Here is a 72,089-nt window from a genome sequence, read left to right as displayed (position 1 = left end):
GCCAACTCCATGTTTTACTTAGTTTAGGCTCGATGCCTGGTAAGGCGAGCAGCGATTCGGCTATACTTTCTATTCATATATGCCGGGACCCGTTGAAACCAATTAGACGGCAAATGGATATGCCGCAATGGAATATGTCGCTTCTTACCATCATACTTTCTGGTCACGTTTCAGGTTACTGTTCCGTTGTTGCGTGAGCCACTTTCAATGAATACAGTCCAAGTGCGTAGATGTGCATTGAATGTAATTAATACGCAATTAAAACACATTGCGTAGCCTGTAACAGCTAGATTGCAAAATAAAGAATATTCATATCTTTCTAATCTTTCTATAGATATATTAATTTGATTCTTAAGTGATGTTAAAAATCTTAAAGATATTAATTAATTGAGTGTCTTTGTGACTTGATAGGTACTTATAGCGAGTGACTGATTCAAGCGCCATGTTCGCGCATTAATTAAAATTTTCTTGCTATTTAAAATTCCTTATGTACAGTCACCTGCAAAAATATGTTACTCTTCGAAGGCCGCAAAAATATGTGACACGCTCTTATCGCTCTACAAATAAGATCGTGTCAGATATTTTTGCGGCCTTCGAAGAGTAACATATTATTGCAAGTGACTGTACTGCTTCTTTCTCTAAATTAGTAGGTAGGTTTAACATGATTATCATACTACAAAATTATAATTACTGTCTCCTGTACTCCTACCAAGACTTTTGCCATGAAATTTAAACAATTTTTAATTATTTATTTAATATTTCCCTCATTTCGAGGCCTTGCGCAATGATTTTGGCCCAAGTCCAAGATGTCTTGCCAAGGGTCAAAGACTCCGGTACTTTTTGTCTGGCGTATTATGTTATCATTTTCTTGCAAGCGGGCAACAATACGCATAAGAATATAAAGTAAGTAATCACTTGAGCTAAAGAATTACATTACTCACTTCTCGGCAAAAATAACAATTAAGTTTCATTTAGTCTTCTTTTAGAAAAACTTAACGTAGGTACAATAATATAGTATACGGAACCAAAGCTGTTATATATTAATATTCGTTAACCCTCAGCATGTATTAGGTTCCGAATCGTGAGTCAGATCCCTATTACCGATGCTACAAAATTGCTCTTTTTTATACCCTCGGTAATAGAATCTCAATTCGCGGTATTAAAATCACAGCCACCACGTTAACAGAAGACTCGCACATTTTGGTTTCAATTGTAATTTTCTTAAAAATTATTATATTAATTAACTAAAATAAATCTTAAATTTTTAATACATACTCTTCAATCCAAAAAATATACTCGGTCGTTAAGAAGCTTTGATATCCGTAACTCCGAAGCATTCATATTCACATGTAATACAGCATAAATATAATATATTCTGTAAGTAATTTATATTTATATATATTTGCGAACATAACAATTGCGAGCAGTATGATTCAGTGTCATACCTACATGATTTTACTAAATCACAGCTACCAGAAAAGTAGATAAAGTTAGGGTAGGTAAGAACTGTGGCCCACACAAAAAACAAACTGCTACCGGAAAAGGGGGATAGGTGAGAATTGCAACCCTTACAGAAACAAATCGTAACCAGATAAGTGGTTTAGGTAAGGTTAGAACTGCAACCTTTATAGAAACGAATTGTAAACAGAAAAGTGGGTTTGGTTAGAACTGTAACTCTCGCAGAAACAAAGTGCTACAAGAAAACTGGGTTAGGTTAGAGTTGCAACCCACAAAGAAACCAACTGCTACAAGAAAAGTGGGTTAGGTTAGGATAGAACTGAGACTCTTACAGAACCGAACTGTATCCAGAAAAATGGGTTAGGATAGAACTGCAACCCTCGCAGAAACGAACTGGTACTCGTACAAAAAGTGAGTGAGGTTAGGTTAGAACAACGACCCTCACAAAAACGAGCTGCTACCAGAAAACTGCGTTAGGTTAGGTTAGACCTGCATGTTATGCGGCCCTAGCCTTACAGAAAATGTATAAATAAAAACTTTCTTCAAAGCAACATTATGAATACAAATATTAATTCAGTGATGACATTATGGTTTAAAAATTGTCATTATGTACAATGTCAGCGGTTATTGCAAAATAAAAAGAGAAACGGTATTACTAGATACCTATATTCGGACTATAAATTGTATGTGGGTCAGTATGGACCCGTACTAGCCACTTAATTTATTATGTACATAGGATATTCCATAACAACTAACCATTAGTCTTGTTTTTCGTCGAAAATATCTTGCTGTTTTATTCCGCTATTTTTCTGAACATTATAACGTCATTACGAGTCAAGCCGCAAAAAGAAAAGCAGAAAAATCGAAAGCAAAAGCATTTCCCCAGTACACTTCCTTTTTACAAAAGCAGTTGGCACCAAACGCTTAGTTAAAAGATTTTTCTTTTGTTTTAAGTAGTGGCAGCACTCGGAATGCATCCATCAAAATTTGTTATTCTTTTGCAACGTAGTATTTAGGAGCAAATCGTATTTTATTAGTTGATGCTCTAAACAGTCTAAACACATTAAAATAATATTAAAAATTATACATTGAAACTAGTTTTGAGATTAGATTCCTCTTTCAAAAATGTTAAAGGTAGACATCTGAGGTACCTAAGATGTTTGGCAGCAATTCAAAGACTACGCAACGAACAAAGTCGTTTTAATCCCGCTGCAGTGACAAATAAATCATTATGTATAAAAAAGAGACTGAAGTTTGCCAATGTCTAACTGAGAAAAAACTCGGCCAGTGATGAGGGGAATCCAAATGTAAGAAAGTAGCACTATGTTTAACAGTTTTCTAATGCAAATATCAATAGTTAGCGAACAAACACTTTCTAACTTGTGCGTTCACTTTCACTGCTGGGCTCGAAGGCCAAAAATAATTTGCAATCATTTAATAATTATACCTTATTGTGAGCTCCGTATGTTCGTAAGTGTCCCCCTGCACGCCGCGCGCCTAAAGTTGTAGTAACGTAAGAATTGATTTTTGACAGTTATTAATTGACGCTTTTCGTGCGTATGTCGAAACTTTAAAGTGCCATATGTACTGTAAAACGTTGTTCGATACACGTGCGAATAGGTAATTCGCAACTCGTGTCGATTTAAAACACTCCTCTCCTCCATTTCCTCTTTTTCGCACTTGTATCGAAAGTAACTATTACAGTACATATGGTGCTAATTTCCCGCACTAGTGCGGAAATAAGCACTTTCCGTTGCTAAGTAAAATTTTTAAAGAGGCATATGTACCTACTGTAAAACGTACGATACACGTGCGAATAGGTAATTCGCAACTCGTGTGATTTAAAACACTCATTTCGGTCGTGTTTTAATATATCGCCACTCGTTTCGTATTTCCTCTTTTCCGCACTTGTATCGTAAATAACTATAATATACATATATGAAGCTAAGACCTTCAGTCAAACGGTAGGTCTTGGCTTCATATTTATTTGTACGTGTATGACAAACAACGTAGCCTCAAGTGTGAAATATAATACATTTTAAAGTGCTGTCGTTATTGCGGCATGTGTACTTAACTGCTTTTATTTATAATATACTAGACGGGACCGCGGCTCCGCTCGCGTAAATGAAATAAAGAGTTTGTCTTATGTTTAGTTAAATACCCACATTATTATGTATTCAACCCTGCCAGGGTACATGTACATTACAAAACCACATACAAAAATTTTGGTACAGTCGACTACAAAGAGATGTATCCACTTTTTCACCTTACTGCCTTGTAATAAGGTGAAAAAGTGGATACATCTCTTTGTAGTCGACCATGTACATGTCATAGGGGCGTGTAATGTAAATAACTAAATGAAACGAGTGGATAACGAAACATAAACGTATATGTTGCTATTTGTTTCGTTATTCATTCTCTTAGTTTAGTTGTTCCTTTCCTGAATTTGTTAATTTTCGGGCAATCGTTGTCTATTTTCTCAGACGATAGATGCAATTACCGTGCTTATACAGTCGGTACGGCCTGTTGAAGAGAACGGAATGTGACCTATTCGGAATGCCGCGGGAGACCGAGCCATGTCGCGCCGTGGCGCACCAGCCCACCGCCACTCAGGCTCAGGTGGGATCCACGCACACTCGCGTCATCTATATTATAGAGATTTAGGAACGTTCGAACGGAATGAAAATTTGTAGGTATATGTAGCAAATACAATATATTATTACCAGACACTTTAACACCAAGGCCAATTGAATATCATTCCGATGTTACCTATAATATTCATACTAATTAAATCTACAAATATAGGTACGTAGGTACGCGTACATACAATAATAGAACATAGGCACTTAACATTCTAAAAGAAAAATATACAATAAATATAAAACGTAGTTTACTAAAGCTAAATAATTTAAAGAAATCTGTTTACCTACCGTAAAGGGATTATTTAAATTAACTTTACCAAAAAAATTACAGGTAACTTATAAAAATTATTAAAGGTAAAAGGAAGATGGAAGCTTACAAAACAAGGCAGTGTTTCAATATTATTTTGAATATATGAGTAAAATCTGTAAGTCTATTTAGAATCGTAAAATTTAATAGATACCGGACCCTACAAATATTAACTTACGCCCTAGAGACGGAATTACAATGCCGTCATCTAAGCTAAAAATGCACGCCTCTAGTCCACACGCAATGTATATAAAAATGTAAATACATACAATAAACTTCCAAAGACAGTAAGAGATGAAGAAACAAATACTCCATTTAATAGAAAAAATACTAAATATTTATTATATTTACTCATTGCTAGATTCTTAGATAGTTCATTATAGTAATAGTATTTAATAAAGTAGTTTTGATATCGCAACTTAAAAATATTTGTAACTGTTTAAAAGATGTAATGTACCATTTGTACCTATATAATATGATGCATGGTAATAATAAGCAATGTATTAGAGATAGCCATAAGCCGTAGTAATTAAGTTAGTGACCTACAGTGTTTCATAGCTGAACCAATAAAATGTAACAACTTCTATAACCTATGAAAGCAATAAACATACCGATTAAAACTGTTATAGGGACCTAAATAGTTGTGGTTTTAATAGGTATTGTAAATAGTTGTGGTTTTAATATAAAACTAAGCTATAATAAGCAAAAGACGTTTGTGAGTACAAACTTTTGCGAAGTTACGCCGTTCGAGACCAGTATGAGCTATTTCTCGATATATGAGAAATCTTTTTACTCCTTTGCGTTACGTCGGCATAGAAGAACCGAGACGTTATTGAAATTCTTATGCTAATTTCTGGAAACAAGAGTGTATATAGAGTTTTAAATTGAAATACAGGCGCATGCTGAAGGAGGCTCTTAGATAGTTGCATGCTCCGAGAAATGGTGAAAAGAAGGACAAGTTGTGAAATACGTGTTCTATATTTTATAATATTGAATCGCGTGAGTTATACAGTTACATACTTACTTTATTATTATATTTTGTCGTAACTAAGTGGTTGCTCATTTTCAAAGTAAGTAAATATAGGTACGATGTATATATTGTGAAAATAGGATGTACATAGGCCATAGAGTTGATTAAAGAGATGATAATTAAGATTTTCATTTCACTGGCTAAAGAGCCTGAACCATGAATAAAGAAAAGTCTCACAATGGCCGTAAATTAAATAAACCTCCAAGTAAGAGAAAAATATAAAAAGCAAGTGAGGCAAATTTAGCGGCGCGCCCGCCGGCTGTCGTGCTTGAGCTGCAATCACATTTTTAATATTATGGTAAAAGATAATATCTGTAGGGGAAGAAATGAGCCTGAAAACGTCACATTGTTGTTATGAGCTTTCTTAACAATGTGATGTTTTCCACGCATCGCCAAAACACTTTAGACTAGTTATTTACAACGTTTCTATTTAATTAGGTAGATACAGAAATTTTACGGTTGTAGGATCTACTTTAGTATTTAATAAAATACTGAATTAAAAATATTTTCAAAGCGTAAACGTGATGTGATCATTATAGGCTAGGTATTTGAGGCAAGGCAAACTCATAGTTTAATTAGGCTTATTTTAAATAGTTGATGGCCAAGCCATTATATGTATTATAGTATGGCTCTTCTGAGGTGAACTTTTCGCTTCGATCCTTAATCTTTCAAACAAAGGCCATTGTCTCTATTATCGCAAAGCCGCTTGCTCCCGACTTAGCACGTGCCAGTACAACATTCATATTGAAAAACAACCGGTATCGTCATAGTATTAAGGTTCAAATTTAATGTCACTTATATTCTAGATATTACGTTTTGGTAGTGTAGGACGATAGACCGCCCCGAAGCGATACGGCACTCATATTATTTTGATACTTAGTGTGGTGTTAAAAATGAAACCCGGTTATTTATGATAAAGCGTTGTATATTTGTTATATAACAAAATCTAAGGTAACAATGTAAATTTAAGATTAATAAGTTTAACATAGGTATAATCAACATTTTTCCGTGTAGGTATATAAACAGTTATACGTACTACTAGATAAAATCGTGTCATAAAAAATCAGATATAATCAATTTCTTTCTTATATTATAACCGACCTTCCTTCTGACCGTTGACACGTGACGTTTTGTTAGAAAAGCTGTACGCTTCAAAGCTCCACGTTTGCCTTATCAGTGTTTTTATTGTCACTATGCGTCGGCATCACATCAGAGGTGCTAATTTCACAGTATCGTTATTTTAAAAATAAGAAAAAATAACAATGCTTGCAGCTACACCTTTGTAAATTATTACATTTACCACCGCAAGCTAATAATTTAAATAAAACAATATAATAAATAACCACGTTTCATTTTTAACACCACACTAAGTATCAAAATAATATGAGCGCCGTATCGCTTCGGGGCGGTTTATCATCCTACACTACCAAAACGTAATATCTAGAATATCAGTGACATTAAATTTGAACCTTAATACTATGACGATACCGGTTGTTTTTCAATATGAATGTTGTACTGGCAGGTGCTAAGTCGGGAGCAAGCGGTTTTGCGATAATAGAGACAATGGCCTTTGTTCGAAAGATTAAGGTTCGAAGCGAAAAGTTCACCTCAGAAGAGCCGTACTATACAACTGAAGATAATACTTATTGACACGGGTTTAAAATAGGCAAATCGGTAGAAATCGAGTTCTGTGGACACTAAAACAACCGACTTCGTTTAACATTCCCTCTCAAAACTTTTTTTTATAGTATTACTTAGTAGAAGAGCTGCATTGTGAAGCTTGAATCTTCTAAACTAAGTAGCGGCTCACAAAATACACCTACGTTCTAAATTTCATTAAAATAATTATACATAGTTTCCGAGTAGATTCGCTTTGACATATGACACAGGCAGACAGACGGACGGACGGATGAACGGACGGACGGACATGATAAATTAATACATTCATCATTTTTGGGGCCGTATTGCAGTTTTGGCCACGGAACCCTAAAAAGGGAGTGATAGAAGATCTGTGGAAAATAATTAGAAAGAGGTCAGCTGGCTCGGGCCGGAACTTGCTCGTCATTGTCGGCCATTTCCTCTTGAGCGGCGTACAATGTCGCCCATGACGAATCGGGTTACAAAAGGCAAGTCCGCTCATCGAATCGGCTACGTTAACCCCTACTTTAAGGCGTATATAATACGCGGAGCAATTTGCGTAGCGTTGAGTGATATCCAGTCAGTATCCAGTACATACACTGACGGCGCCACATCGAGGGATTACGAACAAAAATCTAATGGACATGACTCAAATGCAGCTAAGCATACACAAACAGATTGGACCCATTTTTGACAAAATCCAGAACAGTCAAACTATGATGATCCATGAGAAATCGGGCGATTTTTTTTATCTAAAAAATAAGCATTTGCATTAAAATTGTGATATTTGGTGAAATAGAATGGCACGACAAGTTTTTTATGACTTGGGGCTAACAGGGCAATTCGAACATACACTGATATCAAACCGATAGTCACACATACACGTATGTCACACATTCGAATTGGCCTGTTCGTTCAAATAGTAATAGTACTTGTTATGAGATTAATGAGATGGACTAAGGGTGTAAATAATTTAAATGGAATTTCAAACTGTTTTGAGAAGTCGATTTTTTTTCTATTAAACATTATGTAGTTAAAAAATATCCGCATTCAAATTGCGTGAGCTTATTATGATTGTAGGTAGCATAAAAAACCAGCGTTCCGCATGCATTCATAGTAGATATTTCAGGGAATCTTTATCTTCAATAAATCCCAGGCTTAACGAATGTGAAATACCCAGTAAATTGTAGCAATGAGTTGCAAACACTTTCGTTTTTTTATTATTTATTAATATTTATCTGTCATAATAGTTTTTACATCATTGTTTAATCATCAAATGAATTGTATCTGTCTTGTCAATGTATCTTCTATGTACCTACATGTACCTAAGTTCAAACTTATGGCAGCTTTCTAAGCTGTATTTCTAATACGTCTTAGATTTCACTCTTATTTTTTAAATTTTAACTTTATTAATATTCTATTGCGCAAAACAACATCTCATTGTATAAAATGGACGCTTAAGGGACATTTTGGAGTAGAAAAACTTCATGCTTTACATTTTTAAGACGCTATATGTGATGCACTCACATGACATATTCTGCTTAGATGAGACTTGTCCAAGTAAATGTCCATTCAATCATTAATCCTAATAATTCCATTTTCATACCGCGCCCGGTGTGATTTTGTGCAACGGCGCGTATTGGTTCGCTTTGCTCTGCCACGCCAATGCCTTCGCAGATTAAAATTCCAATCTATCGCGTTGTTTGGTAGGCAGGCTGAATTTCTGTCTAACGAACATTCGAGAAAACTGTCACGTCAAATCATCATTGGCCTTAGCGTCTAATGCAGACGATTTATGGCGTAAAAACTGAGAAATATCCTATTACACCGCCTGGGACGAAATTAAGGAAACGCAGGGATGCCCAGCACCTGCATTACCCTCTCGGCTTCACTGTCTTATCCCACAGGAAAGGCGAGCCAATACCTGTGGAGACAGGTCAGCTGCAGGAATCTGCCGCTTATTTCAGGTTGGACCCTACTCGCGCCTTACGGAAACTCCATTCCGGGTTTTATTTGGAGTATCCTTCTCCTAGATGGATCGCAAACCAATGTTAAGAGGACGACCATCTCCCCTGTAACGAAATACCTTCTTGCTTCGTTTGTGGACTTAGTCGCCTCGTACGACACCCTTATCCTATGTGAGGGCTGGCGCTATTCTAAAGCCGGCCTCAACACGGCTAAACTGAGAAAACTGTCACGTAAATATGACATTATTGACATTTTACCGCTTTCAGCAGATTTAGAGAACAACTAACTCGTCTCGATCTATTTCGGTCTCAGAGGTTGCATTTAAATAACCCGTGGCTTCATTGATTTCTCTCGTGCTACATGTACTTAAATATTCATAACATTGTCTCCTATGGAGTCGTTTTACTTGTATTTCTTCTTTGCCCTTGATTACAAAGTGTATAAATTAAAGGAGATTGACAATGGGTTGACACCCGATCAATCGTTGGAACCTTCAACCTAATTTAGCTTTCCTACGGTAAAAGGTGTCTATGACTTGTACTTATCAGTGTCAATAATTGCTTACCTATATCACACGTTATTATAGTTAAACGCACGAGTACACAAGTGTAATAGCGAACTAAAAAAACTTTTCACTTGTTCTGTTAAAGCCATGACACATTCTACTACCATTTTAATTCTACTTTTTCACAATCATCTAGGTCTTATGGGTTTAAAAGTATTGTAGTTACTCTACATACCTATACCTTACATACTCTACATAGGCATACGTAGATAATTACATAATAACGTCCATAATTGTGTTGTCCTCAGCAATATATATATATTACGATGGTGTAAGAATAATATGCCCTGATGAGGTATGTAGGTATATTGTACATCCAAGGAATGGGAAACCGGTATTTTTTGTATGGGAACGGAAACGGTATTTTTTCGTTCTTTGCTAATTACTTCATTTCTAATTGGGCAATTTAATAATACGAAGTCGTAACCTAAAAACACAACTGAGTCCTACATTTCGAGTATAAAATAATTCGAAAATTATGGTTATTTCTAAGTTTTTGCAAAAAACCGGTTCCGATCCCTGTGTACATCTAGAACCACCGCCGAATTTACCAATGAGATGATGAAGACAATACAATACCAGCCACGTACGTAAATGAAGGGGTACAAAGAGTATAGGGACGCGTAAAGTTTTCGTCGACCGTCCTCGACCCTCTCTTGGATATGTTTACGGAATGTGTATCCTGCCGAAACATTACACTTTGTTTTGGTCGCCGTTTATTGCGAGAGTTGGCGAAGTACCTACCCCCGCTAGCCGCTTTATGTGAGTGAGCCGCGGTATTTCGATTGACGCGTATGCAAAAGGGTAGGCAGCGTTACTATAGGTACTATTCATCGGTTCAAATTTATTTAGTCTTTTCCTTTACATATCTATATATATTAACGCATATGTCCTGACTGACTGACTCAATAACGCATAGCCAAAACTTTAAAAGCTAGAAATTGGAATTGCACATCAGTTACGTTAATAATGATAGGTAATGAGTACAAGAAAAAAAGCGAATTTGGAAAATTCTAGTTAAGGGATAGGGGTTAAAAAGGGGGTTTAAATTTGTATGTATGTGATACATATACAAGTGTCATTTTAAGTTAGGAATTGACTGAAACCCATCGGCAGTGACTTGAAGGACGTGTTCTATTGATGGAGTCTTTTTATTAAGTTTATTTATAGTTTGTGTTATTATTTTAAAGCTTATTTATAGTTTATTGTTCTATGTTTATTTAATTATGTTTTTTTCCTAGTTATGTATATTAAGTTTGTATGCACTAATAAATTTTATTGTGTATTAAGTAATAATAACATATATGGTAGGAACTGGATATTTCGTAAAAAAACATTTTACTAAAATATATAAAATGTATCCCTATAACAGGTGAAAAAGGAATTGAAAGTATGTGTCGGTACCGAACATTTTTTTTGAGTAGGGGACTTGAAACTTCATAGAAAGACATAATATATATTAAAAGACAAGAAAAGTAGTTTAAGTATTTTTTTCTACTCCAGCACTTAAATGTGTCAATTAAATGACTGACAGTGATATCTAAAGCAATGTCATTTGAATGCTTTGTCTATAGGCTCATAAGATGACTGCTAGCAGTCATCTTATGAGTATAATACAACTGCTTTATTTTTTTTAAAGATACAAGTTCCGATCATCTTGATTGAAAGAGGTATGTTTTCATTTACAATAATAACTTTTTTTTTTTTAATAATAACTCAATTTTTTTTAAATAATAACTCTTTTTTTTAATAATAACTCTTTTTTTTTAATAATAACTCTTTTTTTTTTTTTTGCTGCAGCTGTCATAGAAAAAGTAATGTATGCAACAGCTCATAATTGGTTCTTAAAATTCTCGGGTCTTTTTTTACAAAACTCGACTACGTCTCGTTTTGTAACTTCGACCCTTGAATTTTAAGAACCCTTATTATATCACTGTTGCATAAACTACTATAAAAAGGGGGTAACAGTTTTTAACGGAAACGATTTGAGTTGATTTTGAGCATAACAATAATATCAGGATTTTTCACAGTACAATGGGATACATTGTGTACACTAAGAGGGTTTAAAGGGGGGTAAAAGTTTCTGTCGGGTATAAAATAGTTATTTGTTTTTCAAAGGGGGCAAAGTTGTTGTTTAACCGCTCGTGCTATAGATTCCAAAATGGAACTACGAGCGTAGGGAGTGGTTCGAAAAATGGAACCTTGAGCGCTGCGAGGGTTTCAAAACAAAATTTGCCCCCACAATTTTTACCACACCAACCCGAAGAAAATATTAACTGTAAAATATCAAACAAAATCATATCCAAATGAATTATATTAAATGTTTATCATTCCAAATCACCATTTAAAAGTCAACTAGCAAACATAAGAAAACAACTCAAAATGTTCATTTGGCTCACATGTGAATAAAATCCAACTTTGCTGTCAGTTTTTGAACAATAAAGAGAGCCTTTACCAGTTGTTGTCGTGAAAAGTTTTATGACTGAAGGGCTTAAAACTGTTGAGACAATGAATATACACAATATAATAAAACAACCTACGGATCTGTATGTTTCCTTTATCACTATGATTTTCCCGATTTGATATTATAGTTTCCGAACCACCTATGGAGTGCGTAGTAGGTGTGGTAGTAGGTAACTACGCGTGTTTTTTCATAAACTAAAGCTCCATCAGGTGAACGTGACAAAAGAAATAACATTAGTAATAGGTATTATAAGGTACGCGAGTTATCATTATCAAATTAATAAATGACGACTTCTAAGTTGTTGCACTGCTCAGTGGCACCTAAATTGGGCGAGTAGGTAATTAGACACTAAGTGCTGTCAGGCTTGTGGTTACGAGTATTGATTGCACTGCAATACGTAGCAAGACGCAATTTATAGGTACCTATATAACTAAATATTATATAATCTACAAATTTAACAGGTGCTGTACTTGGTACAGCGAATGAGATTGACATAACTAAAAACTTCTTTGTTTTTCTAAATTAGCTGATTTGCGTGTATGGTTTATTTCAAATTTGAATAGTTTATTCTAGGAAAGAGAAGAGTCGTGGAATCTGGATTCTATTGTTTTATTGATTGTAGAAAATGTAGAATAAAATTATGCTTTTTTCTTTCTTATAGTTGATGTTAAACACACGTCTGTTAGAAATAAATGAGGTAAAAATAAAGCTGTGACATTTATTGGCTTTAACTTTTTTTTCGGGACAAAACATCTTTTTAGATGGACAAAAAAAAATGTTTTACAAGTCCTGTAACTTGCATTAGCATCTTATCAAAAAGTAATGTTTATGACTCATAATCTAAAGTTATTTTATTAATATCCATTGAAACGAGTTTCTGTGTGGCGGTATGCGAACGTGATCTAGGCGTGCCGTGTCGAGGCCACCGGCTAAAACGAAAGTCGCGACGGAGAGGTGAACTAGTTGACGCAGTGGTCAGTTGAAGACTAGTTATACTACATGCACAGTACGATAACTCTTTATTCATCTTAATTTCTAGCCTGTCAAGAGTTTTATTTGCGTACTCAAGCTGTTTTAAAGTAAATTTTCTTCTAAACTCTAAACAAAGACGAAAATTCATCTTTAACTAGGTACCTATCTAGTTTATAGGTGGCTTAATCTGACATCTAAAATCATTATTGGGTTGCAATTCAATATAAATATATTTTTTTGGGCTTTATTGAAAAAAAATAAGCATAATACAACATTAAAAGATTTCCAAGCGAATTTCACTCTTAAAGGGGCCCACTGATTAACAGTCCGCCGGACGGTATCGGCCTGTCAGTTGTTCGGAACTGTCAACTTTTTGTTCTAACCGACAGGCCGATATTGGCCTGTCAGATAAACGCAAAGGGTGACAGCTCCGAACAAATGACAGGCCTATCGTCCGGCAGACTGATCATCAGCCCTTTAGTCACACAGCATATCTATTGGTTTGATAGTTTCGTGTCGCCCTGGGTTTGTATTCACCTTCTTCGCACTCCTGAAGTAGTCATAATACTGATTATAATACTTTAACGATAACTGGACTGTCTTTGTTCGTAAACTGGTGACGTATTCACGGAACCTAAACTAAATGACATCTATCATTAGCTTTGAATTTGGCGATCATATGCCTGACTCTACAAAATAGACAGACTGACTCATTTATCTCAAACTGGCTAAGTATATAGGGGGCCTTATCGCTTGGCTTATCGCTGGTTTTATGCTAAATAAAAAGTGTTTTTTATTTCAACTTTTGAGTTGAAAGAACTGAGTGAGTTCACACTTCATTCTAAGTTTAGAATCTAAACTAAAATACAGCGAAGTGTCATATGAAACCTGCAATGTAGCTATTTATTGTATAAAATAGAGTGAATATTTGTAGTTCTTACATATTTAAACGTCAAAGACTACTAAAGCGTTATTGCATGACTTTATTTAGAGCCAGATTAAATAATAACAGAATCCCAGATTACTCAGATTTATTACATTGACATTACAACGAATCACATATTATCTATTTTTAATTAGGAACCTACCTATTTAAATAATACAGTTTTATTGGTTCGGTACCTATTAGTTTAACTTAGATACTGTTTATAAAATAACCTTTAGACTTGACGTAGAATCCCAGAGCTTACGGGATGTATTTTTAGGTATAGCAAACTCATAAACTGAACTTACTATGGCTAGATTTTTTTAAGTTGTCCGAATTGTAGGAAAACCTAAGAGCTAGAATGCATACACTTTTAAAAATTACACCTAACAGGTTATACAAAATTTATATTTTTTTCAATATTTTGGTGGACTTTATTTATTTCTATTAATCACCAATTATGTACCTAAGCTAGTAATATTACCGTCACCAAGACTCGAACTCTATTCATCAGTTTTATGCAGGTTGAACGATTTAACTGCAATTTAATAGGCAGTTTCACTATTTCCGTTTCAATTTTACTTAGTTATCGATGACGAATTAACGAGTTTTAACAACGTAGTTAGTGGTCGACTAAATTGAAGTACTCACTATTTTGATAACAAAGGTACGAAAGGCAGAACACAGAACTCTGATGAAATTATGGAACTGAATAGCACATTAGCATCTCATAGTAAGTGAAATAAATGATGAACCTATTAGATATATAATATTTTTAATGAATATGTACTAAGGTCACATACGAGCACCTACCTACACGAATCTATCAATTCTATCATACATAATATAAGAACTTAAAGCATTAAAGGGGCCCACTGATTAACAGTCCGCCGGACGGTATCGGCCTGTCACTTGTTCGGAACTGTCAAATTTTTGTTCTAACTGACAGGCCGCGTCCGGCGGACTGTTAATCAGTGGGCCCCTTAAAAGTGAAAATAACCGGATTAAGGCAATGCACTGTCCAGGAAGGTCTTTTTACCTTCCTTATTGCGGCACGTAGGTATCACAAGTAGCTTTTACCGCAAACGGAACCAGCTTCCAAGGGTTAGGCTGCATTTACAATCTAAGTGAAACGCACCGTAAAACCAAAGAATGATTCCCTGCCAAAACAGTTGATCCTTGCCAAACAAATAACAATTGCTATTATTAAGTACCGTGCATAGAGAAATATAGTACGTAAGACAAGAGTGCTCACTCCATGCATCAGTTAGACTATTAATTTCAGTGTCTGCATCTAGCATCGAGTAGCGGAACTATCAGTACTGCTACTTGACAATAGATGTAGCACCGACCGGAAAGTCTTATCTCAACAGCATAAGGCATTCCGGTCGGTGCTATATCCATTGTCAAGTAGCAGTACTGACAGTTCCGCTACTCGATGCTAGATGCTAATAGTCTTTTTGGTACTAAAACTGATGTAAGGAGTGAGCAATCTATGTATTTTTTTCTCTATGGTACCGTGGTATTTTCGACCAAATATCCTAAATTACAATGAAAATATTTGATGCAGAATCGATAAATTTATGTATCCTTAATTAACCATATTAACAGTCCTTTACATGAACTGGATTTGTAAATAAAAGAGACCAATGAATTGAATATTACGTTGGCATTTTTGGGGATATTATTGTAAGTAGGTAACGCTAAGTCCCTTATGTAGTTTAAAAGCAACATTAGTCAAATAAGCTACCGGTGCTTATAAAATACGTAAACATACGCATAGAATTTGTTACCTACCTATACATATTTAGAATTTTAAACAATACCTATAGTACATGTATTTAAGTCCAAATTTATTGAATTAATTGTAAGCTAGTAATAGGTATTTTATATCTTGTACAAGTTGTATACGTGTTGACTACAGAGAAGGTCATCAAGCGACATTTACTCTTCCTATATGTTAACGCGCGCGGGCATTTATTAAATAAACCGGTTGCGATGGTGGCCATTTTGTTTTGGCTAATAAAAGTAACGTGATCTACAGCGCGGTCGCTGCCGGACCCTCGACTGCACTGTTGGCCGGGTATTTACGTCTGCCAAACCCAAAATATAAATGCGATTGTTTCTTTATACATAAAACCTCTTCCATTTTATTAAGTACCTAGTAAATAGTAGTTCGCCCCGAACTGAGAACTTGCGGTTCGACAAAAACTCTAAAGAGTAGATTCATGGATATGAATATACACATTTATATTTAACTTTCGACGTGCTTGAATAAACAATGTGAAAAATCTATTAAGGAGAAAATCTATGTGGGCGGACATTGTCCATTAGGTAATCGTGGAAATCGCTTCTTCTTCTTCTTCTATATATATCTGATATATATATATATATATATCAATTACAGTTCATAAATCAGCTCTACCGGTTGTTGATTACAAATTGAGTAATAAGATATTGTATAATTAATGAAGGTCAATTAGTAAATGAATGTTGGACCTGACTACCTTTCACTTTTATTAAGACGGGAGAAACATATACATTTATCAAAAGGTACTTAAACATGATTTTTGGAATAAAAAGAAAGTGCCAGTACAGGAATGAGCAGTCGATATAATTACACGTCATAAAATAAGTAAATTTGTTCCGTAACTAGAACAAGTTTCGAAAGCAGCTAGTATTTTATAAATGTTTTTATATTGTTCATACTCGAACAATGCGGGAGACAAGGCCGCATCAATTTACGGGAGCCCTCGAGTTCGTAGGATTATTATTTATTTCTTAGCACCGCCCCTGCGCCGTAAACCGTCCCTACTCTACCCACGGCTAATTTCCATAACCGGGATAGGGATAACTTAGCCAAATTTAAATAAGGAATTTTATGTATAAACTCTATAAACTTAGTCCCATACTTATACTCAGGGCAGGGCATTAATGAAAAGGTAAACAAGAATTTATGAGATATGCGTTGCCCAGGCAGCACCCTTAAACCCCTAAACCTGTGTAATGGGAATAATGAAACTCCCGCTTTACTGTATGGGATTCGCTACGAACGCCTGACCAAGGAAGAATTTGCATAAGTTTGGCTATATTCATATTTGTATTTATAGTGTTTGTTTGATATGTAAATATCCTTTACTAACTATAGTTAATAAGATTTTAAATAAATGAAGTTGGTAGCTCCGTTCTCCATACAAACGTAGTTACGCTCCCATTTTAAAACGAGTAGATAGTTTGCTCTGAAACTTTGTACTTACAATAGGATAAGGCATATCTATGTCTATAATTAGTTTAAAACTTGTTTTTGATCTATTTCGTTTGTTTGTTACACTGGAGCTAAATAAACTAATTACAGGCCTAGATATACCTCATGTCATTGTATGTGCAAAGTTTCATTACAATCCAACACGTAGCTTTAAAATGAGAACGAAACTCCGTTTGTATGGGAAGGTGAAATTCGGCCGAGCTTACCGGGACTCTTAACCGTTAAAAATACTTGTCTATCAAAGGTTATCCAAGTTAAGCTATTCCGATTCAGCCTATTCGGAAAAGTTCGATAAATCCCTATTTATATATGTCAAGAAAAACTCAGACCGTTTGGCAGGAATAGCGTCTGCCAGACCCATGTCCTGCAACGCGACAAGGGATATTAAAAAGAATCCCGGAGAGAGTCCACTAACATTTTTGCTTAACTCAAATCCCACAGCTCAAAGCGTCATTTCAAAAAAGTGGAAGAAAAATAAGTTATCTTTGAACTAGATGAAGGCAAAGTGAGCAAGGATGGCCCGCGGCGGCGGCGGGTGGCGCGAGCTCCCCGCTGCAGCGCCAGAAACCAATAAATAAAAGTGAAATAGTGTTTTAATTCTTGACATTTCATTGCTACAGTATTCAATCTTCGCAAAAGATTTTACCCTTGTTACATTTCTTTTTATAATAAAAGTAAGTACTTAACAGTAGGTATTACGTCTATTAATAAATTACAAATTACAAAAAACATCAATTATTTATGTATAAGTATATTTCAGAGAGCTTAATGAATAGAAGCGGGAGAAATAAATAATAACGAATAAATAATCTTATACCTTTAAATGAGCAATTCTTGTATACTTGTACCTACCTATATATATTTCGGGGATCTCGAAAATGATTTCAATGACATATGGGGGTTTTCGGAGACGAAAAATCGATCTAGCTAGGTCTTATCTTTGGTAAAACGCGCATTTTTGAGTTTTTATATGTTTTCCGAACAAAGCTCGGTCTCCCAGGTACTTATAATATGTGAAGTGCGTGGCGGGGGACTACAAACGATGACAATGCACGACGTGGGAAATTTGCGAAATTTCATGGAACAACATCTTCATATTATTTCACATCTGGAACAGTCTTATGAAACACTAGTGTATTCCTTGCCCGCCAGGGAGGCGCCAAAGTCATACACAGAGCTAATACGAGGTTATGTGTTCGTTGATAATGATAAAATAGTGATATAGAGGTTTCCGAAAACACTCGAAGAAGGCCGCGGCGAGTGAAAGTGAATTGAGGAGCCCGGGGGGGGCGACAGGGGGGGGGCGGAGGGGCGGCGCGGGAGGGAGGCAAGGTTGCGAACCGGCTGCACCGGCCTCAGGCGTGCCGAACTGTTGAGTAACAGCATCGAGCAATAAGCATTGCGCTGCCTAGCCTAATAGACAATTTGGTGATGTATGCTAATGTTGAATGTTACCATCCTCTTCAATTCAGGCCGAGTGCCATTTTAAAGGTGAAGGCAATGCCAATTCCGATTAGTGACGTCATAGGCTTGCATCATTTATTATATCCACTCGCACACGTTAGGTAGATAATGTGCATCGCAAGACTCCAGACCAAGGAGGCTTTAGCTCAGTGGTTCCTAACCTGGGGGTAATTACCCCCGTGGGGGTAAAACTGGTATTTTGCGGGGGTAATAAGCTGACCTAATATGACAATACAACAAACGTACACGTTTTATTAGGGTTCCGTACCCAAAGGGTAAAAACGGGACCCTATTACTAAGACTCCGCTGTCCGTCCGTCCGTCCGTCCGTCCGTCTGTCACCAGGCTGTATCTCACGAACCGTGATAGCTAGACAGTTGAAATTTTCACAGATGATGTATTTCTGTTGCCGCTATAACAACAAATACTAAAAACAGAATAAAATAAAGATTTAAGTGGGGCTCCCATACAACAAACGTGATTTTTGACCGAAGTTAAGCAACGTCGGGCGGGGTCAGTACTTGGATGGGTGACCGTTTTTTTGCTTGTTTTGCTCTATTTTTTGTTGATGGTGCGGAACCCTCCGTGCGCGAGTCCGACTCGCACTTGGCCGGGTTTTTTTTATTACCATTGGGAGGAGGGGTAAAATCAGGTTCCCTAGTTAGTCATAGGGGTGACCGGACTGAAAAGGTTAGGAACCACTGCTTTAGCTTGTCGATGCCCTCTTATAGACTGGCCTTGGACGTCATTATATGATTATATGAAAACCATCTGTCTGCACATTTGTCCAGTAATAATTTCTCTCAGATATCTGTGCTAAAAGATTTGATATATTTAATGAAGGAATCCGGATAGTCATTATAAAATTAGCAATTAACAATGGTTTTTCTTTAATATCATTGTGAATTTAACAAAGGCAAAGGTAAAGCTTTGAAAACTTAAAATTATGTCATTCTTGGCATTCTACTCTACATTAAACATATTGTAAAAACGCAAGTTAACGTTAAAAGCCAAAAATATGATATAAACCTCTAAAAAAACAGCAATAACGTAATACGACATATCACATAGATTTTTGTTCTAACACATACTTAGAATATTCATGATAAGTTCGCTGATTTACAGTAAATTTAAAAACACATTTTCAAAGATTTAAGAGGTATCTACTTACTACATGACATATTTATTTAGCGATACATACAATACACATATCAGTGGCAGCGCTTCAAAAGCGTATAACACTAAACTTTTGAAGCTAATTTCAACTCTTTCATAGAGAGACGTCTATTATTGAGCTAAATTATATTAAAATTTGTAAGCCGGTTCATAGAGCTCTTCTCTGAACTACCTCTTATGGCACCAAACCAAGGGCATCACTATTGTTCTTATTGTATTGCATTTTTTCTAAATTCTCCTTGTGATACATCTAAAAGGTACACTACTTAGGTATATGCTTTCTTTTAAGTCATTGCTTTAACTAAGATTATGAGTATTAACTATTGGACGAAATTATGGAACAAAAAGGTGTTCTTAATCCATTTTTAGGGTTCCGTACCCAAAGGGTAAAAAACGGGACCCTATTACTAAGACTTCGCTGTCCGTCCGTCCGTCCGTCCGTCTGTCACCACGCTGTATCTCATGAACCGCGATAGCTAGACAGTTGAAATTTTCACAAATGATGTATCTCTGTTGCTGCTATAACAACAAATACTAAAAATAAAATAAAATAAATATTTAAGGCGGGCTCCCATACAACAAACACGATTTTTTTGCTCTATTTTTTGTTGATAGTACGGAACCCTCCGTGCGCGAATCCCACTCGCACTTGGCCGGTTTTTGATAAAGTTTGACAACGGCCAAATGACACCTGTGGGGTGGTTGCGCTAAGGGCATTTTGCGCAAAATCATGTAGTGTCCGTCAACGTGTCTACTCCTAGCGCTTATACAGAATTACACAGAATTGCTAGTAGGTACAATAGGTACATACTGGTATGTACAAGATTCGATATCTACGTAACAGTCTGTTACCTATCTAAATGCCATTTAGACCCTTGACTCATAGTTTCAACACCACTTGGGTGTAAGTCGAATTCCTGAATGGTAATGACGTGTTACAATAAACCTCACGGTGACGTCATGCTAGTATAGGTCGCTTACAAACACGTTAGCAATAATGCAATAGACACCATGACGTCAGTTGGAATTGCCGAACTAGGAAATTAAATTAATGGATTAAGTAATTTGGTGAAATTGTTTTGTAACAAGTTACCTGGGTGTTCGTCAACGAGTAACTTAGTTAGAACGCAATTTTACAATTGCCTACTCAATTAATGTTTTTTTAAAGTTTACTGGTGTCATTTTTAAACATTTCACAAATCAGAGTTCTCGTAGCAACACTTGCTTGTAAATTTGTTTTTCGCTCACGAAAGCAGGCACTTTACGAGAGATTTTAAGTTAATACATGTATACAGGGTGTTTGGCACATGTACCGACAAAATTTTTTGGGGGGTTTGTGGTGTCATTTCCTTCCCTTTCTTCCTTGGAACCTTGGTCCTAGGAGCCACGGATCTGGAGATACGATTTTTTTATTTTTTTCATAGTACTCTTCGTTAGTGTAGTTAGGCATGACAATAGCAAAGTTAAAACAACGGTAACAAAAGTCAATAATAGCAACGTAGCAAACACAACGTTCGTAGTTAACAATTGACCGACGCAGCACAACCACATGCACTTCCGTGACGCCACTTAAAATTTGACTACCCTCAGATTTCAAACTAAACCTAGACTTTCCATGTGTGCGACTTGGAGCGTTTCCATGTGTGCGTAACTTTTTAGAGCAACTATTAAACGATTACAAAGCGGATAATCGAATTTTTAACGAAACACAATTAGGTACACGACGAAGCTACCAGTATCAGCTAAATTAAAATTAATTTAAATTTAAATTCAGTTTATTTGTAATAAAAAAAGCCCATGGTTCGTTTTATGCCGAAATTTGTAACAAAAAACTAGTATTTGAAAGCAGACAGGCCTAATGTAAGACTAACAAACAAAGTATGCATTTAAGACCATAAAAAAAAGTTATGGGGCTTCGAAAATCAGATTTTGGATGATTTATGAAAAAAAATAAAAAAATCGTATCTCCAGATCCGTGGCTTCTAGGACCAAGGTTCCAAGGAAGAAAGGGAAGGAAATGACACCACAAACCCCCCAAAAAATATTGTCGGTACATGTGCCAAACACTCTGTATAAGTGAATAAATTGCATCGTCACCAGTCACGTAGGCTGCACGTAGGTCTACTAGTATGGTATGGAACTTGGGAAACATTTTTAGATCCTGACGTGTTATGTATTAGGGATAAACTTAAACTAACGTATATCTCGTTCGCACCCTTATAAATGTATTATGCAAGCGCAATGCACTAGTAAAGTAATACTAATACGATATCATATAAATAAATAAATTATACATTATCTGTCCATGATGTTATGGTATGGTAAATAGGTAGGACGACACAGCAGCAGTCTAAATTATAAAATGTTAGCAGCAAAGTATCCAAATCGCTAAGAGTTATATACCTATTTTAAATTTACGACATACGCAATCATACGGCGACTTGTAAACCTAGGTCCTATACGCCTATCACGAGTTTGGCACTAATATGTCAGTACGAGCGAGATGCATAGAAAGTAATATACGCACACTAGCTAGCGAATATGTCAGTTTGAGACTGCTAATGGCAGTCGTGGTAAGTCTACTACTCTAAAAAGCCGACGCCAGTATGTTAATTTATGTTATCTCAAATATGTAAGTAATAAATATCTAAATCTAGGTACAATCAGCAAAACTATTAGCTTAGCACCCCTGTTTACATATTTATATGCAGGGGTGCTAACTACACCTAACACCTACCTACACACCTACTGTACATGTACTTACATGTTACACCTGTATTATTTCCATTGTTTTAATTCCAGATTATAACAAGAATTTATTTACTTATTCAAGATTGTATATGTCTCCGTAAAATTGTAAACACTCGTCATTTTATTATCTCGCTAGTTACATTATAAACTGACGGTAGGGAGATTATAATCTAACCTAACCTAACCTACGTTAGATTAAAAACTAACGGGTTCACAATCTTACGTTGTCATATATAAAGTTTAAGTAGGTGTAAAAACACATTATTGCACAAAATAAATATTTATTGTCAAAAGGGAAACTTAATGGCATTTTCAGTTCAGTTTCAGTTCAGTTTCATTTATTTTGTTAAACATAGGTAACATGAAAGATGGTAGATACATTAATTTATATATTTGATCTCTATGTTTTACCCACTATGCAGGTGTACAAAATTGTCTCGTGCGGTTATCAAATAAACGCATGCTTATGTCTAAAAAAACCTACCTACCTGAAAACATAGTCATACATTAATATTAATACGACTACAATTTTCATTATCTGCTGTTGTTGCATTCTCTGCCAATTCTTTGATAATTTTATAATTCATGTGAACATGTTCAGGGGCTCATTCAGTCGTTTTGACTGTAATATTTTCACGAGGAGCTGTTCCAAATGTATAGCCCCGAGTGTAGTTTTTATTATAACCATACCTAATGTAATGAATTACTCAAACGTTATTGGGTAACATAACGGAATCATTTTCTCTTTGCGCCAACTCGATCAGGCTTACTCGTAATGCTGGGTGGTACTTGGAACGATCAAAGATTTTTACGCTCCACTTGTGTGTGTCCGCCTGTACTCAATCGGAGTTTGCCGATCTGATAAATTTGTTACGTGTATCTGTCGGGGCTCAATGATTTTACCACTTACGTTTACCTATATTTGAGTATTTCATTATCAGTAATAAGTAAGCATGAGATTCGTACCTATATGTACATAATAATAAGTATGTCTTTTCATATTTTAAATTAAAAGGAAATAATTTGAAAGAAAAAGACTTTAACGACGGTGAAATTCTCGCCTATCAAACATGTTCAATGTGGCATTGATCAACTAACAAATTTATCTCGATTTCATATTCGAAACTGACTGCAAAAGGCCTCGCATATTCGTTTTTATGCCCTTGTGTGATTTGATTTGGTTTAATTTGTGTTTATAATTATTTCAATATGAATTATGCTATTTCAATCTGTACGAATTGATATTATGATCATTAATATTTTATACAACGGTTGAGTTAAAAAAGCGACCAGATGAATGACAAGACAGTCCAGACTGACTAAGTAGCCGTCGCAGTACATAGGTCGAGCCAATGACGCAATTCAAACTATTAGGCATTCAAAACCCTTGAAGCCCTTGATTTAGTGTAGTAAAATTGATTCATTATATTACCATTTCAGATGACATAATATTTAAACAAAAATATGTTTATGGTAAGTATTTATTAATCCAAACAGCTTTAACACTGTTAAAAGCCGACCAGATGGCAGCATCTGAGTTAATGATATCATTCACGTATAAATGTTTCGGCTCTGTTAAACTAGTAGGTACCAAGTATTTACCTAAACAATTTTGACAGTAAAAGTCATTGACATGTATATCTCAGGACTGGCCTTACGTGCACTTAAAATGGTACTAGTTCAGCGGTGTCACTCACGAATTCGAGCAAATCGTGTAGTCTAACGCAACTAGATGCGATCTATCGCGCGGCCGCGCGCGCGTGATGGTAATTCATCAACCAATCGCGTTGCAGCGTTTTCACACCGCTGTACTGGCCCCATTCATGCTTCTTATTGCCCATAAGGCTAGTCCAGAGATACATAATACGTATATATGTCAATGGTAAAAGTATATAAACTAATTGATAAAATGGCTGGTAATACTATTTTTAATCATAGTAAACTCGTATTATTTTATGACGTGTAAACACTAAAAAAGGATATGTATACTTACTATTGATTGCACTATTGACAACGACAATCCGACACTCAGGTTAATTTACACCCAAATTGAATTAGCTTTGTACCCATCTGAATGTAAGAATTCGATAAGAATAAAAGATAAAAATATATAGTGGCTTATCCGTCCATCTGTCACAGACGAATTTCACCCAAAGTCTGGCGCGAGTCCAACACTTGGCCGACTTTTTACACCTCATAGAATGAATTAATCTTTGGTCAAGTACACTCAAGACATAGAGAAAAAAATACATAGAGTGCTCACTCCATACATCAGTTCAGACTATTAATTTCAGTGTCTACATCTAGCATCGAGTAGCGGAACTATCAGTACTGCTACTTGACAATAGATGTAGCACCGACCGGAAAGTCTTATCTCAACAGCATAAGACTTTCCGGTCGGTGGCTACATCTATTGTCAAGTAGCAGTACTGATAGTTCCGCTACTCGATGCTAGATGCTAATAGTCTTTTTGGTACTAAAACTGATGTATGGAGTGAGCACTCTATGTATTTTTTTCTCTATGCTCAAGAGTAATGATAACGTGTGAAATTTTCATACAAAGTGATATGATATCAATTTGATTCTTATAGTGCGTCGTCCAAGACCTTACATAAATATACAATTTAATAAATTCTAACCCTTACCTACTGCGAGCGCCCGCCCTAATGAATTTCAAGCCCAAACTTCCAAAGCTCCGTTTAGCTTGCATTCTAGCCACTTAATCCCACGTATAAATTTACTCTTATGCTCTGAACTGTCTAACTTTGGCTTTAAAAGTTTAGTTTTGCCGCAATCAAAGGGTTAATTGCCTAGTGTTAGTTTTGTCTTTAGGACATAGGGAGGGTTTAAGGGTGTGCTAGGGTCTGTAAGGCTGAAATAAGCTAATTTCGGATTAAGGCACTTATTAGGCACAGTCAACAAATAATAGTAGTAATTACCTAGTCATTTGTAGGATGCTATTCCGATTGTTAAGCTTAACACTTTGGGCCCCCAGAACCCGTTATGTCTCTATGTATTTATTACCTAAATACATGATACCTATATGTGAAATATACCAGTTTTGTAACAGTTAAAATCACTAGATTATAAATTCCTACTGACAATTAAGTAATCTTTACAAAAATGCTCAAACACTAAATCAACGAGTTATACTCATATTGCAGATAAAACAGCTTGAAGTAGATAGAGTGAGACCAAGCTAAGTTGGCAGCAATTTTGATAGCCCAGACTGTACAAGTTTTTTATTTTAAACGTCAAACTCCTATGAAATTATGACGATTAAATAACACTTGCACAGTGCGAGCTATCAAAATGGCTGCTTTACTTTGGTCTAAAATGTTTAAATTTATTAACTCTAACACACTGACTTAATCGAACGAGCGAGCGAAGCGAAGCGAAGTTCTTACATTCGACTTTGAACACGCGGCTGGCTAGCGGCACGTCTCGGCATTTCGATGTTTTTAAGCTGAACTGTCAGAAGATAGTTTGATACTCAATAACTTAAGTAAATTTGTTCTAATTTAAATGAAATTGGGTAAACGTGTAGTCGAGGGCATTATATTTTAGTCATTAAATTATGAGCAGGCCCGATCAAGAGGTTATTGAGCTAGAAGAGCTTAGAAGGCCAAAAAGCTGTTTGTGAGAGGTCTTGCTATTCTGGTCATTTTTTTGCAAGAAACATGGTCGAGTTTAGTATCAAATGAAAGTGCTCGACTTACACTTTTATAATATCGTTTTTAAATTTACCATTTTGAAATAATTAGCAACATAAAAATAAAATAGAATAAACATAATATATGTATTTGACATTTGACTGGAAATATTTCGGCTTAGCACAGATACAGTTTATTTTAATCTCTATGGTGGTGACTTAAATCCAGGGGAGGGGCAGCCGTATACGAAGCCCTTTATTCGAAAAAATAGCGCCATCTATATTACTTAACGCTAAACTTGTAAATGGCGCTTCAAAATTGATGCAAAAAAGCAAATCTTGTCAGTAGAAAAAGGCGCGAAACTCAAATTTTCTATGAGAGCATATCCCTTCGCGCCTAAATTTTTTCTACTGACAAGATCTGCTTGGCCAACTATATTATACATACTACTCTTTGCTTAAATCAATCAGTTAAAGGCTCCACAGACCTTGCAATAAATCCATCTTTGATCCATTGCCGCCTATAGAGCGACATAAAACAGTAGAAATTAAATAAAATGGAACTCAAAAATGTCCATACTAAATTGTTGCCATGTGTAATAGGGTGGAGCGTCGTTGTATGGGAAAAAATAAAAATTTGATTATCAATGTGGAACCGGTACAAAAAGTTGCAGTTTGTCATGTAGATTATAGTGATTATATCAAGTTTCAAAATAAACACTACTTTTAGCCCTCTATCCAGCCGCTAAAGAAATTAATAAAGGTAAATTTTCATCAATTTATTTAAATATACTAATTTCACTAATATGTGTACATTTTATTGAAATTATATAATACTTAATAAGCGTATAATAAGTTATTACCAAAATTTTTGTGCCTTTTTCAATATTTATGAAATAATAAAATTTCAAACTTTCATATTAAACAGCAATTTTATGCAAAACAAGGAAAATACTACAGTGTAAAAAAAATATATGAGTTATTTTTTTTAGACGTTCTTGTGGCAAAGTAACGGTGTTATTGATTACGAAAAGTATCATTTTACTGCAAAAATGGGTTATTTATATGTTTAAATGAGCGTTAAATTTTGCCCTTCGGCGTCGCTTACGCCCTTTTTGGGTCATGTTCACATGTATGTTAGGCATATATTTACTTTTACTAGTAGTATTTTTATTATCTTATCACGTTCAAAATAGTTTTCACGGTTCTGTAATTAGTTGTAAATTTTGCACAGTATCCGGGTTAAAGGGCCTTTTCCATAAAACCTCGATTTACATGGTTTTACCGTGTCATAAAAATATACGTTATAAACAAAAATAAGTATAGGAATCGAGTATATCTGTAACAAAAAGATGTTATTTAATGAATGATGTTGTTATAAAAAAAATAAGCATCAATTAAATTAATTAAAAATATGCATATATTGCTATATATAATCGAATAGTAGAGGGTTAAAAGTATATACCAATATTTTTTTTATTTTTTTTCCCTTAAATAATAAAAAATTAGACATCCTTTTAGAGGGGTTCCATTGCTATATTCAAGAATTTTGGATTTCGCTCCACCCTAATGTGTAAGCATTTTACGTCACAAATGTGACAGTTACGTAGAAAGTGGCGCCCTCATTTATTTTCTATTATTTTATGTCGCACTATACGAGTACCTAAGTAGGTTCAACAAAGTCAATAGCTATATAATTTTTGGTTAACCGCGAGTTCTCAGTTCGGGGCGAACTACTAGTATAAAAGAAATAGACACACAAAGCAGAACAAAAACGTCAAGAAATGTGGATCCCAATGACGTTTCGCAGCATTTGCATTGATGATAAAAACGCTTACGTAAATTTTGAGTCAAGATAAATGTTTCGTACAGAAAAGAGCTTAATGTCGTAAGCATTAAGTGTCAAATTTGCATACATAAGTACCAACACTGTTAAAAAATTTAGTCCGATGGCACTAAACGTAACGTATTTACGTCAAGCAACGTCAAACGAGAATAATGAACGAATGGAGTCACTTTGGTACACTTGAATAGGTAGGTATTACTGTACAGAAAAACCAATTGAAGTAATAAATAAAACAAATTTAATTTAATCGGGAGTTTAAATAAAATTAATTCGTGGTTCAAATTCAAACAAATTAAATTTTTAATAAGTAAGTATACGTCTTTAAATACTAATTTCCTTGAAATAAATTCAACCTATTAAATAAAATAACTGTGTATTTTAGATCTACATTTACTCATCGCACGGGTGCACGAGGACATTTAGGTACTGATTGGATTTTTTTATAAAGTCCATACTTTATAAAAAAAATCGGGTTGTTCCCACTAGTTACCACCAAGTTGATATCAGTGGTAACTACTAGGATTTTTTTCCCACCTTTTACCACTGGGAAAAATAATTCCCACTAGTTACTACCAAAGCGAGTTGGTGGAAATAACCCAAAAAAATCCTGTGGTTGTCACTGTGTTCAGACAGGTTTACAAATACAAATACAAATATCTTTATTCAATAATAAAGGACACATAGTTGCTTACATTTATGTTCAGAACTATAATTATAGTTTGGATTAGTAACCTTAGTCACTAAGTACAAGAAATAATGTCATAGTTACCATGTAGGTACGGCACAGTTAAGTGACCAATCCCAGTCCCTAAGTCGTTAGAATAAGGTGTACAATTGGTCGGTTAATTGCACTGTTTAGGTAATATGACTATAAAAATAATATATTTACTTGTAACGTTTTATGAATGAAGTAAGCTACATCTGTTCCCCGTACTAGTATTAAACTGTATCACGGTGGAAACAGGATTCGCCATCCTCTGTTTTCAATATGTAAACAATCATTAAACAACATCATTTATATTTATTAGTTAAGTTAAATGTTACCCGTACACATGGGTCGCTTGACAAAAAACCGCATTCCGATGTTAGTTGCAGTAAGTGTAAACATGTAGTATATGCAAAAGAAACACATTGTTCTTAAATTACTTAAGTATATGTAAGGATTCTTTATAGAATCGTTTTAATTTTTAAAGACATAGTTATTTGTTAGTATTTATTTCAGTTATCTATATCTACAGGTATATATATATATATATATATAGGTTTAGCATTTACAGTTAGTCGATATAAGCCCTTATTGGTTGTCGGAAACAGGGAAATGGGCCGATCACACAAGTGCCGTTTTGCTTCGTTTAAAACTGCATCACCCCTATCTCTTGCTATAATTAAATAGCAGTCCACTTTGCACGTCGCATAGGTTTTCTTGGAAATCTTGAATTTAAACATAATATTATTCCTTACGAATTCCATATAAAAATAAAAATAAATATTGACCTCACATCGACTCATTAGATTTTTGTTCCTTGACATCCCTTCTTTGGTACTAACAAATTAATTTATTCAAAACCATAAAATTACCACCAGATTACATAAATTATGTAATGCTGTCCAAAGAACTAACCGAAAGAAATACATTCCATCCTTTTTCCTTGTTTTGTCATTGTTATTTTTACATATTTTAACGGCACATTTCGTAATTGTTGACAACTTCACATTTGAGCGTTTCAAACAAGACTAAACGAAAAAGTAACGCGTGATCTGTTTCAACGTTACTTTTGTGGGGCCATTTTTTGCGGCTGATTGGGTATCCAGTTCTTTATTCTATATCAATGCTCTAACACGACATAGTTGACAGACCTTCAAACACATACATGTTGCTGGAAAGGGTATATGCCCTTAAAGCTTGTTAGGAACATCGTATTAAATGTGTTATTGTTCAAGTAACTAGCAAGTTTATTTTGATTTCATATCCAAACCGAATTGCAACAGGCCTCGTATATTCATTTAAATATGCCCTTGTCGTTTAAATATGGATTAGTCAGTTTAATTTTTAATTTATTATCGTTAATTAAGTTACGGAGGTAAAAGACGGATAATTTTAATCAATACGTGGCAAGAGAAAAGGCACAATGCGGGAGCTATTATTTTTGGCCAAAATACTTTTTCGCCGAATGTCGCTTTCTTTGACTCTTGGAAAGAGTATGTTATGCCAAATGTAACGTTTTTTTTACTAAATAATACTTGGTAAAATAAAACATGACGAAGTCATTATTTGTGAAACAATAACATGCCAAGAAAGAGATTTGCTAACTAAATATAAAATTGCGGTAAGTTGTTTTGGTAAATACTTTTTTGCCAAATGATAATCGGAGTAAAATAATTTGTGATGTAATGAACTCTGGTAAAATTTTATTGCCTATAAATTAAAAAAAAAACGTAGTTTTCATAAATGTACTAAATTTTTTTTTTAATAAATACCTTTTTGCTGATATACATATTTTCAGGTAATTCTAAGCTACTTTTATACCTTGTACGTACACAATGACATACTGGCAATAAACCTCTTCTTTTGCTATGTAGGATAGGTACTAATTCATAATTATCATAGACAAAAACATAATTGTTTAGTGTTTATGTATATATACTCGTACTTTTCTACACCGTAACGTAGAAGTTTAACCGCCGCTATATTAGATAATTATAACTTGTTAACAACTTGAACCGCTGTGTATAACCATAGAGAAAAAAATACATAGAGTGCTCACTCAATACATCAGTTCAGACTATTAATTTCAGTGTCTACATCTAGCATCGAGTAGCGGAACTATCAGTACTGCTACTTGACAATAGATGTAGCACCGACCGGAAAGTCTTATGCTTTTGAGATAAGACTAGACATCGATGCTAGATGCTAATAGTCTTTTTGGTACTAAAACTGATGTATGGAGTGAGCACTCTATGTATTTTTTTCTCTATGGTATAACTCAATAAAACAAAACTCCGAAATACGCTGAATACACTAATTAACTAGCATAGAAATAAGATTTCCGCCGGATTGCACTCATATTCTCTATCTAAAAGTGACTACAACGTGCCAACTCTTGCATTTATGATCTATTATAATGCAAAAAAAAGCAACAACAGGAAGGAACACACTTCCGGAGATACGAGCGCTAAAATGATTTTTGCCGTGCTTTTATATGAGCTTTAGATACCTTCGCGTCAGCATGCGCCAGTTAATTATTTAACTATTTCACTTATGTTCTTTTACTAGTGACGAAAAATAAAGTCCCACAGTAGAGTTACCGTATAGTAACTATGGTTATTGGGACAAAATAAAGCGTCATGACTTCTGCGATTTTACGTTCTGGTTTTTCCTATGGATAAAACCTTATACTAATAAGTTAAATGTTTTAAAGCCTAATTTCTGAGTTAATCATCATCCGTATAAAGTAGTTATAATTTTCTATTAAGTTGTATGATAAAAGCATTCATTCAAGCACAAAAGCTATGTCCATGTCCAGTCAGCAGCAGAAGTTGCTAAGCGGGCGACGTGTTCAAAACTACCTTGACACGCTCTTATTCTCTTAACAATAAAGTCGCGTCACGATCATTATGAACACCTCGCCTGCTTAGCAACTTCTGCTGCTGACTGTCCAAAGGATTTTTATGTTGATTCTTGTCAGAAAGAGAGCTTTTAAACTAACTAAAACAACTGCAAAAGTAGAATTATGTCTCAGGTAATTTAGTGTTACTCGTTGTTTCTTTAACTCGTTGACGAATTTTTAAGAGTAGAAAATAATCTATTAGCAAGAAGTGACCCAAATAGTGGGCAACACACAGTACAATACATGGACCGTGAGAGCGTTTCGTAAGTCGTAACCGCCACAATGCTGGTAATTTAAATCTGCCTTAGACACGCGTGTACTTACGTAGTTTGCATGTCACGGACTGCTTTTGTTGTATAATGTGTATTTTAACAATTAGCGTCATACTTTTTTTATTCCTTCTAAACGAATCGTAAAATGTACTAATATTGTCAGTGAATGTATACACCGCGGTATTCGGAAAACAAGATCCGTTCTAGAGAAGAGAACGATACGATATGTAGGTACTAGATATCAACTAGTTTCGATTTCAACTAGATATCTTTTGCAGCTGAATTCGGGCAACCAATGTCACTTTTACATTAAAATATCCGGGGAAAACATATAAACACTTGAAAATGCGCGTTTTCCCTGAGATAAGACCTAGCTAGATCGATTTTTCGCCCCCGAAAACCCCCATATAGCAAATTTCTTTGAAATCGTTAGAGCCGTTTCCGAGATCCCCGAAATATATATATAAATAAATAAATAAATAAATAAATAAGAATTGCTCGTTTAAAGGTATTAGATTAGATTATCATTTTAAGATCGGTTCAAAATCGTTTTAAGATCTAAAAATAAATAAGGAGACGTATTAGACATTGTGAAAATCGTTCAAGACTCAAGAGTATCTCCAGAATCGCGGAAATGTCAAATTTGACAGGCTAGATCTTAAAAATCTTGGTGATGATCTAATAGGTATCTAGTTCAAAATCCGAATCGGGCCTACAGTGTGTAGGTACTATTGATACGACCATATATTCGAAGGGTAGTTAGTATAGACCCAAATAAACTTTCATATAACTCATATTACGATCATAATGTAAACCTACGAAAACCATTCGTTAAAATTGGTTGACGGGAAACTTTCGATTTATGATAGTGCATGCGTTCTGTGCAACTGTGGCGCATGATACACTGCACCCGATTTGCACGTCGCTCCGATATTTGACAACGCTATGCGCGTTAAGCTACCTCCCGCTCGCACGTCACCGACGTGCGAATCGGATTCAGTGTGCCATGCGCCTAATGTGTTCTATGGTATAGTATGGCTCTTCTCAGGTGAACTTTTCGCTTCGAACCTTAATCTTTCAAACAAAGGCCATTGTCTCTATTATCGCAAAGCCGCAAGCTCGAGCGTTAGCACGTGCCAGCACAACATTCATATTGAAAAACAACCGGTATCGTCATAGTATTAAGGTTCAAATTTAATGTCACTGATATTCTAGATATTACGTTTTGGTAGTGTAGGATGATAGACCGCCCCGAAGCGATACGGCACTCATATTATTTTGATACTTAGTGTGGTGTTAAAAATGAAACGTGGTTTCATATTTATTATATTGTTTTATTTAAATTATTAGCTTGCGGTGGTAAATGTAATAATTTACAAAGGTGCAGCTGCAAGCATTGTTATTTTTTCTTATCTTTAAAATAACGATAAAATAAATAAAATAAAAATAAAAAAGCCATTTATTCCTTAATATCGTTACATTATAAAAAAAGAATTGACGGATACGAATGCATGCATTATTTACATTTTAATTTTAATTCATGAACAATTTACTTATAAATACATTCTAAATTTTTACATTTATGTCATTTGTTTAATACTTAATTTGATTGAGATATGATTAAATTAACTTAATAAAGTTTTATTGTCAATTTGATGTATTATGTGTAAGATATTAAGGACCTCTCTCGAGTATAGGCCTCCTCCAACTCCTTCCATTTATCTCTTATTTTGCCTTTCTCCATCCATTGTTGTCCTGCTATTTTAATAATTTCATCTGACCACCTTTCTAGTGGTTTTCCTTGCCTTCGTTTTCCCGCTGGACCCGGCCATGTTGTCACTGTCTTTGTCCATTTGTTGTCATTCATTCTTGTTATATGACCGGCCCATCGCCATTTCAATTTTTTGCAGTATGTCAGGGCATCTATTAGTTTTGTTCTTTGTCTTATCTCTATGTTTTTTCTTTTATCGGTACGTTTTATATTTAGAATGCTCCGCTCCATGCTTCTTTGACATGTGTTAATTTTATTTTTTGTGTACGAATTGAAAATCCAGGTTTGACATCCATAAGAAAGGCAGGGTAATATACAGGAATCCAGTATTTTCTTTTTCAGTTTCAGTGGCAGGTTTGATTTTAACGGTTCTTTGTAACTCCAGTACTTGTTCCAGGATATTTTAACACGTCTGTCTACTTCGTCCAGATGTCGGGATTTCTTGAAGGATATTTGTTTTCCCAGGTAGATGTAGTTTTCCACGTAGTCAAGAGTGTTATTATTTACTTTGATAGAGTCCCGATCGTGGTTTGTCATGACTTTTGTTTTAGATATATTCAGTTCTAGACCTATATTTTTACTTACAACGTAGATATCCTCGATCATTGATTGTAGCTGTGCTGCTGAATTCGAGAAAAGTACAATATCGTCTGCGAATCGCAGATTGTTTAAATATTTTCCTTCAATGTTTATGCCTTTGTTAGACCAATTTAAGTTCTTCATTATATTTTGTAAGACAGTTATAAATATTCTCGGCGATAAGGGGTCACCCTGTCTTACCCCTCTGCAGATATTTACTTCCGAGCCCATTTTATCTAACTTAACTCTACTAACGCTTTTAGAGTAAATGTCCTTAATGAGCTCTATCACTTCCAGCGGCACGTTATACTGTTGATATTGAATCAACATTTACGGTGTTACTTGTTATTTGACAACTTTCAAGCGCCTTGCATTGCAAGTGGCATTGTGAGCTCTAGACCTCGCGATAAGGGTTTGTTCCTGGTTCGTCGTATTCCTGTTTCGTCGGATTCCTGATTCGTTGTATTCTTGTTTCGTTAAGTTAATTTGCTGTTAAGTTTTGTTTGAATTTTTCGTTTGTAAATATGTTTTCAATTGATATTAAAAACAAAGGTGAAGTCACGGTAATTGCATAGTTTCATTTCTTATTGACATTTCAAGGAATCAGGAATATTTTCTGTTTTTGGTACGACCATCAATTACTTTTGGAGGCCTTTCTAATGAAAACTAACTCCTTCCTTCGAGGATTTCTCATGGAAACTGACCGGAGCTGATCTATATTATACATAGTAGATAATATAATATATATCATTGAAATTACGGGAGTACACCTTTCAAATCGATGTGATTCTAAAGTTAAAATTTATTCATCAGTCAAAGGTAGGGTGATACTAAATAATAGTATAGGTCATGTTTAGGCTCTTATCCTAAACTACCCTTTGCTCAGGAGTAGGACACTAAAATATTTAATAAAAAAAGCGTTAACATTTATTACAGTTTTGCTTCAAAAAACGCCAAAATTACACTTTAATTCTTGTAAAACGAAAACTGCAATGGTTCCGATTTCCATATTTATTAACAAAAGCAAAAACTTTTTACTTAGCTTTCCAAAAATTCCTTTTCCGTACATGTCAGAATAATAAACGAGGACCGCCCACTAAGAAAGCTTTACGCAGCATAACGCAGTGTTTTGTGTGTCGTGTTTACGACATACATTTTGCTGCGTAACGCCGCGTCAGTGTGATTTAAGCTTATTATGTGATTGGTCCTTAGAACGTAGAGAATCCGCGTTGGTGTCTACTTACTCGAAGCTAACGCCTGAGGTACAACAAATTACTGTTTATTTTTTGACATCTCGTAATGTTGCATGTGTTTTGATGTAGCTGACATGACGTGCTATATTGTAAGTAATATTTCTGTATTACATAATACATAATGTACATGTACATATATCTTATACTGCAGGTATGTTGATTTGTGTAAGATGATTAATATAGAGGATTAAGATGGTTCCTTATTATTATGACAAGGTACAGTTAGCATCAAATACGAGTAGATAGTGACGGCCAAATTGGCCAAATATACCGCAACACACCTTCCTTATCATACTCGTAGAATAAGGATGTGATTACGCCACGTATATTTGGCCACTTTGGCCATCACTGCCTATTTGATGCTGACTGCAGATACTTACTGCGGCCCTCGCAATGATGACTGTTCTCGGAAAAGTAAACTCTGTTACAAATTACAAATCGATTAGCACGTAACGCCCTTAGGAACGCGTATGCATGCCGGTGGCGTAGAAATTGTTCGGCGAGCCGTGTCGCACGGCACGCCGACGCCGCTTTCTCGACGCGAGCGCGCGCAGCATCCCAAAGCGGTGTGACGCAGCCGCACGTCACGACACGTTTCACTAACCAACTAGCAATGTGTAGCGCTCAACGTTGCTTTACCGGTTTCCAATTTAAAAAAAGGCATTTAAAATGTAGGTATTGTTCCTTAATCTAGATTGTTCTTTCTCTTAGCTAGCTCTTAGCTCTTAGCTCCTTAATATATATGTGAAGTTTTAGCTCTAATTTAGCTACCAAAGTGGCTAAATATATCGGAGCACATCCTTGTTTTATATAGTAACGAAGGTATTATAAATATTACAATATATTTGGCCACTTAGGCCGTTTGTACTTCACACGTGCTTGAGTTATAAATTATATGTGTGCCAAAAATGGTATCATAACCTATTCAACCGTTTCTACGTGACGGGTCGACAACATTAATGGTTACATTTGCATGTAATCTTGGCATTTGTAATAACTATTAGTAGTACCTGTATCAATTTAATCTCGAATCTAAGACCCACTTTTCAAGAATAAATTCACCAAGATGAGTAAGTGCAACTGCACCTTATTTATCCTTAGGTTCCATCCAGCAAACAATCTACAAAACGACTTCAGCGCTGAGACGAGACAGACCGCTTTCACAGATTATTTTATGATACAGACGAAGATAGCTGAATATTAATTTATCTTCTCCTAATAATGCTCTAACTTCGCCTACAAAGTGTCAGCTTTGTATACAAATAATTTCCAATTAAATGTACTAAATTTGTTGCTCTTGTTCGTGAAATACAGATTAAATAATATTCTTTATAATAAGTAAGGTTGTCAAGCAGCATTTGCCTCTGAACTAAACTATCAACATCAACAGTGTACTTACTTACCTATCCTTGTACACCTACTTGTACAGGTTCTGGAACGCGCCGATAACTTCGCTGGTGCGGCGCGTCAGCTTACCAGACGGCTCGTTTGTTTGCCACCATCCTGGTTAAAATTAAATAAAACATTTGTCCACGTTTCGTTTTGAGGAATTCAAGATAAGTAATGTTGATAATTTACTGTCAACATAAACTGGTTTTGATCTAAGTCGTCAAACAAGCCTGAATGCATACCTTCACTGTGTTTTTTACGCGATACTAAACTACATAGTCAATAGATATAATGAGCCTGTTTGACTCGACTACGCAATAAAAGAAAACTGGCTACACTTGATTTGAACAAAGCATCGTAACAAAGTTATGAATTGTTTCAAAAAAATACTATGTAATATTGGGTAAGATACACGTTCCGTCATCGTAATCCATTAAAAAAATTACTAAGTTTTATTTTGTTCAGTAAATCCTACTTCAGTAAGTGTTTAGAGTAGTATATATGTTTTGGAAATGCAGTCAGAGTAACAACGAAACACATCTAAATTAGCAGAAAACACTTACAAATGCCAGTTTACATAGTGTAGGTTTTATTTCTTTTCATATTTGTTACGGTATTGTCGTTTTTTCTAGTATCGAAGCCCATTTATTTATTTAGTTTATATACTAGAAACGAAGAATTTATTGTAGGTATAAGAGATGGACTTGATATCATAAGAAAACGTTCACGCAAAGCAGCCTCAAAGCAGCTAATATTGTTGACTATAGAGTATAGACCATACCACAACTAGAATGACCAGGTTGTTTATTTTACAAAGTTTAAATTAAACCTCCGCACTTCTACTGTTTTTTTATCATCGAGAAACTGCCCATCAGCTGCCCATCTTTGTGCACTTTGTGGTTCTCAAAAATACATTTAATAATTAATAATTGTGCAGCATAACAAATTAGGTAGGTACAGTCAACAAGAACAGCAGGTATAAAGAATCGAGGTGATCTAAATTACTTGCGCACATCTTTGTTGGTAAAATAATAAGATCGTGTGCAGTTCATTTGGAACATCTTGCCCTATATAGGTTATAAGACCACTAAAGCGATTAAAATACTTACTTTCCCTTAACTTAATAACAATAAGTAACTCGGGAGTCCATAACCTTGGAGGATACAACTAAACGGAGTAGCCATTAACAGGCTTTCCCCTCTGTCGGAAATAGGCGGCCAACGGTCATACACAATGTATGGACTGACGTTTATCTGACATGGCTATTTTTACGTTGCGCATACATTTGACGTTCCCCTCCCCCGCAAAAATCGGCAGACTGTTTTGTACAGAAAATTACAGACATGGCGTCTCCGTTTGATTATATCCTCCAAGTCCATAACAGTCCACAATCACATAATACACTAAAAATTATCAATAAATTACCTATTACATAACCCATGTCCATTTCAAAGAATCATTTTGACCGTTTTGACCACAATGACACTGACATGACCGTCAACTAAAACGTCTATTAATGGTCCATTAATGGTCCATTATTTTAATTTTTTGTTATTTTTATTTATTAGCCGTCAAAATTACATTACTCTTTAGTTGAAACCTCTCTTTATTATTTTGCATTTCAACTAAATGTTTATAGAGTCTGGCTCATGTATGGCTAGCCAAAAATTGTTGACAGATATTTCGTTGTTATATCAATGTTATATCACCAATTATTGTCCATGATAAAAAAAAAGCTAAAAGTCAGTTGTCAATTTATGTCATTCATTCAAATTGTTTGCAGTTTATGAGGGGTTTATTTTAAATAATATTAATAATGTATAATATATACTGAGTGAGGTCCGAAAACTATTATTTAAGCTTGTAAACAATTACGACAGTGTGCGAAGTCGACGTGTAGCGTTGTATAACAAAAAACTGCAATGTTTACAATTCCAACAAAAATGTAAACAAATTAGGTTGGTGCTCTATAAATATTCTGATACTTACTTAGCATTTAGCATATTTGGCATAGTACTTATGTAGTTTTTTTGGTAATGGATTAATATTACGGTATTATCGAGCTAGGTTTTATTTACACTACATTTAATTTTTTGCCTTGTTGTTGTATATGGTGAGAGAGTGTTAACATATGTATTTATCGTTGACTGTACTTTACATAGTGGTAGAAATTATGTGAGCTGGCTTTTTTTTACTTAACAATAGACAATAGGATTAGCCGTCGGGCTCTATTAGAAAGCTACAAACTACAAACTATACTATAACGAGCTCTTCTTGTTTATATATTCATATATATATATATATTATAAATTGGCTATATGGGGATTTTCAGGGGCGAAAAACGATCAAGCTAGGACTTATCCCTGGGAAAACGCGCATTTTGAGTTTTTATATGTTAGCAAAGCTCGGTATACCAGATATTATATATAGACATATCTCATTTTGTTAAGCTATCACAGAATGGTAAATATAATTTTGACGCTTAGTCTGATACGCTGCTTTTGATGCCTACTTTACCTGTATTACTGGCACTGTGCGGCACAAGCATTTTTGTACTGAATATACTTGTCCTGCACAGTGCCGCACACTGGTCGAATCCTGCCTTTATAAGATATAAGTAAAGTATACGATCCATTAAATCTTTGGGTCCATGTGTTTAAATTAATTAAGCAACTTTCCCTTGTTACAGATGTGACAGCGACGCGATCATGGTGTAAATGAAACCAATGACAGAACCGACTTCGCCGCCGATTATGGCAAAATCTAAAGTTGCCGTTACATATCTCGAACTTTTATAAGTTGCAAGAACTCTGATGCCGTAGAACATTCAATGATACGGTAAAAAAACAAAAAACATGGTGCGACGACGTTGGAGATTTTTTACCATCGCGGCTTTCCTGATTTTTTTAATAAAGGATGGATTATGTCAAGGTATGTATCAATAGTTTACTTAAATATGTAAGTAGACCTAAAAAAAAATCGTAGCAAAAACGAGTGCTTGATCGATAGAGTCCGTATATGAACTAACTTTGCACTGACTTGAATATAACTAAGAATCATTACATATAAACGTCATATTTTCATAGAAATTTGACATTAATGATGACAATACCACACTTTGTCATTACAAATTCCATGCAGAGGTAGCTTGGTCTGACTCTACCTATTGTCGATATGCGTCTTATTACTGTTATAAACAAATAAATAATAGAAAATAAAGTCACTGAGAAGTTACAATAGTACATAACCTGCGGCTTCTCCATTCGGCGCTGATTCCTACAATAAATAAATAAAAATGATTCTTAAGTAAACGCTTCTGCGTGTGTTTTAATATGTATGGAATTCTAGAATACCTACACATTTTTATAGAGTCACTAGCGACCCACCTTTGCACGGATTAACAAATTATACAAACACCTCCCTCTTGAATCACTCTATCTATTTAAAAAAACCGCATGCAAATCCGTTGCGTAGTTTTAAAGATCTAAGCATACATACAGACAGACAGAAAGACAGACAACGGAAAGCGACTTTGTTTTATACTATGTAGTGATAATTTGTATATCAAATTTAACTTAGCTACTCAAACATTCTCCATGTTATACAGTCAGCATCATAAGTAACGGATCAGACTACGCGTCAAAAGTATCTATCATTCACTAATACCTTAACAAAAAGATATAACATGTCTCTTTACTATACACAGTGACACGAACTGTACAGAGATATCTATACTTGGAAAATAATTCCAGGATAGCAAATATTTAGTAGTAAACTCCTATATTTGTAAACAATTTATTGTACAAGAAGACCTATTAAAAATAACAAAAAAATTGTAAGAAGTATAAAGGCATACTTATCTCTTTGAGGGATCTCTTCCAGTTAACCTTATCCTTAGTCTTATATTTATGGAGCGTTGTTTATTTAATAGATGACTTTTGATGCCGACTGCATGTACAAACTAAACCATTTTGCCTTTTTTCCGTATTACAAATATACCTACATAGGTAGGTTACCAAGCTAATTCACCTAAGTGCCTCTGGAAAAGTTACAGAGCGCTTGCGGTTCCGATATGATTGGAAAAGTACACAATATTATGCTGTTATTTGCTTTGCTGCTGCACCGAGCGATCGTTCGTTCTACATTTTCATTATTAATACCTAGAATCTAAAGCGGGAGGCTAATGTTGTTGAGAGGTATAACTATAGTGTAAAGTTGATAAAAAGGTCGAGTTCGTAGGCGGACAACGGAGCGAGGTGGCGACTCGCCCACGACTCACGAGCGCTAGCCGGCTGGCGCTACATATTTTATTCACATGTACTTCGAGTCTGTTCGGACAGCATTTCGCAGTTTCCAAGTGATAATGACTGTACTCAGGACCGCTTTCCAGTGTAATATTAAACTGAATAATACTATTCATCTCGAATACAAGCACTGTAAACGGCAGTTTGTCTAGTTGTTTCGCAGTTGTAAATAGTTAAACTACAGTTGCACATACCTTTAGACTAGAACGAGAACTTATAGTTTGGTAACTGTTATAGTCTAGGTTATTAGTACACCAAGTCTGCATTTTAACCTTTTAAATCACAGTAATACTAGCCCAGATGCATATTTTTGCAGATGTTAATTTTTTTATGGGAATACTCTGTAATAAGTATAATAACAAAATTCAAATACAAGAAATACCGATTATACGAAGCAAAAAAAAAACCGTTTTAATCTTCTATGTTCAGGGTAGGAATATAAAAGATCTAGAAGGGGCTATTACCTACTAGGGAAAGAAACACGGCTCTGCCAATAATGCCAATGTATTATATATGTACTGACAAATTTATTTTCTTTTTACTGACAAATTTCTCTAGCCCATACATGCAGAAGTGCAGTAGGAGAGGAGACTATGATCTGGACAACGTTTTTTAAACATACATACATATAATCACGCCTATTTCCCGGAGGGGTAGGCGGAGAACACGGATTTCCACTTGCTACGATCCTGACATACCTCTTTCGCTTCTGTTACTATATAACATTCCTCATACACGCTCGCCGGTTTAGGGCGCTCTTGACCTGGCCTTTCTTCAGGATTTCCCCGATCTGATCGGAGAAAGTCCGCCTAGGTCTGCCCCTTCCAACTGCCTCTTCTACTTCTCCCTTATACACTCTCTTTGTCAGCCTAAATACTTTCACAAATAAACTAGATTAAACATAACTATTGTGGGTTCCAACACGTACAGGCGCGGTAGGCGTTTGATTTACATTTGTCATTTGTCAAAATTATCAAAATACCTATTTGTTTGTCACTGGACGAACTCCACTGCATCGGGGCTAGTATGATCGTATAACCTAGAACTCATAACGTATCAGTGTATCAGTGGTGATACACATAAATTCTTACCTACGTGATTTCACAATTCGATATAATTTCATTAAATACGTTATTACACCATTGACCTGTAATATAGTATATTTAATGCTAAGATAAGTATATAAGGATTCAAAAGGATTGTTTAGATATATAAAAATCCACATAAACATTTTTGTATATAAGTACACAAAACCTTCGTCACTTTAAGTAAGGATACATATATATTTTTATCTAAGATTCCACTATAGTTTTAACCAAAATAAAGACGAAATGATTTCGGCAAACCCGACATTAAAATCACGTTTGTCGATATGGGTGACAGTTGTAATTAGGTGCCGCAATAGACTCGGGCCGGGATGACTCGGGCGTCTTTGTCTCCAATGTTTGGAGTTCGTACGTGAGGTGCCTCGCTAATTGAAGATCTGGCAGGATCGCAACCTCGCCGTCCTCGCCTGCCACCTCCGCACTTGTGAACCCTTCGGATTTAAAAGGCCAAAATTGCGCTTTTCACAATCGTATTGCTTAATTTAATTGTAACTAAAACATGTAGTGTAGATACCTAAAATAACAATTACCAACAATTACAATTGTTACCGTTCACTGGTTACCAGATGGCATACAGAAATATGAAGATTAAAACTTAAGTATTATTTTCACTTTACTTATAGTGACGCCAAGACATTGCTGAAAAGATTAGTCGTAAAACAATGATATTCGAAAAACTCTATTGTTTTGATAGGGATGCAATATGATGTCGAATAGCAATACAGATCCAACAATGCTAATAACGAAGTATTGTTGCTCCCAGCTCGCTGAGGTGCATGCATCTATTACATATAATAAAGCTGAAGAGGGTCGAAAGTCTGTACATGGAAGATATTCGAAAAAAAGTTGGTTGGGGATACTTAGAATCGATAACAGAACACGTTCCAACAGTTTTTAGAATTTTTGTCTGTTTGTCTGTTTATCTGTTTGTCTGTTTATCTGTTTATTTGACCGCGCATCACGTGAAAACGGCTGAATGGATTTTGATGCAAACTTTACTAATCTGTCAAGAAAATCCCTGGCCCTATTTTAGGCTAGAAAAATTCAACCACCAACAGGGGGGGTGGCCACTACACTCAATTAAGTTATGTTTGCACCTGAATCTTATGGCGCTAACTTAAGAAAGTGGTGCAAACTTTTTTTTTGTGTATGTACTTTGTAAAAAAAAACAAAATTTTTCTTAGTAAATGTCAAACGTCTTTACAAATACATATTAAATCACATTTATAGACGGGTCCAGCGCGGGTCTATTGACAATAATTAACAACAACAATAATTATGCGAAGTGGGTGGTTTGAAAATATGATGTCTACCCCAAACTTTTTCATACACTTTTCGTCGGGTAGTTGCACAAATCTCTGTTTTGACATTTTGTTGGGACATCAGTTAGCCGCGACCACGACCAGTGAAACCTGTGTCGAAGTCGAAACGTCGGTAAATAAAGGTAATAAAATAAATTTCGAGATAGGCCCGTCTATAAATGTGAGTTGATATGTGTTCAAAACGCGAAAGCTTTTAAATATTATATGTCTTTGTAAATGTCAAACAATTTGGGACTTGCAATTTATTCTATTGTCCTGTGTTTAAGCACTGACACTGACAGCCTGGACGCTTCGGGCCTTCGGCCCTACATGGAGCTCGGCCTTCGGCTTTCGCGTTATATATCCGCACCAAAATTTCACGTAAACCATTGCGGCTGTGTCCCTGACATAGCTTCTCTACATTTTTTTTTATCAAAAAAATTTCGCGTTCGCTACGCTCGCGTTTTTAATACGATTTTAATGATTAAGCCTAATTTGATAAAGGTGGCATTCTGGGCATCCTACCGAGCGACTACTACTACGACTTAAGAACTGACAGCCTGGACGCTTCGGGCCTTCGGCCCTACGCGGAGCTCGGCCTTCGGCCTTCGCATTTGGACACTGATACCATTGTTCTGTGATTAAGTACTGACATCCTGGACGCTTCGGCCCTTCGACCCTACGCGAAGCTCGGCTTTCGGCCTTCGCATTTAGACATTTGTTCTGTGTTTAAGCACTGACAGCTTGGACGCTTCGGGCCTTCGGCCCTACATGGAGCTCGGCCTTCGGCTTTCGCATTAGATATCCACGCCAAAATTTCACGTAAACCATTACGGCTGTGTCCCTGACATAGCCTCTCTCAATTTTTTCTATCAAAAAAATTCGCGCTCGCTACGCTCGCGTTTTTAACTTTTAAGGTTAAGCCTACTTTGATAAAGGTGGCATTCTGGGCACCCTACCGAGCGACTACTACTACGACTTAAGCATTGACATCCTGGACGCTTCGGGCCTTCGACCCTACATGAAGCTCGGCCTTCGGCCTTCGAATTTAGACACTTATACCTACTATTGTTCTGTGTTTAAGCACTGACATCCTGGACGCTTCGGGCCTTCGGCCCTAAGCGGAGCTCGGCCTTCGGCTTTTGCATTTAGACACTGATACCATTGTTCTGTGATTAAGCACTGACATCCTGGACGCTTCGGGCCTTCGACCCCACACGAAGCTCGGCCTTCGGGCTTGGTATTTAGACACTTATACTATTGTTCTGTGCTTAAGCACTGACAGCCTGGACGCTTCGGGCCTTCGGCCCTACATGGAGCTCGGCCTTTGGCTTTCGCATTATTTAGATATCCACACCAACGTTTCACGTAAACCATTGCGGCTGTGTCCCTAACATAGCATCTCTCAATTTTTTTTCTATCAAAAAATTTCGCGCTCGCTGCGCTCGCGTTTTTAGTACGCTTTTAAATTCTTAATTTTTCATGCTCTGATATATTTGCCATGGACATGATTTGGATAGGTACAGTCAAGAACGTAAAAATACAAAAGTAGTACTGTATTGTCCCTTATACACCTACTACTTTGTGTCGTTTAAATCACGTCTAATATTGGAATAAGGGCGAAAAAAACTATTGGTTTTGGAGTGTAATTTTGTTTAGTGGTACCTACCTAATTGTAAAATATTTTATCTGGACTTCAGTCCGCTAATCGTATCCATCTGTCAACTTTACTTCCAGTTTCGCCTCCAAGGGAGAGAAAGAGAAATTAGGGATGAATTAGCTTACTGACACAGACCGAATTCCACGCGGGCGGAGCCGCGGGCACAGCTAGTAATCTATAATTTATGCACAAACTTGTCAAGAAGCATCTAGACAGAATGTTTGAATAAACATACTTGTAGCGTTATTTAGTTTATTAACGAAATAAGAGCTTTGAATAAATTCATCTGCATTTTTGTCTAATTCCCATGGAATTTTGAAATAAGTACTGATTTAAAATAATAAAATATACCGTGTTAATTTGTAGAAAAAATAAATACCTAAGTATCTACATATATTCATGAAACTTGGTAAGATACATATTTCAATTTAAAATTCGGTGCAGGCACGGGATTTTTTCTGTCCATGGAACTATCTTTTATTAATAATAAAATTTAAAAATAAACACTTAAAGCATTAATTAATGACCCCGTTCATATTTGAGATATATGTCACTTTTTATAGCATTAAAAAAGACAATAAATTTTTTAATAATGAAGTTAAGTATATTTCTCAATAAATATTGTTTCTGTTTTATAATTATGCTTAGTGATTAAAAACCAGTAAGTATCTTGATTTAAATTTCATACAGTCGAATATCGTATGAACATTTGGGCAGCTTTTATGTACATAGGTTTGTATAAAGTGGTTTTATTACAAGCTAATATTTATGAATGAACATGTATTGTATTGGGTTATTAATGTTTGTGGGTATTAGAATCGTTAAATTTAACGTAAGAATTCATTAGCCATTGTGGATACGCAGCGTACTATGTAAAAGTAATACATATTTTACTATGAAATGATTAAATTTTGTATCATGGGCCAAAGTAATACTCCCTGCGAAATTAGTAACTTTTCGAAACAGTTTAAGATATACCTAAGTTGAATTGTGCTTGATTAATTACAGCCCCAGTTTGATTGACACAATTGCACTGATGATTAATCATCTCAGGCGAAAATCATAAACTTCGTTCAGTTTTCCGTTTCCCTTGGGCGCCATTCGAACTTAGCAAATTGGTCTCAATCAAATCATATTTTGACATCTGGGTCATACACATTTTTTTAGAAAACTCGTTCGCGTCTTTCCTGTAGACATTGCAAATATGTATAAGGGAACCTAAAGCGTACGCGGCACCTTTACAGGCTGAATACATTATTTAATCACCTACTTGAGATTCAAATAAGTAAAACAGTATATCTATGTACCAGATTCGTTAACTTTGATGTATTGTCCACAGGAGTGACCCTTTTCTAAACTGTGTTTGACCCATCTACCCCACCAGACATAACAGTCAAAACAGCTATTGGAAAACTGATTTAATTGTTAATCGTATTTTTGTACAATAAATTCTAATCATATTCGAGATGTACAACTGTCAGATTTTCGCATGTTCATCAACTGCTGTTAATATCATTTGGTACTTACAACCAATAATTCAACAGAAATCAACTTTGTTTTATTACTAGGTACTTTAAGGTTCATACATACCTAATGGTTTGGTTTGGTTGTCACCTAACTGTGGATTGCTAATGACAAATTTTGACACAGGATTGTTCCGATTCAACGGGAGTTCAACACGATACGTCAAACGTCACTTGTCGAATACCCCTCCTGATTTTCCAATAGCTGATACGGCTGATACGTAGCGGGCCAAAAATATCTCGCAGAACAATGGTATAGTCTGTTCGGAAAGAGAAGAGTCGTGTAATGTATTGGGCCCCATACCTTCTACGACTCATCTCTTTCCGCACAGACTCTACGTCTAAACATAAAAGGTTGGTCGGTCGTCAAGTATTCACCAGATTAAGGTTAGATAATTTTTATAGTATTTAATTGACATTAATGTTAGCTTAAAATGTTATTTACCTATTTCCACAACAGCGTGATTATACCTACCTACCTAAAAAGAGCAACATTAAAGTTAGTTTTTGGAAATTCTCCACTTTCAGTGTCGATGTCGGGTTCCTGTTTGACTTATTGCACGAGGTACAGCGTGTTACATGAAGTTGTGTTTAAGTTGGTATAGAAAATATAACTTGCGTGGGATATCGATGAACGATATAACGCAGGTCTTGTACTTTTGTAAGAAATGCCGACACTAAAGCTCACACCATGCTCACACGCGCAAACGCAAGACAAGTGGCCACGCTTAGCATGCAAATGTATTGCCACTCGCCCCAAGTACCGCGCTCGAGCTAAATGTCAGGTCCTTAAAACGACACGTAGGTAGTGGCATTTTTTAAATTTAATGACCGTTGTTTATCGCTAAATGGGGCTCAAAACACGGCCTGGCTCTGAACGTTATAAAGAGCTTTTAAGCCCCTTCCCATGAACATCACGTGCGTGAATGTGCCGTTACACATGTGCCTTCCTAATTACCCGTGATTTAGGTGCATGGTTCCGCTTTTCGAAATCATCACAAAACTCCGGTACCTATACGTTAAAATTTATCGTCCCAAACAGCCACGGTAACTCTCGGTTATCGTCTACTGTGGCATAAGTGCAAGCATGAGAGCAAAGAAATTTTACAAGTTTCAGCGCTCACAAAGAAATCTCTGCATTCCGCAGGTATATTTGGTCCACCAATTTTACACTTTTTTATTATATTATAATAACGTCGCATAAATAGTAGGAAACCAGAAGAAATTATTTGAAAAACTTAAAGAAAAACTTACAAAAAGGTTAATCTGTATGATTTTATCATCATTTTGTTACCTGTATATGCAATAAAAACTATCCAATATAGATATAACGTCACTGTAGTGTGCAAATTATTATACTAGTCCATCTTTGAACTGCTCCTTAAAACTTATTACTTGACGACCTTGCTAAGCCTCGACCGTAGCAGCTTATCAGCTTATTTTAACACGAATATGTTATTAAAAATAAATTAAAATCATTAGAATCTCTAAGACTATGAACATTTTATAGGGGATTTTCAAGGGGGTGGTGGGGTGAACGGCACCACTTTTCAGCCCGGCAACATCAGGTTTCTTGTAGCCCAGGAGCCCTACTACAAGGATCAGAAGTCAAACTGCGGTCTAACAATTATCCATACGACACTATTCTAGAGATCCTCGTCTAAAAGCTCCATTTGCATCAGTTTTGCCGCGAGTGCTCCGATTGCGTACTATCTGTCCAATTGATATTTATCGGTGCCGCTTTAAAAGAAAACAACAAAAATAGTATTGAATTCACGTCGGAGACGATCGCATTTGAAAGACAAAACAATCAATTACTCCTTTTTCTGTTGCCAGTATTCACAATCCAAGATATCTGAGCGCCAAAACTCGACTTTGCACTTAAGGCTTGTTGTTTTTATTGGAGGCGCTCTTGCTCGAATAAATATTCCACTATAAGTAACTAGATTAAACGTTATACTGAATTGTTTATGGTCTAGCCTCTAGTGTATTTTGGAGACAACTTATAAAAATATAAAATTAGATGTATAATGTGCTATTTTTTTTGTATATCAGTATTTTTTATATTTCTCTACTTAGATAAATATTATATTTACCTACTGTATTTTTTAAGAGCTATCTAATCCACCTAGTCTAGTCTTATTGACACAAATTCACATCCCGCAAACGTATCGTGTATCTCATTGCGCTTGCCGAGACGCGTAACGCGTAACACTGGAACATACAGACAGGAGAGTGATAGCTAAAAGGCTTCCGTTTTATCCTTTGTATAGCGAAGTGTATTACATATTTGATGTGCAAACGTAGTTGTTCAGAAATAACCACACGCGCCGCATTATGCATTTAAATTAAACGAACATTTACCTTAGCAAACCTTAGCATTTGGAATGACTCGATTGAGGTAATTTTTTGCGAAAACATGAAAAGTACAAAATTTCTACTAAGTAATACCAAGATTTAGTACATTTTACGAGCGTTATTTGTAATAGCAATGCTTATTTCGTGCATAAGTTCGTACTACAGGTCTATCCACAGATATAATAGCATTCCCAGACAAATTAAATCAGAAGAAAATTATAATACATTTGTTAATAAATTGAAACAACTACTTATAAATAAAGCCTACTATTCAATAGCCGAATTTTTGGTGGAATAACAATCCTATGTCCATACTTTCACAATTTACATGGTCTATTTTTCATAATCTTGCAAATATATCTAAGACCTAATTAGAGTAATTGTTGGTTTATGTAATGTAAATTAAAATTCTATACATTGTTATGTTTTTTGTATAAACTACGAGCATTTATTGTAATAAGACTTTAGTATAAGATTAAAACTAATTGCTATACCCTGTCCGGGTCCATGTTCACATAATGTGTACCTTGTATACTTATAATTTTGTACATGATTGCAATGATTAGATGATTAAATGATATAAGCAATTTAAATCGGTACTGCGAATTGGCTTATTTTGTAAGTTTCCTGGCAACTACCAGGTATTAAACTAAACAAAGTTTACTTATTTTATAATAAAGTTTTGAGTCCTAATTTTTCCAACATCTCGTTTGCTGAAAAAATAAATACCTATGCTGGAAATCGGTACCTCATCATCACAATCATCTCACCACCAACCCCACCTTCATTTGGTTTTTACTCCCAAACGAACGAGGTACATTTTTTTTCAAGTTAGTACGAATTAAGTAGGTACCAATTATGTAATAAAATAAATTATCATACTCGTATATTTAATTTAAAAATCCAATATGCATTGTATATGGGAATTTTACGTCATCGTAAAAAAATACCTATTAATACATATGTAGTACCTACCTGTGAGACAATATTAATATATGAAAAAAAAAACCGGCCAAGTGCGAGTCGGACTCACGCACGGAGGGTTCTGCACCATCAACAAAAAATAGAGCAAAAAAATCGTGTTTGTTGTATGGGAGCCCCCCTTAAATATTTATTTAATTTTATTGTTATAGCGGCAACAGATATACATCATTTGTGAAAATTTCAAATGTCTTAGAGACACATCATTTGTGAAAATTTCAAATGTAGCTATCGCGGTTCATGAGATACAGCCTGGTAACAGACGGCCGGACGGACGGACAGCGAAGTCTTAGTAATAGGGTCCCGTTTTTTACCCTTTGGGTACGGAACCCTAAAAATGTGCTTCCTCTTTATGAAAAATATGTTTGTCTAATTTGAAGCCACTATTAAGAGTATCGATCCCGATGTTCGCACACCAGACGTGATGAGGCTCGCCTTCTAATTAGGTATATGATCCGTGAGCGAGTAATTTCCTCGAGATTATCTTTCTCGAATAATATGACCCGAATCTCAGGGAATATAGTAATATAGTACCTACTTACACGGGGCTCGGGAATAAATGAGCACCTGTCTCGTTATACCATGTACTACGTACCTACTTTCTTTAGATATTTTTTGACGTCAAGGCAAGGAAAAGCCCGATTTCTTAATGCCTACGAGTATATTTAATGGGATTAGTACACAATACTGAAACATAGATGTCATTTTATTATATTTTAGTAGTAGTACTTTACTTAATACATATCGACACTACTTTGAAAAAAACTCGTATCTTATTTTATCAATCTAAAGAAAAATCTGGTAATCTATCAATGGGATGTACCTTGGAGGATACAACTAAACGGAGTAGCCATTACAGGCTTTCCCCTCTGTCGAAAATAGGCGGCCAACGGTCATACACAATGTATGGACTGACGTTTATCTGACATGGCTATTTTTACGTTACGCATACATTTGACGTTCCCCTCCCCCGCAAAAATCGGCAGACTGTTTTGTACAGAAAATTACAGACAAGGCGTCTCCGTTTGATTATATCCTCTAAGGGATGTACCTAACTATACAGAGTGTGACATAAGACATAACTATCGCCAGTTCATTATACATATTTGAGAATGAATAATGTCGTTATAAATGTATAAATTAGAACAGTACTTAACTGTGATTTTTTGTTGTTTCAGACGAAAATGATTTTTATTACTCACCGATAGAAAAGAACTTTGCTCAAGTTCAACCACCTTTGTTCCCGAGTCGACCGCCGACGTTCTACGAACACGGGGACTCTCTTCGAGTACCACAGCCGCAACAACCTCTCTACAATGAGGGCTACGTCAGGTTTCCTAGCCCAAATTATAATCAGAACCCGTCACCTTTCCAATTACCGACGGGTAGGAGTCAATCTGGAGGCCAATATTATGTCAATCAACCCGATTACAATCCTCAGCAACGCCAAAAGTACAGGCCAGCGCTACCTCATAATTACCAAATTGTACACCCAGCTTCAACTAAACGACCTAATGTATCACAGATACATTCCATAGCATATCAAAACGACCCATCAAAACCAGAAACATTTTTAGGTCAAATAACACTAAACAATCCTGACATTGATTATTTACAAAATACGCGCTTTAAAAATATACCTTTCGACGGCAATAGCCTGAAGAGTAATGGTCAGAGTGGACACATCGCTCATGATGAAGATATTGACAATGATAATCAAGATCTATTCGATCTTCATAGGGTTACCACATATAATCCAAACAAGATAATCCCTAAGATAAAACAAAATGTGAAACCGAATGCTGCACGGTTTACTAACTACGAGCATTCAGAATTAGAAGAAGAGAACACTGACTTGGGCAATGTTCCGGGAAAACTATTTTCAAGGAACAACAACCTTAGGCAACCAAATTCGCAATCAAGTCCTTATCATGCATCATCTACAGAATATAAAGGAATTTTAGACTTGGAGCCCTTACTTGAAGAAGATATAAGTGATATCAGTTCGTTTAGAGAACTAATGAAACATACACAAGGTTCGTTTGACGTCCAAGTAATTAAGTCTAACAATAGCAAATATGCAGATGTTTCAGATGATAGCAAGCCAGATGCTTCTTCTATGAATGAAGGTAATGTACCAAAAGATGCTTCAGTCAAATTGTCATCAGAAGTAAGTAACCCACCTACAGCTCCAGCCCCATCAACAACAACAGTTGTTAAAGAAAATTTTAATTCTCACGAAGAGAATAGCAGCGAGGAACTGGCTGATTCAGAATATGAGGATGTTTATTATGATGAACCAGAAAGCACCGAAGTGCAACATACCACTAAACCGCCTCAACATATAAATCAGCATACGGAAACGACGACGTCCAATATTTATGATGAATACGATGCTACCGATGAACCAGAAAATACAACATATGAAGCTAATACAACTGTTACTGAATCATTTGATGTGTTAGTTATGAAATCAGATAACAACACTATGGTGGAAGATGATAATTTTAAGCAATTTATTGATACACCTATTATTGACCAATCTGATGATTTATCAAAGAATGATACCATAGTTAACAACAATATGACGAGCTCTGAGGAAGATCTTACATCGATAGAAACTCCTTCTATTCTTGGTCAAGAAGTAGTATCTGTTGTGACTACGAAAAGTGTAGTAAATGGGACAATATCTATACAAGACGTTACATATGCTCCGAGTACCAAAAAGATAGGCGCAATCACAGAAACCGCATTTATGGCCGACAATAATAACAATAATACATCTTTGCCCATCACAACCGAAAATTGGGTAGTAGTGGCTTCAGTACAGACTAGTCGGAGTGTTTCTGGGGCGCGATTTTTGCCATTCCCAACTGTTGAACAAGAAGAAAAAAAGCAAGTACTCACCGATGAAAAGGATGATAACGATGAAAGCGTAGAAGAAGATGAGGAAAATGTAACACAAGATCCGCGAGAGCAAGTAAGTGGATTAATTACCAGCTCGTCTACTGAAAATATAAATGATAAACTTGACAGTATCCAATCAGAATTATCAAGTGCTGTGCTTTCGGGCTCGTTGGATAAAGCAAACAAGAATATTGAGTTGATAACAGAAGCCACGACAGAACCGACAACCACAACGTCTACAACAACTACAACTACACCATCATCTTTGAATATATTTACTTTAAAGAGTACACAAATTCCAGTAACAACTGAGCGATCGGCGCCGGAACCTTTACCAGTTATGATCAAAAAGTTTACTCCACGTGTTACTACTTCCACCACACCGAAACCTAGAAAAAAACCGTCATTGGTGACTGTGATGGATGATTTGACAGGACTGCTACCTCCCGGCTATAAGCCGAAATTGTCTTATAAAGATAAACGCACTAGCACCACGACTACCACGACATCTGCACCTACTTCTACAACGGAAGAACCAATTGTAAACAATACGCAAGGTCGTTCATCAGGCATAAGTTCTAAGAACAAAGTTATACTTCTAGATATCAAATCTCTTCGACCTAAGGAATATAAACCTAAAGAAAATAAACCTCAAGAAGAAAGTTCAAAACATGTGCCAAACGATGAATTAAGTATGTTATTGCCACCGGGATACAAATTCCCTGCAAGTGATGAAAGCACTAGTAAAGAATCTAGCAAACTAGATATTTTGGACAAAGTGCAAAAGATAGACCTCTCTGCATTATTACCTAAAGATTTTAAATTGAAATTGAATTCATCAACAGGTGCCCCCAAAATAGAATTACCTGTAAAGGCTACGCCTGTGGATATATCGGCGTTCTTACCACCTGGATTTAAGTTAAACAAAACTGATAACGACAAGAGCGGTAATCCGTTGGACAGTATTAAGATTGCAGATGTTTCGAATTTGCTTCCACCTGGCTTCAAATTGAATAATAGTGATGAAACTGCTGCGCCTAGTTCAACTACGAAGGCTCCTGGGGGAATTAAACTAGTGTTCCCATCGAGGCCAGGAACCAAACCCGTAAGAAAAACTACGCCCAGGCCCAGTGGCGAGAGTGGTCCAATTCCAGTTACTCCCAAGATCCAGAAAGGTTGGCCAACTAGGTAATTAACAAACAAAAGGTAATTGTGCAACGAGGGGGATAAGTGAAATTTTGCAAACGTAGTCTTTAGATGCATGACAGCCGCAGGCTGGAGTGCATTATAGACTCGAGTTGCAATATTCTTACCCCCGGAGTTACACACAGTGTTTTTCATCACACTTGCGAAGAAAATACTAAATTTTAAGCGAAATAATTCTTAAACACTGTGACATTACAAACATTCGTCCGCCATATTGTCATTAGTTGAGAGACCTATCCGGCATTCAATCACGATTGAATATTGTGTAAAAATATTTGAAACTGCTATTAAATTAATCAAATTAAATATTTTTTAACATAAACAGTAAAATTTAATTATAAAAGTCAGTATTTTAAAAGTAAAACTTATTTATACCTACTTGATTCGTATCAATTAATGACACAATAAAAAAAATCACGATCCATAACTCCCGCGGGAACTATCAGGCATTTGTCCTTGTACACCCACATGAATGAAATAAGATCCTTTTCGAGCAAGTGTGATGAAAACGTATATTATCTTCTTTCCACTCTCATTAAGGTGCAGAGCGTTCAGCCAGCAGACTTTTTAAAAATCGTAGCGCTTTTTAGGGTTCCGTAGTCAACTAGGAACCCTTATTTAGATTATAATTCGGTACGGTTGCACAAAAAAGACGAGTATGAATAACAATCTTCAGGCCGTTTTCAGTAAGTTCATCAATTCGAAACCAACTTTTGCTTGATAGAAAAAAATCACGAACTTTAAAATGTACCATTATGTAAAAAAAAAATATCTATTTTTCCCCAAAAGCTATTAACGTGAAAATTCCTTCTAAAAATACTTAATTTGATTTTTGATCGAACTCATCGAATGCTTACTTTTTTGGTAGGTACCTAACATCTCAATAAAAATAACATCCGCGATCCCGGAAACGCCTGCACTTTCGCTTAGTGATCAGCGAGCTGCGTTTGGGAAGAACCGGAACTCACTGCACCTTAAAAGCTTTTCATAAGTACGTTCTGTGTGGTACGAGACCAAATTGACTCTTGCCACAGTTATGTAGTCACTACATCGTTTTCTTTTGCTTACTTAAATGCATCAAAAATAAATATTGAAAACCTAATTCCCCGAATGAAGGTTGAGAGAGGCGATGGCTGAGATACGCGTCATACTCGTGAATGGGTGCTGTTTGTGGAGACTGGTCTATTTAAGCTAACACGAGCTATTATATTTAGTAACTTTATTTTTGAGTATAATTACATGGACACACCTCATTCGGTTCTCGTATGCTATTTTATTTTTGCTATCATTTTCTTTAATTTAATGAATGTTTTAATTAGGTATACAGGATTTTGACTCTTGGAGACCCTATACATCTCTAAGGATAATTTGATTAACTACTATATATTGTAATCTTTTAGTTATGATGACATTTAGAGACATTTACATCTCTAAATAATTTTAGATTATAGTTTTTGTATCTTTGTGTTTTTTTTTCAATACTATTGTTATTGCGTTTTTTGTAATTCGACATTTAGAGGCTTTATACATCTCTATGTTAGTTTGATTTGATATTTACGGCTTAGTTGTATTTTATAATTATTGACGTGTTTTTTTTTTGCTGTATGTAAATTCCATATTGACGTGTAAAAGTGCCCTTGTGGCCTATTTGCTGAATAAATGTTGATATTTGATTTGATATACTAATTCTCACAGATCCTGGTGTTTTGGATTCTTTCATCTCAGAATCACTACACATTCAATACTAGTGTTAAAAAAGTCCCAAAAACGTGTACTTTCCACTACGTCACGCACATACAAGTGAATAAAAATTCACACTAAAACGTGACGTAATGGAATGGACATTTTTGGACATATTATTTTAACGGCAGCTTGGTTAATGCTGTCGATTCTGAGAATAAAAGTAGAATGAGCCCAATAATGTCCAGATTTGAAAGAATCAGGCTGTCAATATTTATTTTAGAATAAGCCCAAATATATAAAAAAAATACATGTACGGATATGTCGGATATATATATTAAATATAAGGCTATTCTGTGTACTTGTTCACGGCTCTCCTTCATGTCCTAGAGCATCAACTGAGTTTACCGGCTGGCCCACTCCATCTACGACTCCGTTTTCGATTGAAAAGTTGCTGGAAGCTCAGAGGAACGCGACAGCTACCAGTCCTACTCCCGAGTTGAGCACCGCGCCGACCACCCGCCGCGTCGTCAGCACCACGACGACCACGCCTGCGCCGCCGCCCTCCACCACTCCTGGCGTATGCCGCCATGAATGCGATATTGCTGCTACTATCAAAATTGTTTCCGGTATGTTTATTACATTTACCAGCATTTACTAAGAAATGATTGTCATGGCTGTCTGTCTCTCAATTCCTTATGAGCTAAATTGTTGAACACTAGAACTTAGTGTTTATGATAACTACATTTTTTTTTTTATATATTAGGGGACATCTTACACAGATCAACCTAGCCCCAAACTAAGCAAAGCTTGTACTATGGGTGCTAGGCGACGATATACATACTTATATAGATAAATACATACTTATATACATAGAAAACATCCATGACTCTGGAACAAATATTAGTGTTTATCACACAAATAAATGCCCTTACCGGGATTCGAACCCAGGACCATCGGCTTAGCAGGCAGGGTCACTACCCACTAGGCCAGACCGGTCGTCAAACACAACATTGGCATAGTGCCTTTCTAATTTAGTTTTCATCTATATATTTATCTTTATTTGCGTCATTCCTAACTAAATGAGAGGAATAGCAAATAGCTATGAAATAAATCTAAGTATATGTATAGTACCTAATAAAAGTAGTTTTCCCATTGTAATTTTGACAGAAGTGTTATTATATTTTTCCCCAGTCTTCCAAACGCTGTAAAGGGGTCGAAACATTGGGATGCATTTTAAATTCACCGTACTCTAAGTATATAATCAGAGTTAATAGTTTTATTTTATAAATAACTTTCGCAGTAACCGCAGTAAGTAAAATATAACAATGTTAGGCAAATAGGTAGCTATTATGTACTTACTTGCAATAGTAATACATTAATGTGCGGAAAATTGAGAAAGTTTACAATAAATTGATACGGTAAGAGTAAATTAGACATATTTAGGTAATCATGTAATAAGTTTTGCTATTGTTTAATTTCAGGTGTAACATGGGTACCTGAGTTATTAGACCATCATACCGAAGAATGGCAAAGATTGGCCGAAGAAGTAAAACAAGAGGTAAAAATGATAGCTATAGCTACTCACCTTTTATGCTCCACTTATTTGAAAAGCAAATTACTTAGTAAAACAACCTTGACTGTTTTTATAATTTCAATATTAACTTGTTATGATCCATTATATCATACCACTTACTTTAATAATTATTCACGCTTCGTTGCAATTAGTTACATTTCACCATTGTATGTCTTAACATAATAAAGTTTTGTCTATGAAATTATGCAAGTCCTATATATATTTTATTCCTAATAACCAAGATAATTTTCTTGCAGCTCAATTCTGTCTACTCGAAGTCTAACCTTCTCAGCAAATGGTACAAAGGAATAAGGATTGACGGATTTACTAAAGGTTCCGTGCTGGTGGACTATTTCATCGAGCTGAATGATGTAGAAAAGAGAGTGGACACATTAGAATTAAAGAAACTGTTTCACAAATCTTTACATGAGGCTAAGCCAGGTTCCGTGATGGAGCCCGTCCCTGAGGAACCGCAGGAGCTGGACCCAGACGTGATGCTGGGTGATCAACCTGATGAAGATAGAATGAAGAAAAGCAATGAAAAGATGACTAAAACTATCGACAAATCTGCTGGGAAATTAGAAATTGGTAAATTCGTGATGGACCCTGCGTACACGGAATTCATAGGTTTGATATAACAATCTCATTTTTCATTCCTAATATGTACTTCAGTCATATTGATTATAAACTATTCATTGGCCAACTAATATTCGCCATAAGTAACCACATAGTGATTAAGAAACTTGCTTATTTATTTCAGTACTGCCAAAACGAGAAGAACCGACGCTTGTCATCCCAGAAGAGGAATCCTTTTTGCCGCAGTGGGGAATCGCAGTTATTGTTATAGCGATGGCATCTTTACTGTTTGTCATTATATTTGGCGTCACCGTTGTAAGTTTAATTTTCTTTGGTATCGTGTAAACTTACATTTTGACATCAAAATTATATGTAAATGATGTCATTTTGTTATCATTCGACCATGCGTCCCAATATTTACATGTACGGGCAAGTGGGCGTGCGTGATAACTAAATTACATCATTTAGATAGATATCAATTTGATCTCAAGATGTACGTTTGTATTGGCCTCGTATCTAATATTATTTTATACTAGCAGCGTCATGCAAGTTAGATACTTACTCGAAATTATTAATAGCCCGCTATTGGTTCGCTGGCGGCCCTGCTGCAAAAGGTACGAAAATTCATATTAATTTTTGTGGAACGTCGGCAACCCCCTTGGCCTGTCGCTACACAGTTTCATTTGTTTTATTGGCCCTCGGTGTGAAGCAAGTGAAACTAATAAACGAGTCCTTGTTTGTGTTTTAGTTAGTGAACCGGCAGAAAAGCTCGAAAGCCAAGCAGCCCATACCGCTCAGTGAGGACATGCTTCGCGAGTTGGATAAGAGTCACATGGGAGGCTTCGATGACATGCACCAAATGAAGGAACGTGATCTACCTTATTTGCCTTCAGGAAAGGTTATTGCCAAAAACTAATTTTACTTCAGTATAACTTTTTACATAAGTTATAACTATGATAGGCATCAATGTGTGACTGAATATCTCTTGTTTGTAACCTTTATGATTAATAGTTAATACACTATAAAGTCTACTATATTTATTTTGAAATATGAAGGTAAGATTGATTAATTAGTACAATATGCTCTAACGAATTATTGGCATTCTTGTCGCAATTCCTTGATTATAAAGATCGCCCTTGGTTGTCAGCTGTAACTTATCAAGTACCTATTTAATAACGGTTTACGCTACACATTATGAAGGGAATGATGAATGTGGTGGAAGAAAAAGGGGTTGGACAAGGGTTTGCGAAGTGAGTCAGTAGTCTCAGGCTTTTTCATAACGTAATTACCTACTCGTCACGTTATACAATTCAGGGGATTACGGGGTAAACCATTATTCTCAACATATATCGAATAGGCTGTTTATCAGATAAGCATGGATGGGTAAAGTGATCTAATAAAAAAAGTTATTAATAATATACTTACGATTTCAATCTAACATGTCCATTTACACAATAAATATTGTTGAAAACAGGGTTTATGAATTTTACAGCTAATGTAGTACCTAAAGTGTCATACAATATATAGAACTTGCTAACCTTGGAGGATACAACTAAACGGAGTAGCCATTAACAGGCTTTCCCCTCTGTCGAAAATAGGCGGCCAACGGTCATACACAATGTATGGACTGACGTTTATCTGACATGGCTATTTTTACGTTACGCATACATTTGACGTTCCCCTCCCCCGCAAAAATCGGCAGACTGTTTTGTACAGAAAATTACAGACATGGCGTCTCCGTTTGATTATATCCTCCAAGTTGCTAACTATGTAAACAAAAGTTACTAGTAATTTGACATTCAGTGTCAATTTTAGTATGGCGGTTTGTTTACATAGTTAGCAAGTTCTATTGAATGACACTTTAGAGCACAGACCTGTCAATGTCGCGCTCGCGCTTGACAGACAGCTGAAGTGTGCAAAAGGGAAGCCATCACGTATATGAACATCGCATGAGTGCGAAAGAGTCAGACTACAAATGAGAAAACGTGACCATTTTTGAGTTTGACGACGGCCGCGGACGGCCAAGAGCGTATCACCGTAATTTTCAATTTGAAAAATATACACAAATTCGGAAGAAAACTATTTGATAAACTAATACAATGAAGATAGTGTCTTGTAGTGTACCGGATTTCAGTGTCACGGGGCCAAATAAACCTAGCAAATATTCATTTCAGAGGAATAATGATATTCCGAGCGAAATTTTCTTAACGATATTTTGTCAAATTAACAGCATAAAAAGTGTAAGAAGCCGGTTTATACAGTTGATTATAAGTTTTTCTTCCTTTGTGTGCTAATATTTTATCATATTACTCAATAATTTAAAATATTTTGTGTAAAAACATAAACTGTTACTTTACGCTAGGGCTTGACAAAATGTTCAGATGACAGTATCGATAACTTGTCGGTATATTAATAGCTACCTATCTATGTAATCATTTCTTCACAAGACATAATTGGGTGGATCAACTATTTCTTGTTGTTATTCTGTCCGGTCACCCAAGAGACAATAGTAGCATAGTTTGTTAGAAGACATTGTCCACCACCTTCTGACACGCTTGGTAGACGACCCTCAATGGAAAGGGTTTATAAGTTTCACAATAAAGCGTGTTTGGAGAATTTAAATGCCTAAAAATCAGGTTTTAAAGAGTGACCCAGGGGAACGTAACCATGGCAACGAGTGACAAGAAAAAGTTGATTCTCCCAATTAAGATATTAACCTTTATAACCGACTTCAAATAATGATTGCTATACCTTTTTGAAGGTGCAGATGTTTAGCAGTAAATTTAAACTTCACTTTCCAACACAGTAAGAGTTAGACTAAGATAAGGCTGTAACGATTTTGATAGCACACGCAGTGCAGGTGTTATTTTATACATCATAATGTCGTAGAATTTTAACGTTTAAAATAACACATTTGAAAAAGTAGTCGATAAAGCAATCAAACATCGACAGATTATTAATATGTTATAAAATGACATCACTATTTTTGATCTCACATAGACAATTTACGCACACACTTGCATTTCATTTTTGGTCGCACTTTTGAAGATTGACAGTTGTTCTTGTCTATTCTAATTCTATGCTTTAGAGATAGCGCGTACGTTAGCGTTCATTATACGTCTTGTCAAAAGTTGACGTTTGTGAAATCAGTTATCTCAAAACCTATAGCGCCGTATAGCGCCATCTTCTTTAGCTATCTAATCGGGGTCGCGGTCCATTTTTAAAACTTTAGACATCTTATATAATCAATAGAATATTTAATATTTTACTATGTTAAATTTAAATAGTTTAATATGCATTGTACATTCTAGATTTTTTTTAAGTAGGTACATTTATACATTTACTATGTATTATAAAATAGCTGCATAGTTAACGATAGTGCCAACACGACTGTATCGGTTTTTCATCGGTTCCCAATTAGTAGGTCCGGTTAGAAAAATAATGGTAGGTAGTCCTTGTATAAGAAGTATACCTATATACCTTTTGATACTCACTAACGTATACTATTACATACTCATTATACATTTATTTGAATGACAGCGAATGTCGACGGCGTTCATCGAGCAGTTGGCGTTCCCGACGCCGGGCGACTCGTGGCGCTCCGAGTGGACGCCGCAGCTGCAGAAGTACATGCAGCACTACACGCCGGACTCGGGGCGCGGCTCGCAAATATATGGCGCTGGAGGCGCCGCTTACGGGTAAGCTGCAAACACAACAAAAATAAACGTACAGTCGCCATCAGATATATCGGAGCGGCCAAGGTGTTCACAAAATCTGAGCACGCACTCACCTTACCAATAGGTTTACCTTGACAATAGAGGCATGTTCAGATATTTGTGAGCACCTTGGCCGCTCCGATATATCTGATGGCGACTGTACATCCATTTGTACTTTGTTATTGGTAGGAAGTTTCTTTTTTAGCGTCGTGCTACTCTTGTAGACTCATCATCATCCTCGCGTTGTCCCGGCATTTTGCCACGGCTCATGGGAGCCTGGGGTCCGCTTGGCAACGAATCCCAGTAATTGGCGTGGGCACTAGTTTTTACGAAAGCGACTGTTATCTGACCTTCCAACCCAGAGGGTAAACTAGGCCCGTATTAGGATTAGTCCGGTTTCCTCACGATGTTTTCCTTCACCGAAAAGCGACTGGTAAATATCAAATGATATTTCGTATATAAGTTCCGAAAACCTCATTGGTACGAACCGGGGTTCGAACCCGGCTACTCTTGTAGACTGATTTTCGTAATTTAACTCCATACTAAGTCCATAATAAACTATATTAGGTTAGTATGAAGTATAGTATTGGGAGAGAGTACCATACTTTTTTCAGCCTCTCATTTGCTAAAATAGTAACTAGTAGTAAATAGGGGGTTACAGGAGGGTTGTTCTACAACACCCTCAAATACATTTGATTAGTCGTCTGAATCTGCACATAACTTGGCAAATACCTTGTGGGCACTAAACCATATTTTTTTTATAAATAGAGCAACTTCATCATAATAAAAGGTATCTACATAGTACCAACAGCTCTCAACTGTCCATCGGTGGACCTTATGCCTTTAGTAATAAGGTTTACGAACTGTCAGGGTACCTACCTATAAGTATTTATTTATATTGTTTTCAACACTTGACCTAATAATGTTTTTTTTTTAGTTTAAAATATACATTTACAAGTATTTCTAAGCATCAGACTAGACAGGGTTTATTTTTGTGTGTGCTTACTGGGCGATTAACTAACACGAGTCCACATTGTACCGCCGTAAAGCGGCGATAAAGAGTCTGAAACGTTGTTTTGTTGGCAGCTACGGCGGTGGATCGCAGATTTACGGGCAGACGGGCGGCTCCCAGGTGTACGGGTACACGGGCGAGTTCCCGCGCTCGCACCACTCGCGCCGCCGCTCCGACTACGATACCAACTTCTAAAAAGTCGCCCTTGGAGCCACTCCTCCGCTCTCTTGACTCAATCTTGACAATACCCTTTCATGTATTGATCACACTGATGTTATGTTATAGCGAGGACAGTAATGTCCACCGTTTCTAGGAACCATCGTGATATAAACCCGATGACTCCTTTGTCAGTTAGTAAGTTTCATCCCGTCCTATCATAGACATCTCTTTATTTATTGTAACTATCAGTTCCAGGCGGTAAATAACTATTATCCTAGCACCAAGATCGACCTCTTAAAATATACCTACTAAATAAATATGTATTTAAAAAGTTTTACAGTACGAATTTCGATATCCATAGTTACATATACATATTTAAAAAATAAATAGATAAGCTTTTTAGACCGGCCTATAAAGTATTAAAACAGTGCCACGAATATTAAATTTAAATCACTTTTTCGAGGTAACGTGGTAACGTATCGATTAATCAAGAATTTAGCTGCCAAATTTTTCGTAACTGTATATTTACGACTGATTGTGAAATGTAAATAAGTAGCATTAAGTACTCACCAAGATAATGTAAGTAAAGAGGAGACGGTGTAATAACGAAATTATATTTCTGTAGATATCTCTTATGCATACCTATATTTGCTCAGACACGTAGTGGAGCGCCTGTGGATAGAATGCAAGCGTGTAACACATAATTGTGCCAAATATTCATGGAAAGTGCTTACAATGCACCTGTGAGCGGTTAACGAGCGCATCATGAGCGCGTGAATTGTTTGTTTGAGCTCGTGTATCGGCTGCGCATGAGCTTCGATGAATAATAATTGTAAGAGATGGATGGATGGTGTTGTGTTTTTGAATCATTGAAGCTGGCGCGTAGACTGTAAGCGGACGCTACATCGGCTCCGGCCACGTACTAGTTCGACGAATCTACTTCTATTCACTACCTAGTTAATAGTGTTTACCCCTTGATAACAGTCAATTTTAAAAATTGTTACTATCAAAGAGATCATTGTTCGTACCTATTCATACCATTATTGTGTACCTACCTATTCAACTAGGTATAAATAGACACCGGTTAATCATAAATAACTTATCAATATTCGTAACAATATTTTAAAACTAGTTTCCTTCATATTGTGTGTCTCAATGTTATGTCATCGTATAAATGTTTATTGTACTTAAATCCATTTTGAATTATTATCTTTTAGAAAATTGACGCACTTGCATTAAAATTGATGTATATAAACCATTTTTGTACATGTAGTATTTTAATTTAGTTTATTTAGAATTAGATACAAATTTAACCTCTAAGACCCTGGAGTATATAGACTTAATAAATATGAAAACATATTTCCTTGTTTATCTATTCTTTATCTAATAATTATCTACTGACAAACCAAACTTTCTTATATAGCCCGCTAGCAAGCAGACGGGCGGTCAGATAGACAGATTGACTGACGGAGGGAACTACGTTTGACTATTAGTATTAGCATATCGTACCCAGTTTTTGAAAGAAAAATAAGATTATTATACCTGCTGTCTTTATTTATTGAAAGAATATGAAAACATAGACCTTGGCCAGATCACACTCTCGTATGTTAGTTAACATTAACCTACACTTAGAAACCTAATTCCTAATCCCTACTATCCCTAACGACATTTTAAATGCGAAAGTAACTCTGTCCGTCTGTTACCCCTTCACGCTTAAACCGCTAAACCGATTTAAATGAAATTTTGGGATGGAGATAGTTTGAGCCCGGGGAAAGACATAGGGTAATTTTTATCAATCATCATTATCATTACACGCAGACGAAGCCGCAGACAGAAGCTAGTAAAAAAGTATTCCTCATCCGTATTCAATTGAAGTATTATTTAAGAATCCTATTCAACAGTTGACTGACTGGCAACCCAATCTCTTCGTGTTTATTTTGAACGCTCTGTTTGAACTTAGCACTTTTGCCACTTATAAAGGCTTTTTTCCGTACCCTACTCGCATTAATATAAATTCTCTCTTTTCGATTTTTGTAGCATCCCTCCCGGCCGACTTATTCCCGAGGTCATATTATACATATGCCTACGGCAAAAATATATGTATAAACCGGTGTATAAACGTATTGAATGCCAATAGGGAGCACCTTCAATTTGGAGTATACTTAATACTTATAAGTAGATGAGAGATGTTAGCCAATTGGCGTTGATGTTTTGATTTTGCCCGCGCAATTGTAAGTACGTAACTAGACAGCCAAAAGTAGCGTGGCGTTACTCATAATAAACGCGCTACAAGACGTTATTTATCAGCTGTGTTAATTTGTCATTTTAACGTAGTTTTTATGTACCTATTTGTAAGAAAGGGATAAAATATTACCTAATTGAAGCTTGTAAAGTTCTATGAATAAGGGGGGAAATAATACTTCCTTCTATTGTCAAATTGCAGAAGTAATATCTGGGAGACCGAGCTTTGCTCAGAAAACACATAAAAACTCAAAAATGCGCGTTTTCCCAGAGATAAAACCTAGCTAGGTCGTTTTTTCGCCCCGAAAACCCCCATAACTATAGCAAATTTCAGCGTAATCGTTAGAGCCGTTCCCGAGATCCCCGAAATATATATACATATAAATAAATATACAAGAATTGCTCGTTTAAAGGTATTAGATAGATAGATTAGATTACTAAACAGAAGTTTTCCTTAAGAGTCCCCGGCAAACTCGATTCTCCAAACAAACGTAGTTACGCTCTCATTTTAAAACGACTAGTTAGATTGCTCTGAAAGTTTGTATTTACGATAGGATAATATGTCTAATTCTGTAATTAGTTTAATATGTAGCTTCAGATAGCATAGTTAAAAAAATACAGCGAATTTAAGTTTTTCATACAAAACTTGTTTTTGCTCTATTTCGTTTGTTTTATAAATTGTAGCTATAAAAACTAATTACAGTACTAGATAAACGTAGTTTTAAAATGAGAACGAAACTCCGTTTGTATGGGAAGGTGGAATTCGGCCGAGCTTGCTGGCGAATCTTAATTATACACCGTGCACGATTACAGGTAAAAAGTTACAAATACAATAGCAACATAAAAAGTTATATTTTTTTCTATTCAAGAAACCCATTGATATAGTATAAAGAACTGGATACCCAATCAGCCGCCAAAAATGGCCCCACAAAAGTGATGTCAAAACAGATCATGCATTACTTTTTCGTTTAGTCTTGTTTGAAACGCTCAAATGTGAAGTTGTCAACAATTACGAAATGTGCCGTTAAAATATGTAAAAATAACAATGATAAAACAAGGAAAAAGGATGGAATGTATTTCTTTCGGTTAGTTCTTTGGATAGCATTACATAATTTATGTAATCTGGTGGTAATTTTATGGTTTTGAATAAATTACTTTGTTAGTACCAAAGAAGGGATGTTAAGGAACAAAAATCTAATGAGTCGATGTGAGGTCAATATTTTTTTATATTTTTATATGGAATTCATAAGAAATGATATTATGTTTAAATTCAAGATTTCCAAGAAAACCTATGCGACGTGCAAAGTGGACTGCTATTTAATTATAGCAAGAGATAGGGGTGATGCAGTTTTAAACAAGGCAAAACGGCACTTGTGTGTTCGGCCCATTTCCCTGTTTCCGACATATACACCACCAATAAGGGCTTATATCGACTAACTGTAAATGCTAAACCTGTCGGAACACAGTGACAACCACAGGATTTTTTTTATAAAGTATAGGTAGACTTTATAAAAAAAATCCAATCAGTATCTAAATGTCCCCGTGCACCCGCGCTATGAGTAAATGTAGATCTTAAATACACAGTTATTTAATAAGTAGAATTTATTTCAAGGAAATTAGTATTTAAAGACGTATACGTACGAATTAAAAATTTGATTTGTTTGAATTTGAACCACGAATTAATTTTATTTGAGCTCCCGATTAAATTAAATTTGTTTTATTTATTACTTCAATTGGTTTTCCTGTACAGTAATACATATTAAAGTGTACCAAAGTGACTCCATTCGTTCATTATTCTCGTTTGACGTTGTTTGACGTAAATACGTTGCGTTTAGTGCCATCGGACTAAATTTTTTAACAGTGTTGGTACTTTGTTTGCAAATTTGACACTTAATGCTTACGACATTAAGCTCTTTTCTGTACGAAACATTTATCTTGACTCAAAATTTACGTAAGCGTTTTTATCATCAATGCAAATGGTGCGAAACGTCATTGGGATCCACATTTCTTGACGTTTTTGTTCTGCTTTGTGTGTCTATTTCTTTTATATTAAGTCAGTGAAGAAACCATAGTGCATTTTTTGTTAAGTATGCCTGCGTAAAAATCTTTATTCCATTTCATGTCTATGTCAGGGGGCCAATTTTTGAATTTCGACCACTCGATTTCGTGTATTTCGTTAATCGAACGAGCGAGCGAAGCGAAGCGAAGTTCTTACATTCGACTTTGAACACGCGGCTGGCTAGCGGCACGTCTCGGCATTTCGATGTTTTTAAGCTGAACTGTCAGAAGATAGTTTGATACTCAATAACTTAAGTAAATTTGTTCTAATTTAAATGAAATTGGGTAAACGTGTAGTCGAGGGCATTATATTTTAGTCATTAAATTATGAGCAGGCCCGATCAAGAGGTTATTGAGCTAGAAGAGCTTAGAAGGCCAAAAAGCTGTTTGTGAGAGGTCTTGCTATTCTGGTCATTTTTTTGCAAGAAACATGGTCGAGTTTAGTATCAAATGAAAGTGCTCGACTTACACTTTTATAATATCGTTTTTAAATTTACCATTTTGAAATAATTAGCAACATAAAAATAAAATAGAATAAACATAATATATGTATTTGACATTTGACAGGAAATATTTCGGCTTAGCACAGATACAGTTTATTTTAATCTCTATGGTGGTGACTTAAATCCAGGGGAGGGGCAGCCGTATACGAAGCCCTTTATTCGAAAAAATAGCGCCATCTATATTACTTAACGCTAAACTTGTAAATGGCGCTTCAAAATTGATGCAAAAAAGCAAATCTTGTCAGTAGAAAAAGGCGCGAAACTCAAATTTTCTATGAGAGCATATCCCTTCGCGCCTAAATTTTTTCTACTGACAAGATCTGCTTGGCCAACTATATTATACATACTACTCTTTGCTTAAATCAATCAGTTAAAGGCTCCACAGACCTTGCAATAAATCCATCTTTGATCCATTGCCGCCTATAGAGCGACATAAAACAGTAGAAATTAAATAAAATGGAACTCAAAAATGTCCATACTAAATTGTTGCCATGTGTAATAGGGTGGAGCGTCGTTGTATGGGAAAAAATAAAAATTTGATTATCAATGTGGAACCGGTACAAAAAGTTGCAGTTTGTCATGTAGATTATAGTGATTATATCAAGTTTCAAAATAAACACTACTTTTAGCCCTCTATCCAGCCGCTAAAGAAATTAATAAAGGTAAATTTTCATCAATTTATTTAAATATACTAATTTCACTAATATGTGTACATTTTATTGAAATTATATAATACTTAATAAGCGTATAATAAGTTATTACCAAAATTTTTGTGCCTTTTTCAATATTTATGAAATAATAAAATTTCAAACTTTCATATTAAACAGCAATTTTATGCAAAACAAGGAAAATGCTACAGTGTAAAAAAAATATATGAGTTATTTTTTTTAGACGTTCTTGTGGCAAAGTAACGGTGTTATTGATTACGAAAAGTATCATTTTACTGCAAAAATGGGTTATTTATATGTTTAAATGAGCGTTAAATTTTGCCCTTCGGCGTCGCTTACGCCCTTTTTGGGTCATGTTCACATGTATGTTAGGCATATATTTACTTTTACTAGTAGTATTTTTATTATCTTATCACGTTCAAAATAGTTTTCACAGTTCTGTAATTAGTTGTAAACTCCAATTTGTGCACAGTATCCGGGTTAAAGGGCCTTTTCCATAAAACCTCGATTTACATGGTTTTACCGTGTCATAAAAATATACGTTATAAACAAAAATAAGTATAGGAATCGAGTATATCTGTAACAAAAAGATGTTATTTAATGAATGATGTTGTTATAAAAAAAATAAGCATCAATTAAATTAATTAAAAATATGCATATATTGCTATATATAATCAAATAGTAGAGGGTTAAAAGTATATACCAATATTTTTTTTATTTTTTTTCCCTTAAATAATAAAAAATTAGACATCCTTTTAGAGGGGTTCCATTGCTATATTCAAGAATTTTGGATTTCGCTCCACCCTAATGTGTAAGCATTTTACGTCACAAATGTGACAGTTACGTAGAAAGTGGCGCCCTCATTTATTTTCTATTATTTTATGTCGCACTATACGAGTACCTAAGTAGGTTCAACAAAGTCAATAGCTATATAATTTTTGGTTAACCGCGAGTTCTCAGTTCGGGGCGAACTACTAGTTAATATCTCCACTACTAGGCATTTAAATTCTACTAATAGAATTGAAATCGAGTGGTCAATACCAATAGATTCCAAATTTAGATCGCTCGTATTTCAAAAATTAGCATTTCGCCGTTTTCCACCGATTTTCGAGTGACGAAATCGAGCGATCGAAATTCAAAAATCGGCCCCCAGGTGTCATTACTGTCACTGTTTACTGTATCGTGTTCGGTCGAAAATTAAAGTTGTTTGCTGTTCAACTTCATAGAAAATTCTTTGATCTTCTAATATCTACTGTTATCTGGAATGAAGTTAAGTAAGTACCTATAGAGTTGTTAGTTTTTACACGGTCAATCATTTATTTTTACGACAAGGTAACTTTTGCAACATCGAAGTAAGGCGCAGCTATTTTCACTAGCGCTTAATTCCCCAATGACTCTTACCTTTTCCCTATTTTTCCACTATCTGCGAGCCAACTCGGGCAGGATCCCAGAGTAAATGTTGCAAATAAACTGGAAGGTTACGCAAAATCTTATCATGTTTACAGTTACATCCCTAATTGGAGTAAATATATGTATTACAGGCTCACTTCAGACTATTGTATTTCCTGGCCAACTACATGGCCACTACCCCTTTCCTCAGTCGATGTCATTACGATAAAGTATAGAGATAAGGAAAGGATTGTTGCCCTACCGGAGCGCGGGATAAATGCGGATGTTAATATAAAATATTGAGAGAACCGTTTCTGGGGCGGCAATGGAAAAATATTTTCGTGAGTTCCTATCCTATATACTAACACAAATAGTTACGCAGTCGGGTATTCACATACGTATATTTTCTACATAAACTCGGTCTATTTATTCGATCGGTTTGATATATTTTTAATGGAATCTTAAATGAAAGAGTGTTGATTAAGACGAACCAAGATTAACGTCCAACCTTCAACCTAGGTAGGTACTATTTATTAATTATGTCAAAAGTATGTATGTATTAAATTAGTCAAAGTTTGGTGTAGATACAGAATGCTTATAATATAGGATATTCAAAATATAGGATATTTTATCTCGCGAATGATTTCCTAAAACCAGAGCGAATTTGCGGACAAAGGTTGTACGAGAGTAATACTTTATACGAAGGGCTTTTTAACGAATTTTGCGTGGAATAAATCTCGGGAATGACTATTTTTATCTCACGAATTACATTATTTTAATATTTTTTTATATAGGTCCTTACCTACATAGCACAAATGTAAGGTGAGTTGGGGTAACACGAAACCGTTACAAGTAGAAAACTACGGAATCGATAGGGTTCGTCTTACCTGGAGCAAAAGTCAAAACAATGTTCTTACCCTATCTCTACATTGGTATAACATAAAATGGAGTGAAATAATTTGATATGTGTACCGGAAGCAGAAAACTATCCAATGAAGTGCAATCTTTGCTGAATACAAATACCAATAGACATGTTCCCACAACTTCGTTATTATCGTTGTTCCTGACAAATGATTCATCTATCAAACAGGAACAGAGGTTGCCAACCTATTTGCTAAGCACTTTTCTTCAGTTTATAGCTCACCGAACTCTGGAAACATCGCGTTTGATGACTCGCCTTATAAATCGGATGCCTACATCAGTAAAATCCATCTATCTGAAACTGAGATATTGCGGGCAATCAAAATACTGGACGCTTCTAAAGGTGCTGGTCCGGATGGCATCCCTCCCGTATTTGTGAAACGTTGTGGTTCAGCACTGTCTATGCCTCTTTTCATAATATTCAATAGGTCACTTACTGACGGATGTTTCCCTCTTGTATGGAAGGAGGCTCGAATCGTTCCAATTTTTAAGAAAGGAGATGAAACTGCGGTACATAACTATCGCCCAATTTCAGTTTTGTCGTGCTTTTCTAAGCTATTTGAGTCTCTTATACAACCAATACTTTCAGGGCTAGTAGACAATAGTATTTCAGACTATCAACATGGCTTCAGGCCTGGTCGCTCAGTAGTGTTGAATCTGGTGCCATTTGTTTCTAATTTGTGCCAGCGGGTCGACAAAGGCCTGCAAGTTGATACTGTATACACTGACTTTAGCAGCGCCTTCGATAAAGTCGATCATGCAATTCTCTTACAAAAGCTTAGCAATTTTGGGGTGGGCGGTAGTTGGCTCGAATGGTTTAAGTCTTATCTTACGAATAGGCCGCAAAATGTGGTTTTACACGGCTACAAATCGATTACCTATCACGCAGGTTCGGGAGTACCACAGGGTTCTCACCTGGGCCCAGTGCTCTTTCTGATATTTATAAATGATATCACTGATCATATCAAACAATCCAACTATTCTTTGTATGCAGATGATCTCAAGCTATACAGATCGGTTATATGTGAATCAGATGCAAAAATGCTACAGAGTGACCTTAATAATATCGTGTCTTGGTGCAATACAAATCGTATGACTCTCAACGCAGACGCTATTAAATATTGCAGGAAAAAAAAACCACTTGAATATAGGTATGAGATCGGCGGTGTTACTTTAATGGAAGTTACTGAAGTACGAGATCTTGGCGTAATAATTGATAGTGAACTTAAATTTAATGCTCATATCAACTT

At 35.7% G+C, this 72,089-nt stretch overlaps 1 protein-coding gene and 1 long non-coding RNA gene across 2 annotated transcripts; both read left to right on the top strand.

Annotated features, from left to right (window-relative positions):
• The first annotated feature begins 17,147 nt into the window (after window positions 1–17,147).
• LOC134661134 (uncharacterized) lies at window positions 17,148–66,020 on the top strand. The gene is made up of 2 exons (XR_010097928.1): window positions 17,148–17,269; window positions 65,903–66,020. It is a non-coding gene; the product is annotated as an uncharacterized LOC134661134 (long non-coding RNA).
• Window positions 39,684–64,413, top strand: LOC134661084 (mucin-2). The gene is made up of 9 exons (XM_063516994.1): window positions 39,684–39,925; window positions 51,406–54,322; window positions 56,411–56,649; window positions 57,505–57,581; window positions 57,854–58,223; window positions 58,357–58,487; window positions 58,921–59,070; window positions 61,713–61,870; window positions 62,975–64,413. Exons 1-9 carry the CDS (start codon window positions 39,850–39,852, stop codon window positions 63,093–63,095), a joined length of 4,239 nt encoding a protein of 1,412 aa, XP_063373064.1. The 5' UTR covers window positions 39,684–39,849; the 3' UTR covers window positions 63,096–64,413.
• Window positions 66,021–72,089: the final 6,069 nt, after the last annotated feature.

This window comes from Cydia amplana, chromosome Z (assembly GCF_948474715.1).
Source record: "Cydia amplana chromosome Z, ilCydAmpl1.1, whole genome shotgun sequence".
Lineage (NCBI taxonomy): Eukaryota > Metazoa > Arthropoda > Insecta > Lepidoptera > Tortricidae > Cydia > Cydia amplana.
The sequence above is the reverse complement of the archived record's forward strand: the minus strand, read 5'-3'. Positions and strand labels throughout refer to the sequence as shown.

What these genes read in the sequence shown, in the direction of transcription:
- LOC134661084 (XM_063516994.1), top strand. Translation starts at nt 39,850, where the DNA reads ATGGTGCGACGACGTTGGAGATTTTTTACCATCGCGGCTTTCCTGATT. An exon ending in CAGAAAGGTTGGCCAACTAG is followed by an intron (nt 54,323 to 56,410) that starts GTAATTAACAAA and finishes TTCATGTCCTAG; the next exon opens with AGCATCAACTGAGTTTACCG. An exon ending in GCTGGAGGCGCCGCTTACGG is followed by an intron (nt 61,871 to 62,974) that starts GTAAGCTGCAAA and finishes TTTTGTTGGCAG; the next exon opens with CTACGGCGGTGGATCGCAGA.